Source organism: Papaver somniferum, chromosome 8, assembly GCF_003573695.1.
Source record: "Papaver somniferum cultivar HN1 chromosome 8, ASM357369v1, whole genome shotgun sequence".
NCBI classification, from domain to species: Eukaryota; Viridiplantae; Streptophyta; class Magnoliopsida; order Ranunculales; family Papaveraceae; genus Papaver; species Papaver somniferum.
This window is the reverse complement of record NC_039365.1, coordinates 162,962,783-163,034,871: the sequence shown is the minus strand read 5'-3', so window position 1 is coordinate 163,034,871 and position 72,089 is coordinate 162,962,783. Positions and strand designations below refer to the sequence as shown.

The following is a 72,089-nucleotide window of genomic DNA, read 5'->3' as shown; positions in this document are numbered from 1 at the left end:
GGGGATTAGTTTTTCACAATACTATATGTCTCCTTTATATAGTCTTTCAAATCAGGGTTTCGCCTTGGTCACAAAGCAAACAATATCCACCGTTAGATGAAACCTGATTTAGATTCAAGCTAATATTTCTCAACCGTTAGATCGAAAACTTAGCTTGTTATACACAAGTGAAACGCACGCTTCTAGGTTTGTTAACCATACCCAAACGTGTACATTGTTGGTTCAACAATAGTTAACCAAAAGGTTAGCCATATGAGCATCTCATACCAACCTTGTTCTTCTTCACCATAACTAGTTCAAATGACTTCAAATGAACTAGTTAGAGAGTTGTTCAATTGCAAGGAAATCTTATGTACTACACAAGATACAATTGAAGCAAAGATGATTTGATTCACTCGAATCGATTCATGAACTTGATAGCCACGGTTTGAAAATTGCATTCTTTAGTCTTTATATGTTTAAGTTCAGAAATCATCTTCAGATATATAACCTTCTTAAGTTCGCACACTAGGTTCGCGGACTTAAGCAACCGGGCAGAGTTTACAAACTCCAGTAGAAAATCTCGGCAAAGACTTTTCGCCGGTTCGCGGACTGGTACTCACGCAACAAGTTTTTCAACGCCAGCAGAATTTCTCGGGATGAGAAGTTCGGCAGTTCGCGGACTTGGAAACAAGACATTCTTCCGGTTTCTCTTGATCAACAAAGTTTGCAAACTTTGGTTCAAGGGATAGGACTTATGCACATATGTGTTTCCACAATAATACTTATGTCCATCATTGGTTATGTAATCTAAACTCTCATTCCAACCATTGAAACATTTTTAGAGGTTGTTATATAGTTGTCACACCATTTCTCGTCAAAGCAATTTTCAAAGTGATTGAAACATATCATGACTTTCGTCACTAGGTAAAGATAAACATGGTCGAAGCGAAACGCTTACCAACACATATTTCGAGATATAGATAGGAGAGGTATACTCGGCTCGAAATACCAATTGTGTATAATCTAAGTATATATATAGCATACGACTTTTTATCTCAAGAAGTATGAGATAGAGTAGATAGACTTTTGAGTGACAGATAAGTTCAAGTCTTCACATACCTTTTTGTCGAGAAGTTCCACCGGTTCCTTGAGTAGTTCTTCTTCTTGTATGATGAATCTCCATGAAGTCCTTGAGCTCAACTACACTTTATATCCTAGTCCGAGACTTAGCTATAGTATACTACAAATCAAGACTTATAGTTTTGACACTAACATTGACAAACATGCTTGAGATAGAAACGTATGCGAGTTCGACCGAGCAATGCTCTAACAACTATTTTTATAAGTCTATCAAAGAACTTCAAGAGAATCCAAAAAGATTTGTGTTTCTGATTTCTTGTTTTCCAACTTATAAAAAACAGTTTCTGCAGATAGTTTTTAGTACTGCGAAGGGAAACTCTTTTGATAAAAAGATACGTCCTAGATTCTTCATAAAAGAATACAATACTATTATCTAGATAAGAAGTATCAGGAATTGAGCAACGAATCAATTCATGCTTTGAGGTGATACACTCAGATGACTGAGATTTAAACTCCTCTTGCAATTCGTTTAGTATATCACAAGAAATTGGATTATGCAGAGGAGGAGCATTGCTCTCACTGATTAGTAAATCAATATCAACCTCAACATGAATAGTATTCATCATAACTTGATTTAGCCTGTCAAGAGATTCTTGCTATTTCTGGAGGTATAACTCAACATCAAGAGATAAGCTCTCAAGCTTCTTTTCAAGCCCTGAAAATACTTCAAGGGATTTTAAACCTGGTGGAGGTTTAGATAGAATTTCTTCTACAGATTTTATCAAGTCAGTCATGGAAGAGAATTATGAAATCCCTGGATCTGGTGGTGCATTTATTGAGATAGCACTACTGTTCATAGAGTCAGATCGCTACAAACACAGACTTGTAAGGTCTTTAACGTGTTTGCCTGCTCTAATACCAATTGAAAAGGCGTGGGTCTAACAACCACATCCAATATTTTGCTTAGAAATATGTATGGACAAACTCGAATATACTTTTAAGAGAATCAACAAGACTCAATCAATCAAAAGTATATCAACGAGTTTACACCTCTTTTCTTGATTTGATTTACTCAAGCAAGAACCGCGAGTTCTAATCAAATACAAGGAATAACTTGGATGATACCAAAGACCAATATCCAAGGATCAATCAATGACAATCAACAACCAAAGGTTGGATTACTCTAATTGATGATCTAGCGCACAACCTGTATTATTTCAATTATAAAGATAAAACAATATAATGCGTAAATTGAAATAACACAGACACCAGAGATTTTGTTAACGAGGAAACCGCAAATGCAGAAAAACCCCGGGACCTAGTCCATATTGAACACACGTTGTATTAAGCCTCTAAAGACACTAGCCTACTCCAAGATAACTTCGGACTGGACTGTAGTTGAACCCCAATCAGTCTCCCATTGATCCAAGATACAGTTGTACTCCCTACGCCTCTGATCCCAGCAGGATACTGTGCACTTGATTCCCTTAGCTGATCTCACCCACAACTAAGAGTTGCTACGACCCAAAATCGTAGGCTTTGACAATAAACAAATCTGTCTCACACAGACAAGTCTATCAAAGGATCAATATGTCTCCCACAGATAAACCCTAAATGTTTTGTTCCATCTTTTGATAATAATCAAGGTGAACAGGAACCAATTGATAATCCGGTCTTATATTCCCGAAGAACAGCCTAGAGTTATCAATCACCTCACAATAATCTTAATCGTATGGTAGCGATACAAGATGTTGCGGAATCACAAACAATGAGACGAAGATGTTTGTGATTACTTTTTATATCTTGCCTATCGGAGTTATCAATCTCAAGCCAATCAATCTGATTGTACTCGTACGATAGAACATGCAAGATCATATCACACAACTACGATAAAAGTACTATCGGTCTAGCTTCACAATCCCAATGAAGTCTTTAAGTCGTTAACTTGGTTTTAGAAGAAGAAAACCAAAGGTTAAAGGAGAATCGACTCTAGCAGGCAAACTAGTATCACACGTAAGGTGTGGGGATTAGTTTTGCACAATACTAGATGTCTCCTTTATATAGTCTTTCAAATCAGGGTTTGCAATCAATATTAGCTTAGTAACAAAGAATTCAATATTCACCGTTAGATGAAAACCTGATTTAGATTCAAGCTAATATTTCTCAACCGTTAGATCGAAAAATTAGCTTGTTATACACACTTGACAATGCACGCATCTAGGTTTGTTAACCATACCCAAACGTATGCACTTGTTGGTTCAACAATAGTTAACCAAAAGGTTAGTCATATGAGCATTTCATATCAACCATGTTCTTCTTCACCATAACTAGTTTGAATGACTTCAAATGAACTAGTTATAGAGTTGTTCAATTTCAAGGAAATATCATGTTCTACACAAGACACAATTGAAGCAAAGATGATTTGATTCATTTGAATCGGTTCATGAACTTTTATAGCCACGGTTTGCAAACTGCATTCCTTAGTCTTTTTAAGTTTAAGTTCAGAAATCATCTTCAGATATATAACCTTCTCAAGTTCGCAGACTAGGTTCGCGGATTTAAGTTACCGAGTAGAGTTTACAAACTTTAGCAGAAATTCTCGGTTATGAGAACTTCGCCGGTTCGCGGACTGGGTTCGCAGACTGAGTTCGCGGACTTAGCTTCACGCAAGTAGTTTGTCAACTCCAGCAGAAATTCTCGGGTTTGAGCGGCAGTTCACGGACTGAGTTCGCGGACTTGGCTCACGCCATTCTTCCGTTTCTCTTGATCAATAAAGTTCGCAAACTTTGGTTCAAGGAATAAGACTTATACATAAATATCTTTCCATAACAATTCTTATGTCCACCATTGGTTATGTAATCTAAACTCTCATTCCAATCATTGAAACATTCTTAGAGGACGTTATATAGTTGTTACACCATTTCTCGTCAAAGCAATTTTCAAGATGATTGAAACATATTATGACTTTCGTCACATGGTAAAGATAAACTCGGTTAAAGCGAAAAGCTTACCAACACATATTTCGAGATATAGATAGGCGAGGTATACTCGGCTCGAAATACTAAATGTGTATAATCCAAGTCTATATATATAGCATACGACTTCTTGTCTCAAAGAGTAGGAGAAGGAGTAGATATACTTTTGAGTGACAGATAAGTTCAAGTCTTCACATACCTTTTTGTCGAGAAGTTCCACCGGTTCCTTGAGTAGTTCTTCTACTTGTATGAAGAATCGCCATAACTCCTTGAGCTCAACTACACTTTCTATCCTAGTCCGAGACTTAGCTATAATAGACTAGAAATCAAGACTTATAGTTTTGATCACTAACATTGACAAACATGTTTGAGATAGCAACGCATGCAAGTTCGACCGAGCAATGCTCTAACAATTTTTTAAAAGGATCGGAACGGGTATCGAAGAAAATGCAGCTCTACTATACACCAAGACAATTTTAAAAAGTTCTAAGAGCGGTTAACTGAATGCTTTCGTTATTCTCATGAGAAGGTTGAAATGAGCGTAACAACGTCCACTTACCACTTATCTAGAGTTGGATACAATCATAAATTTCGGACAGTGGTATTTAACTCTTTTGATAAGAGCGCTCAATGCAGCTGTTTGCTATATGAATTCGCAGGGTATTTGTGTAGACGTATATTGAAGGTTTTGGTAGTTGAGAATATTCAGAATCTTCCGACTCAGTAGGTACTAAAGCAGTGGACAAGAGATGCCAAATCTGGAGCAGCAGTGTTTGACCAAGGTGAAGACATTGTACCTGATAGTAGGGATGCAGTTACAATTAGATATAGCGAACTTTGTCAAAATGCGATAAATATTGCAGCTAAAGGCTCTATATCTGTCCCAATATACAATGCCGCAGTTCAAGTATTACAGAAAGCTTTAGAAGATATCGAAAAAATGATAAAAGACTCTCAAGTTAATGCTGAAAGTCCGTCCGATACAACACAGAATGCAAACATTACAAGCCATGAAAAAACAGTGGAAAGCCTTCCAAAGATTCAGGATTTATTGGTTGATCCTCCTATTGTGAAACGTAAAGGAAAAAATGGAGCTATGAAATCATGGATTGACAAGCTTAACAACAAACGGAAGAGTACCGAAACGAAAGCAAGAAAAAAATCAAAGGAGTCAACAAGGTATGTCGGCAATTCTACACATGGAAGTATTCCAATTGTAATTTATGTATACTTTCGATTCTATGTTGATCCAATTTTACTTATTTACACTGTGTAGGTTGGACGCACCGGTAGTACTAGATGATGACCACACTCAAGAACAACTACCAAAGAAAAAGTTCAGGAAACAGGGTACCTATTGACATGAATTAATTTCTCTTAGCACATGTTTAGTATTTGCTTTATTTCTTTATTACCATTCATTGAAGCTTGTTGTATATTCACCCTATGGCAGGCAAGAACAAAGTAGCTTTCAGAGAGATAAACAGCCAGCCTGAATCTTTCCTAGGTATGGTTAATTTTTACATGTGCGAAGAAATATACAGCCGTTACGTATTTACTAAAACTGCTTAATAATACCCAATTTCTTGTCAATTATTTTACCAACAATTGCACAAATCTTATTGCAATACTGTTTTTTGTCTATGCAGTCCAACAATGAAGTTCAACAATGGGGAGCAGCAGCATGCAACGCCCATAAGCAAGTCTATAAGCTAGATGCAAAAGTAACCATCAATGAGCACTTATTTTTCTTTTAGTTCAAGTGTTTCCATTGATAATGATTAAAACTACTCAAAACTTATTAGGCACATCCACGAAGTTAATGTCTTATTTGATTTAGTCGACAAGTATTTTGGTTTGTATTATGAAATATTTCTTCATTCATGATTTCTAAACGGTCCATTTGAGTTGGAATTATAGTTGTGAGACACATTTCTCTTTCTTTTTGTTCGACATACCATGGTGTTGGGGTTCCCTTCTCTGGTAAAGGGTGTCGATCAGAACCAACCTTACACTGCTAGTCTGCCATTAGAACTACTACGGAACAAAATTTGAACTCTCCGTGTAGGGAACAAAAAGTAGAAGAGAATCCATTTTTTACTCGATAAATGGAGTAATTGATGAATATAAATTAAATTGGAGGATCAACTTGAAATAACATATATTTTGGATACTTGTCGCCAGTTGTATAACTTTATAAAGAAAACAAAAGAGATCTTAACATATCCAACGGCTAGCACCTGCTAGCTTATAAACCATTTGTACGCTATCGCGTGGAGTAGCACAGCCCAAAAAAAAAAACTAGAGAAAATCAGATCCCAATTTAAGTAAAAATAATTGAGCTCATAGAGGGCACATTTTCTTCAGCTTCACTTCATCATGAGCTCATAGATTGTCTCGACACATTTAGGCGATGGCCTCGATAGCTTTTGCTGCAAAACAGCAGAAGGCAAAGGAAAGAACAACAGGGAAGTAGTCATAGACTGGCTTTTAGGGGAAGTATTCAAGTTTTTCTGATCGTACAAAAAAGTAACGCTAGAAACAGGGATTGAACCTGTGACCTTGTGGTTAACAGCCACACGCTCTAACCAGCTGAGCTATTCCAGCTTTGTTTATTGAAAAAGCACAAATCTACTGAAATTAGAATCAAAAGTAAAGTAAAAAACAGCATCCCATCCTGCAACAGATCTTTGGCATCTTGGAAAGCGCGCGACTGGCTTTGGGGGTGGCAATTGCCTTCACTCCCTCAGGTAACGAAAAAGGTCATGTTTAAACAGTGAATGTTCATTAGAAGTTCAATCATAACGTGAATGTATAATTCCATGTTGCACCGAGGAAGTAAAAAGAATGTTTAAATATCAAGAAAGGGGGCACAACTTGATTTAGACATATGTTCTTACAGTTATCAAGAACAACCCAAGTAAGTAATGAATGGATGATGAATCTAGCTAATCTTTTACATAGCTGCATTCACTTTCCAGGGTCAAAATTTGTGACGAAAGCCCAATCATTGTTTCTAACGTAACATGTAGTCGTCGTTATTGCAGCAATAGATTGGTAAACATATCTATAATTAGAAAAGTGAAAACTACAGGGAGATCCATTTTCCCAGATTTTTCCACTGTGAAACCCACGCCCAAAAAAACTCAAGCGCACACCCATTTTATGTGAGAAAATTTCTCACAAACCCAGAATTTATAAAATTATGTTCCGGTTTATTTTTCTCTTCTCTTATTTCTCTCTTTTTCTTATGTGCTTCTCGTCTCTCTGTCGACCTCAATTCAAAGGAATTGAGGGAATCAATTCTTCAAACAGCCGCTGCCAAATCGAGATGGAGACTTCATGGATCCGTATAAAAAAAATGGAGTTGATGCTAATGGTAGTGGAATTGCAGGGTTATTTGCAATAACAGTTGGGTTGTTTTGAATCTAGGGTAATCAGATTGAAGACTTCTTCCAACGCAGCAGCAACAAAAGATTTCGGGGGTTTTCTGGGTCATATGAGTTTGGGGTTGATGAGCTTGGGAAAGAGAAGAAGATGAGTATGATTGCTGAACTTGGGAAAGAGAAAAATATGAGTATGATTGAACTTGGGGGGTGCGAAATTATTCCCAAGGTGCACATATTGATGGATCGAGAATTAGGGATTTCAAAACAAAACGAAATGACTCTAATTATTTCAGTTCTTTATAACAATCCCTACAACAACAAAAACCCTCAAACCTCTTTGTCCTCAGTGAATCTGAACTTACATTTGTCCTTGACCCTCGATGAATCTGTACCTTCACTTTAACGGAAACTCTCAACCCTCGATGGATCTATGATTTCACTTATGTGTCTCTGCAAAGAAGCAATGAAATTAAATCTTCTAATTCTCAGTGGTTTTGTTTCAGATCCCATTTCTTTCAAATAAAACATCAAAAAACACTCAGATTAAAGAGTACTAAAGCGACACCTTATGAAAGTGTTGCTTGTGAATTCCTCCTCCTGCCTGCAAAAAAAGAAGTTCTTCTTAACATCTCCAAGATGATGCCGATACCAGCTCCCTCCTCTGCCAACAAAGCACAAGTGAAGCTTGTCGTTTCTCTACATGAAACCCTCTTCCTTGTAGCCTTTTCAATAAACACTCAGCTTGGGTCTCCATGAAATTACTGAAAGTTAAGTTGGTGTTGCTATTGTGAGCTGTTGCCTGGAAGAAGAATTGGTGGTACTGGTTATAAGCTGAAATGGTGGTGCCGAGAATAAAGCTCAAGTTATGAGCTGAGGTTTAATGGAATGGTTGTGAACTCAAAGAAGAAAGATAGTGGCATCTCAGGTGGTGTATGGCAGTGGAAGCTGATGCACTGAGCAGGGTTGTGTTGCAGAAGTAGAGTTGAGATGGAAGCAAGCATAGGCCTGGTGCAAGACAGCAAGATGGAAGTGCAGATGGGTTTGGTGTGCGTGTGACATGTATTTAAAAGAAAATGGAGGTGTGAACAGTGATGCATAACAGGTTATGCATCTACAAAATTTGTTGCATAACTTGTTATGCATTCTCGAAATTTGTTGCATAACACGTTCTGCGGCATTTATTTATTTTTTGCATAACTTGTTATGCAATCCAGAAAATGGTTGCATAACACGTTATGCAACTACTTTTCTCTTAGTATTAAAACCAACAAAAAATAAGGTTGCATAACTTGTCATGCACCTACAATAATATCTACATAACATGTTATGCAGTCGTGAAAATAGATCCGAAAATATGACTGCATAATGCATTATGCATCAAGAAAATTGTTGCACAATCTTTTATGCATCGAGAAAATAGATGCATAACCTGATATGCATCCGTGAATATGGATGCATACTGCATTATGCATCAATTATTTATGTACGCACTAAAATCAACCAAAACAATGGTTACATAACTTGTTATAGATGCATAATTTTTTATGCAGGTGCATAACTTGTTATGCAGTCGAGAAAATGGTTGCATAATTCGTTATGCGTCTGCATAATGCATTATGCATCGATTTTGGTGGCTGCATAATGGTTATGTATCAAGTTTTTGAAATTTTTTCCTAAAACGATGATCACCTCCGTTTTTTTCGTGAAAAACAAAAATTTGATATTGTTGTTTGTACTCGTTGCGTATCTCTCTTTAAAAGATTTCCAACGATATAAAATTTGTAAATTTCAAAGGCGCGGATTTTTAGATATGTTATATTCAAGTTGCGTTGTCAATTATACCCCTGATGCATAACCCGTCATGCAGATGCATAATCCATCATGCACACATTTTTGATAATTTCATATAATTATGGGTGTCACGTAAATAATTATGGGTGTCACGGTACCCAAAATTAATTTTGGGCCTCACAATAAGAATATTATTTTTTTGGGGTCTCCCCCTAATTTTCCCATTAGAAAAATCAAGAGTCGCAATCAAAGTGCTGACAGTAATAATACAGTAGAATTGAGCAAAGCAAAACAAAAAATGGTTAACTTAGAAAACAAGCGTCAATCATCGAGAGATTGCCGGTTTGATGTGCCATCTCTAAGAGATACATGGTAGTGGTACTACCACTGTGGTAGTGCTCCTTTTCACGCAATTGTATAAGCAGTATTAAGCACATCCTGAACAATCTTCAGTAACTTCTCCTCAGTACTAGAGTGCAAATAATGAGAGGCCCTATCTTTCTCCGTTTTCAAACATTCCTCGGCCTTCATCGCATACTCTTCTCGTGTCCAATTTGAAGCTTTCCTAGAATAATAATCCGCTGTATCATTCAAAAACGGTGTTTCAAAATCATTAACGTAATATTCCATATTTTGTGCGTCATTTTCATTTCCAATGTCAACAAAAATCTCTAAAACATTCTTGACCAACGTTTGATCGATTTCCTCTCCTTCACGTTCTTTATTAATCAACGAAAGTACAGCATCCTTAACCTGAACTTCAATCTCTGCACCAACAATTTCAAGGAAGCAACCAAACCCAACATCTTTGAACATTGGAAGGTTTTTATGCGCAACATAATTGCGATTGAGAAAATTGAAAGGTTGAGAAAGCCTCCTTACCATATCTTTATAACTTACCCACCTCTTAACGAGTTCTTGCAACATAGATACGTTATCACGCTTCTCTTGAATGGCTGGTAAAACTTTTGATTGCAAGTAATCATTATAAACACCTTCATATCTTTCGTAAAGCTGTGTGATATAATGATGAGGAGGTTTCTGATTGCACATATTGTAAGCTGCTGTGTATAGCTTCATATAAAAAGCCGCGTCCATGGCTGTTTCACCAGGGACGCCTTCAATAATATTTATCACCTTTGTGATCCCCATCTGCAGGATTGCCCACCCTTCCTCCAACTCTACCACTGGCGTATTCATTGTGCCCAAACTACCTCAACTCCAGACCCTAAACTCAGACAATTTAAAAGTGACCAAAGACAAAGGAAGAAAAGAAAGCTAATGAGAAAAACTTCAGGCCATGAACTTATTTTTATAGGGAAAGAAGAGTAGCCCCATTTAGAATGTAATTCTTTTTTTGGTACAGTTGCTATACTAAGGAAACAGCCAGCCATGCTTCCTAAACCGTGTAGTGCTATATAAAAATAATTATGCAGACGAGGGAGTCACATGGTCCATGAAACCCTAACCTTTCACATAACTGGATGTCCTTGGTTTGGTTACTAGGTAGGCTTGGTTGCAGGAATTGTTGCTAATGAGTTATCCTCGTTACTTGAACCATTCACTCACACTTGACTGTTGAAAAATCTGCGGATTACTACATTTGGGAATGCCTCCGGTCTTAGGCCCATGTATTTTCATTACATTGAATCAAGTGAATGAAGTGTACAACATTCAGTCTGGGGTTACAAGCAAAGCTGCAAAAGAAACCAAACCAGGGATTAACATACAGTACCACTTTGGTGCAGTACTGGGTACATTCCCACTAACTACCGTATCAACATACTAGTCGTTTGAAGGTGCAGAAATTCAATTGATCAATTGGAGCCAAGTGAGATTTGGAAAAAGGTCTTGTTTAAACTACTGATATCCAAGATGCGAATATAACGTTCATTAGAATTTCAGAAACAACTTGACTATAAAATTCCATGTTGCACCCAGAAAGTGCAAAGAATGTTTCGAAATTAATTTAGAAGGTGTCACAACTTGATCTAATTGCATCACAAATTGGTTAATCTTATAGTTGTTAAGAACAATCCATGTCACAAATCTAACCAACTTTTTACATGGCCTCTACATTTACTTCCCAGGGGCAAAATTTGTGGCGAAAGCCCAAGCATTTTTGCTAACAGGATCAGCAAGATGATCAGCCAAGTTCTCCAAAGGTCCTTTACCGGTCACAATAGCTTGAACGAAGTATCCGAACATGGAGAACATTGCCAATCTTCCATTCTTTATCTCCTTCACCTTCAACTCAGCGAAAGCCTCTGGATCATCAGCAAGTCCAAGTGGGTCAAAACTGCCACCAGGATAAAGTGGGTCGACAATTTCACCAAGTGGTCCACCAGCAACACGGTAACCCTCAACTGCTCCCATCAAGATAACTTGTGTAGCCCAAATAGCTAAAATGCTTTGACCATGTACCAAACTTGAGTTCCCTAGGTAGTCCAATCCACCCTCACTCAAAATTTGTGCTCCGGCTTTGAACCAAACGGCCTCTCCGAATTTTACACCATTACGTGAGAGTAATTCGGGAAAGATGCATCCTAGAGCTCCAAGCATTGCCCATCTACAGTGAATCACTTCAAGCTCGCGGTTCTTAGCAAAAGTTTCGGGATCGGCAGATAGCCCGGTGGTATCCCAACCATAATCACCAGGGAATTCACCATTCAGGTAAGATGGAGATTCTCCAGAGAAGGGTCCCAAGTATTTAACTCGGTCAGGACCGTACCATGGGCTATTAGATGAAACTGCTGGTGTGGATGATTTAGCAGGTTTTGCCACTGTCTTTTTCTGAAAGAGCATGGTGATTCTTCCTTCACCTTCTGGAATGGACGTGTCAGTTTTACTGCCTTTCCAGCAAGAGAAGGAGAAGAGAGAGCCATTGTTGAAGCAGGCATTATGGATGTGATGGAAATAAGATTCAGAATGAATGAAAGGATTGACAGTTAGATGAGTTTGTGTTTTGAAGCTGTTGAATTTGAGTTGTATAAATAGAAGTGTTACTTATCTTTGAATATCTGAATGTATCCTGTAATTGGCTAATGAAGTTCCATGGTTCTGCATAACAGATGAACAATTGGCATCCTTTCACCCACAGCTTAAGAAAATCAAAGATTATGAATACCAGACATGGAATACTCCACTTGCTACTTGTTATATCTTTTACAGGATCTGACATTTGTTCTGGACCACCAGAAAAGATAGCTGGTGGATTCAAAGGATATCACCTCTTAACCTGTCTCGTATTTCCTTTTTAATATATCCTAACATTATTGAAGGCTTATCAAACATGCAGCACAAAAATATGTCGAACTAGATATTACTTATCTTAGGAGAAAAATCTAATGTTTCCTTATATGGTTCGCCGGGTTCTGGTAAAGAAACTAAACCTCTCAAGCATGCTCATACATGTGGTCTATGGAAGAAATTCAAAACACCGGGTACTGTTTAAAGGCAACTCCCTTATCAGAGTTGGAGATGGTAACTCAGTGCTTTTCCTGGGAACATTGGGTCTCAAATTGCCTCAACTAAAAAATGAACTATTTGCAAATGTACAGCAACTGTTAATGCAGATGGCTCTTAGAACTTGGGTCTTGACAGAAGATTTTTTCAGGACTCAGATTTAAATAGAACAAGTTTGTTTAAACTATGCTGTCGAGATGTCTTTTAGTGGAATGGGTGAAGACACTTATCACATGGAACATAGATCAGGGTTACTCACTGTCAAATCTTGTCATTCAGCAATCCAGAAAGAAAGAAAAAAACGAGCACAAAACTTAATTTTAGTGTTTGGTCTAGCCACAGTCTCACAATATAGGGTTATTTATTTCTTTGGCTGGCGTGCTACAAAAGATTAGTCACCATGGATACCATCTACAAGAGAGGGAAGCTGTTGATAAATGAGCTTTTCTTTGTTGCTCTGTAGGTGAGTTGGCTACTCATCTCCTCTTTCACTGCAGAGTGCAAATTCTCTGCTCAGGTTTGGGACTACTTCATAAGCAGTGTTGGTCGCCAATGGTTCCTTCCTAACTGTACAGATTCCATAATCTACAGTGTGTGAGTCAGTGCACCTCTGGCTCCCTATCACTACTGGTATATGTTGATCTATTTGGAAATGAAGAAAGGCAACTGTCTTAGAAGACCCTACACGCTACAGTTGAGGTCAACAAAGTAATCAAACAAGTCAAAATCCATGTCTTTTGTTTGGCTAAAAATAATGAAGATCTTAAAGGTTCTAGTTGAGATATTGTGTTAGCTAGATGGCACAGTTTCTAATGAATGCTGCAAATGTCCCAAGTATCGTTGAAGATAATAGATACAAAGCCTACTCTTATTCCCATTGAGATACTGTGTTCTACTCTAGAACTTCCTTACACAGATGCATAAAACAACAAAGTTTTCATCGCATAGCTCCAAGTTTAACTTCTTCTGGAACAATGGGAATAAGATCGCGACGCCTACTCTTATTGTATGAACAACTGTAATTAACCTATCAGTAAAACCGAAAAGGGAAAAATGCATAAGAATAACAATTTACTACCTGCCATGAGGAGCAGTAGCTACTCAATCCCTGACTTCTAACACATTATGACAAATTAAAAAGTCAAGGAAAATCAGAAAATACCTTTAATTGAATGGTCCTCAAGCAAGTCTCCAAGTTTCTTTCTTCTTTATCAAAATGCCATCAAGCCAGAAGAATTGCAAGCCCCCGCACCGACAGAAAACTGACCACTTCAGAGGCTTTTAATTTTCCTTTGCCGTGTAGTTAACAATTAAAGCTTCCATGTGAATGGTTTTGAATCAATTCTTCAAATAAATCACTGAAATTTTACACCTTCGATTAAATTTTTGCGCCTTCACATTTTAAATTAGATTTTGCAAGAAAATGTATGTACCTCTTACAAACACCATCGCAGCAGGATCCCATAACGCATCCCCACCTCACAGAACCCACTTCACAGCATCCAGAAGAAACAAAAGCCAAGGAAATTGCATACTCAGAGTTAGAAAGAAAACAACATATAAAACCTCTCTATGGTTGTGTTCCCCTTCTTAGTAGTTAGGGACTCGGGTTGAACCTCAATGCTGCAGATTATCTAAAGTTTGGCATAAGAATAAGCTAAGGCCACATGGTAAGATAACCTGAACTAATTGACACATTTCATTTCACTTAGAGCCCCTAACAATTCACTAGTCCTAAGCAGAAATCCTACCAATGAAGCCAATAATACTCTTTGTTTTTACTTATTTGTGTCTATTTAAATGAAACGGTGAAAAATAAATAAAAATGCAGTGTATGTAATTCAGATTCAGATAAATTAACACTTCCAGATTTCAAAATGGGTTTCAATTGATTCATTTCAAAAATTTAAGACACAAACAAGATATTGGATTTGAAATTGACATTCCTCCGAAGATTGACAAGACTACTAATTACATATGTGAAACCATAATTCCCAAATATGAAACCACTAAGACAAAAGAACAGAAGAACCCCAATTCGTAAAACCTAAAGAGCAGAAACAGCAATTAAGAACTAGTAAACTTAGTAACAGCTTTGGTACCCTCAGAAACAGCATGTTTAGCTAATTCACCAGGAAGAACAAGACGAACAGCAGTTTGGATCTCTCGAGAAGTGATAGTTGGCTTCTTGTTGTACCTTGCCAATCTGGACGATTCAGCAGCAAGTTTCTCAAAGATATCATTAATGAAACTGTTCATGATACCCATAGCTTTACTTGAAATACCAATATCAGGATGAACTTGTTTCAGAACTTTGAAAATGTAGATCTTGTAAGTCTCAACTGATTTCTTTGATTTCTTCTTCTTCTTATCTGTTGATGAAGCATCCTTGCTTGGTAACTTCTTCTCGGCTCTGGGTTTCTTCTCTGCTGGTGCTTTCTCAGCTTTCTTTTCCTCGGCGGGTTTCTTTTCAGCTGGCTTCTTCTCTGCTGGTTTCTTCTCTGCTTTGGGTGCCATTTGAACGGAAACTTGACCAGAAAATGAAATGTTTTTTCAGAGTAAGAAAAGAGAGTAAAGGTGTTGTTTGGTGTGAAATTGAAACTTGAAAGAAGAAAGTGGGGTTGTTTATATAGGGCCGTTGGTAGAGTATGATTGGTGAGATTTATTTCATACGGATCGACAGTATTCACCGTTGATTATGGTGAAGGTAATTTGTTCCATACGGATCGACAGTATTCACCATTGATTATAGGTACTTTATTTTATGCGGATCGACAATGTTTTCTTTTTTATGGGAGCAAGTCTTATGGTGGAAGAGTTCCACCTTCCACGCTACTTCAACATTTGGAACTGTGGATGGAAGTGCAAGTGTAGTGGTGGAATAGTGAAAACGCTATTTTTAATAGCACTAAAAAAACGCTATTAAGAGCAAGTCTTATGGTGGAATCCATCCATCTTCCATCTTCCAAGCCACATGTGCACTTGGAACTGTGGATGGAAGCGCAAGTGTAATGGTGGAATTGTAAAAACGCTATTATTAATGGAGCTACAAAAACGCAACTAAGAATGGAGCTAAAAAAACGCAATTAAGAATGAAGCTTTTTTTTCAGCCGTTAGATTTCAACAACTCATTTTAATCTATGGATAAAAAAACGCAATTCTTAATTACGTTTTTTAGCTCCATTCTTAATTGCGTTTAACGCTATTCGTATTGGCGTTCAGATGGATGTGGAACCTTGCTTGGATTTTCTGTGGAAGACCCCAACATGGAAGCCACTAGACTTGACATTCCATGATTTTTCCACACTTGAAATAGTTTGGATTCCACAATAAGACTTGCTCTACGAATAGCGCTTTTTTCCCAGCCGTTAGATTTCAACAACTCATTTTAAACCTACGGATAAAAAAGAAACGTTATTCTTAATAGCGTTTTTTAGCGCTAATCTTATTAGCGTTTAGCGCTATTCTTATTGGCGTTCAAATGGATTCCACGAACCCTTCCAAGAAACCATGGAACCCTCCTTGGATTTTCTGTGGAAGACCCCAACTTGGAAGCCACTAGACTTGACATTCCATGATTTTTCCACACTTGGAATAGGCTGGGTTCCACCATAAGACTTGTTCTCAGACAGTAACCGGAATTGAACCCCTAGCCTATCACATGGGAGTTCAACCCCTAGCCAACTGGGCTAATCCCAGTTGATGGATCGACAATGTACTGTACTATGATTGGTGCGGTTTGTTTCATACGGATGGATGTGCTTCATAAGGATTGACTAGGGTACACCTTCCATTGTTCTAAAGGTAATAAAAGGCTATGATATTTCATCATAATTAAGAAGAGGGTTTTAGGCGATACGAAGTATCAAATTTTGGGTCAGGATAATTTCATTCAGGATACTCCCTCAGTACCACTATTAGATGACCTAATTTAAGTTTGCACAATTTTTGAGGCAAAAAATGAAAAGTAGTATTTGTAAGTATATTTTACAATTATACCCTTACAGATAATAATTTGCCAAATTTAGAAATGATTTATCTCTGAAACTATACCATGGATTTTTGTAAACTTTGTATCATTGAAAAGCATTTTAAAACACCCTACGTAACAAAATTTTAAAACACCCTACTGACGAATATAAACATGGATATCAAATTATACATATTTCTTATACTAATGATAATCAATCAAAAGGATAGTTTTAGAAATATCCCTTGTTTAATGAAATGGGTCATCTAACAGTGGGACAAAATTTTAAACCAAGTAGGTCATCTAATAGTGGAACGGAGGGAGTATTTCATTTGTTTGGAGCAGGAGATTGATTACCCGTGAAGATAAAAGTTTAACGTATTCCCTCCGTTTTTGGAAAAGTGAAAGTATTAGAGGAATTATATAATTTGAGATGGTTTTTTTTAGAAAACGTTATCTTTAAGTTTCAGTTCTCATGAATATTTGGTAAATTAATTTGTTTGTTCTTAAAATTGATGTTTTATACGAATTTATGTTGGGCATTTTTTTTAATAAATTGGTTTTCTAATTTGGATTTTCTTTTAGTTTGGAACTAATACAATTGATGGAGTTTGACCTGGTTTGTGACTGCAGTGGAGATGTTATATTTTGATCTTGCTCGAGTTTGACCTAGTTTGTGATGGCGGTGGAGATGTTGTATATTTATCTTGTCCGAGTAATCACGGGTCGCAAATAACACTACGGCTTAATTGGTCCCTTATAAACAGACTTTTGGTATTATTTTTGCATTAATTAATAGAATGGAAATATATGAATTGAGAAATCAATAATATATTTTGTTTAAACAGTAGTATAAAAAATTGGGACTAACTGAGTCAAACATTTTATGCGTCGCAAATTGGTGAAGAGCTAAGGTTAAAGCTTTTTCTGATAACTAGATACCTTGTTCGATACCAATCTTTCCAGATCCCAAACTACAACCTTGGAAGATACAAAGGTTAGTTCTTTTATTGCTCCTCAGTTGGTTTCCTGGGACATCACTGCTCTTCAACAACATTATTCTCCACTCCAAGTGCAAGCAATTACTTCGCTTCATCTTTCACCCAATAGTCAAAATGCAGATCATTTTCTAAAAGGATGAGAGCTCGAGGAAGTCTAGGTTTTGGTTTTACAGTTGTCCAACTCATTTTTTTCCGAAGTTCTTCTACTGTAGGGTTTTGATTTCGGGTATGTTGTTGTACAAACATTTTATGGGTGAGTGGATGGTAGGGTGTGGAAAGCTAATATCTCAGATCTGCCGCTACAAATCTAAATGATATCTGCCTAGTTCACATTTTGCCACTCTCCGCCATTTAGGTTCTGCCACGACTTGTCTCATAGTAAAGTCACATAATTATATCTTCTTTACTCACTCCAGAGTCTAGAGTTGGTCTAATCTAGGGGTTCCGGGGCTCTACACTAGACAACGAGACCTTAGTACCTTTCAAAGCAGATAATTTACTTATTAGATTTCGCATAGAGGATATTTGAAGTCTGATTTCCCTTTTCTTTGTTGCATTCCACGTACATAGTACCTACCCTATGCCCTATATTCAATAGTCCCCTGCTTGTAATCATTTTCGAGAAAATAAATGCTTTTTCGTCTTTTTATATCTACTCTCTACCCTATTTTCACTAGCCGTTGTTGTGAATTTATTAGGTCAAATAAGCAGACCTCTTTCTTTTGAAAAACTGTAAAGCTGAGACAAATAACATGGGGTTCTCCTGTATATCTTTTAGCATTTTCGTTCGCAAGTATTTGTTTGTGTGTGTTTGGATGCGTTCTCCAGTATAGAGTGAGTAAAGGATATGTAATGTAAGTCATGTCACCATAGGCTACAGACCTCAAAGGTTATTTGTCCCATATTTAAAACCAGCGTTATCTACAATAATTCTAAGTCTACCTGGAGGACAATACCGGTCACCGTAGTATTGTTGAGTTATCTACCAGATATTTTCGCCAAAAATATACCCTCGGCCTATGTGTCCCTACCATATTGATGCACGCATTCAGTTTAGGACCCACCGCGGGTCTGGAAGCCTTGAACCTTTTAGGAAAAGTGGTGGGTCCTAAACTGAAAGTGGTGGGTCCTGGGCTAAATACGTACCCAACTGTTTATTTGATTACCCAACGTTTTAAAGGTGCTTTAGCGGGAAGTCATCCCGCAAAGTCGTTTGGAATAGCATCTGTCTTTTTCCTTTTTGATTCCTACAGAATCTACATATATCATGTAGGATCACGTTGTGTTAGATGGTCTCATATCGTCTTGGGCAACCTCGATTGTGTGCTTAATAAACCTCTAGCAATCATATCTTTGTAAGACGGTTTTCGAGGTTAGTTAGGTGTGCCGATTCCTGACAAGCCCCGCTTTGATGCAATAAACAAACAAACAAAAAATAGATAGGTTGTTAGAATTTTGCAATCTTGCACATTTGGGGTTTGGGAAGCCTCTCATCATGGAGATTAGTAAAGTGGGGAAAGCATCTCAACATGAGATTATTAACAGGGCTTAATTGGGAGTCCCAAAAAATAGTTAGAGGCCTCGGCTATTTTATTCCCACCCCAAATAATTAATTCCCACCTAAAAATGTAATGAAAATACTGTTTTACCCTTCACTAAACTTAAAATTCTATTAATCCTTAACTTTAAACTCATTTTCATTTTTAAACCCGGAGGAATAACCAGTGTTCTCCTCCCCTCTCTCTCGACTCTCCATCACAATTCCATTAACGACTCGGCACGAATCAGAAGAAGATATGGCCCCAATTAAAAAATAAGTGAACTAAAACATATGAATCTACTTCCTATTTAAGTTTTATTTGATGTTTTATTTACAAACTTCGGTTTTAAACTGAAAAATAACAATTACAGAATAAGGGTTGTCAACCTCTATAGTTATATACCCTAACGATTTTTCATCTGCATGTTATTTTTGTATGAAAAATCATTGATGTCTAAGGTGTAAAAGATAACGATCCCTTATCTGGAACTAAATTTTTTTCCCATAATAGAGTCATCAATATATTATATAACCAATTGACGATCCTACTATGACGACCCCTTTTTATACACTAATGACTCTATTCGACTAAAAACTACATCTCTGACCAAATAAATGGAAGGGTCATCATCTTAATTCCATTGAATCATCACTAATGATAACGACTATTTGGTTGAGTCGTCCATGTATAAAGAAAAATGTTAATGACTCTTTCTTATTTGTCCACTAAATGACAAAAATAATAAGGAGTCGTTCATGTATGCATCTAAATGTTAACTACTCTTATTTATTCTTCCATTAAATGACAAAAATGATAAGGAATCGTTCATGTATAAATCAAAATGTTAACGACTCTTATTTATTTATCCACTAAATGATGAAAATGATAACAACCCTTTTGTTGTGTAACGATCCTTTTGTCAGAATGATAAAATGATAATTAGAGTCGTTATGGTATAAAATAGTACCTTGACGATTTTTCATAATCTGTAAAAATTGCAAGTTTGAGTCAACTTTTGTGACAATATAGTGATGACATTACGGAGTCGGCAGGAAATAGATCCCCGACCTTAACGACTCTTTCTTTGAGTTGTGATATAGTGTCTATGATCCCTCTAAAACCTTCTTTTTTTCTTCTTCTCAACTCAAAAAAACACAAAATTATTTTTCTTCCTCAAATTTTAATTCTAAAGTCTAATTTTAGTCTAACCATACTATTATCTTAACTTAATTACCTATTAACACTAATAATTTAAGGACAATTTAGCCATTTTAAAAAAATTGGATAAAGGATGACTCAAATTAGGTTTTAATTACTTTTTTTGTCCTCTAATATGAGGTCCTTAATTATTTTCCGGGACTCCCAGTTAAATTCTGGTTATTAAAGGCTTGCAATGGAGATAAGTAAATAATTATTAAAGGAGAAATCCTCGTGCTGGACCTCGATTAGACACAGCCCCGGTGGGACCCACAATGGGTAACAAACACGCCGTTCAATAAAATACCTTTACCTTTCAGTTGTAGGATGAGTCAAGTTTTCTTTTTTATCGGATCAGAATATCCTGCACCCTGACTACCTATTAACCCACCCTATCTAACTTAACCCGAACCCAATGGGCCAAGGCCTAGATTTTCAAAAGAAAACCAAGAGTCCAAGACATTAAAATCACAGATATCCGCAGCCTTTAGGATGATCGACTGGAAACACCGAAACACCATTAAACCCTACAAATCTAATGTCGTTTCTGACATCTTTTGTATATCCTCAAGACTTCGACATTTTCCACCCAAATTTCATCCACATTGGGTCATGAGTATTAGATTTCGAAAACCAATAAAGTGGTAGAAACCATAAAAAATCTTTGTATTCAAGCTTACTTGATTTTTCAAGCAACCAAGAATCTCAGGTACCCAAAACATGTTAACACCATTATCTTTTCTTTACGAACAGATCTTTTTTATTTTCTTGTTCTGGTTGTGGAGCTTATTTCGTCTCGCTGTAAAAATAAAAGTTTGTGATTGTTTTACATGCTGAAAATTTAATCCAGTTTTTAACTTCTTTTAATGAAGACTTTATTCTTGCCTGAAAATCTGGTACCCATGGGAACGACTAGTACATGTACTTTATACCACTAGTACGTTGAATAATAATGATAACTTAAGCATGCCAAGCAGAGGATACATTTATAGTTCTAAGTTAAATAAATTTGATTATACAAAAAATTCATTACAAGTTTTTGCGCATTTTGATTCATCGGCATTTATTGCTTTACGCAGTTTAATTCATTGGCTTTTGACGTTGGATTCTTTTTGTTACTTGAATTTATACTTTATTTTCATTATAAGGTTTAGGGTTTGATAGAATAAGAAGGTTTTGAATTCTGTTTTCGAAACGTTTTTACTCTCCTTTGGACAAAAATCAAACTTTTATGGACAGTTTTGGGGTATCCATCATTTACATTTTCCCCGTATGATACAATCTTCTTTAGAAATTACATTATATGATTATTATATTTGTTTTTTTTCTTATTTTATACGCAACTCTAAACTCTTTATATTATATTTCTTAAAGAAATATTGTAAAGAACACTAGTTTACTAATATACATTTTCTTAGAAAAATAATATATCAATAATAAGAACAACCACTTTTTTTTGGAAAAAAATAAAGACTAAAACACCAACTTACTGTAGTTTTTATTGAAATATTTCATATCTTGTTAGAGCACTGCTCGGCCGAACTCGCAAGCTTTTCCATCTCAAGCTTGTTTGTCAAGTTTAGTTGACGATGACAACTTCTTGAAAACAAATATTCTCAATTGCTATTATACAGAAACATAGTATTATTATCTTCTTTCCAAAGTTCAATTGTATCTCAACTCTGAAGTAATACTACGGTGATATATATGTTTCCCCCCCTTAATCAATACTTACATATTTTATATGATAGGTAAAACATATTGCTTAAATGATTCACTCCCCCTTACATAATGATCCGTAAACTATATGTATATAGTATGAAACTGCTAAATAATTCTACCCCTTTTGTCAATAAAATTAACAAAGGTACGAAAATCGCGGGATCATAGTGAATTCAACCAAAACATATCTTAAGTTTTAAGGAAGATGGAGATACTACGTAATAACATAGTTAAAATGCAACTCCTCAAGTAAACTTATTTAGATGATATCACATAGTAATAAATACTTAGCTCTCATCCTAGGAGATTAAAAATATACAAGCACCCCCTTTAAAATTCCACAGCCACACTCCCCACAAAGATATAGCAATTTAAGAAATCTCCCCCACCCATTAAATGTCATTCTCAGGAGAACAACATGAGTGACCTTACTTTTGTGAAACGAAGGATTTTGACGGACATTAACAAATCACAAGAATTTGTATCCATAGTATCAACATAAATTAATCTCAATGCCAGTTATGAACAAAGAGATAATTTTATTCGATTTTACTCAACATAAGAAAATCTTACGGAGTGTGTCAAGACTTATGAAGCAGGTGCAACATCATTCGTCCATGGATGAAACAAAATCCTTCAACATATATCTTTTTGCTAAGCATATGAACACCTCTAGGACGCACTTGGGGACTTGATCTTGTTGAAAAGATCAATTCATATCAATTTCAATAAATGTGTTCCACATAATAAGTCATTGCAGCCTGATGTGATACCATGAAACGTCATCAATGGTACCTCTCTACATCACAAACCTTGCACGACTAAGGAACTTCTTCTCTTCACGGATCACACCAATAATGGAGATTGCCACTGCTATCTGCCACAATAACATCGATTCCCTGACAAAGACACTTCACAGTAAAGTGACAGTATTAAGGATAATTTAGGTTGAACTCCCAGTACACCTTCATCTTAAGGATGCTCAACTTACCATTGGTTGATTTTCAATAAATCGCCAATTGATCAACAGTCGATCAAAATTAGGGTTTCAAACCAAATGCTCTGCAAATCATAATTCTGAGCAATTTCAAACACTAATAATTTTCTGTTGATCCAACAATAAGCACCCTTATTAATTATACAATATTCGACCCAACTACCTGTATTTTAATTAGTATTCTATTTGGTCCCGCTACCAAATTCATGAATCGAGCAATATTGCTCAAACGAGCAATGTTTGCTTAAACTAGCAATATTTATTTTGCTCATCTATCAACACTAAATTGTTTAAGTTAGAAAAATACATGATCAACTGGGTTCATAACTCATTAATTCAATAATCAATTACTCGACCGAGCAATATTCCTCATGTTGATTCAACTATCAACATTCGGGAATTCTATTGATCCAACAATCAATATTCTAATTTAATGATTGGTTCCGCTACCAACATTTTTGCTTGACTGAGCAACGTGTTTTGAATGGACGACCATCCAATATTTTTTATTCCTACTTTGTCACTCGATCATTCATGATATATTAGATCAGAAGTGAGCATTCCGTATAATTCAACATTAACTTTGATTTCTTGTCAAATACCCGACACATCAAAATAAGTCCTTTATCTAGCAATCTCATCGGACGCTCGATCCAAATATCATTATTACCTCGAATAGTAAAATGATATATTACAATTCATCAAGACTCAACGTATTTCCATTATTTTGCCTCAACAAACACCTTATGATCAATCCATGAGTCTCGGAGCATACCACATCCACTCATTTTGTTCGACTCATCAAGGTAAGACTCATTATCCAGTCAAGTCAGCAATTGACTAATTACATACACATCTACCTTGCACACTCCATATTCATAAGACATCAATCACGTCACATGGGGGGATGTTCACTAAGGTTTTGGTCAGGAGGCCTATGGCATGTGTGTATACCCATGATGAGAAATGTGAGTAAGTCGTGCAAGAAGTTGAGGGAAATATCAAAGTAGTGGATGGGCAATCAACCAAGTCTCTGCACGACATGGAACTGGTTTAACCACGATTTCCCACTCTTTCACTCCAGCAACCATCACACTTACTAGGATCAATGTGTCTACTATTCTTGCAATATAAATAAGTTCCGAGTCCACGATTGAGGAAGAACAATTTCGATCCACAAGAAATTATCACTCAGTCGATCAGAACTTATCTCATCTGAACTCAACAGTTCACCAACTTGCAGAAATCACCAACACATCCACAATCCTCGATCATCATTGATCTCACACACACTTCTCAGCTTCCCTCCTACAGATCTACCCTCATCCCTCTTTGTGACAAAATTGACTCTGAAACAACCATTATCTTGGTTTAGGCCAGAGTCCTACAGATTTATCTCTCGAACTCAAAGCACTCACGTGCAGTGCATCTGTTTGAAAAGGATTTAGGAAATTTTCTCGGTCGAGGAGTCTCTGCCCACACGCTCGAGTCACCACTTTTCTAAAAAATCAGCAGATTGTTTTCACCCATCAACATTGAAAAATAGATAGAAGAAAAGTTGAGGAATATTCTTTTTCGTCTCCGGTTTACATATTTTTTTGGTTCCTTGATGATTTGATTCCTTCACACAAGTAGACGTTAACAACTTCTACTGCATCCTTTTTAGTGATTCCTTCTGTAAGAGGAGCCATGGATATGAACTTTATTAAGAATATGAGAGTACTTGTCAACCCTAAATAAAGAAAATGATTTTATCTATTGTGGTCCGTGAACCAGAGGACATACCATATACGTTCCCTCTGTGATCCCAAATGATTATGCACAACCTTTGACCAACATTCTACTATGTAAATTGTGGTTACTCAATCCCAAAGGTTTTCATATAAGATTATAGCATCTCATTAGCTCGAATAAACAGGGTTTAGAGCACAAGAGATGAATAATGAATCAAGTATGGATCACAGATACGCGACTTAGAATTTTTGGTGCTAGCACAACAAAAATCTTTCACACTGACTGTTTTATGAAATGGGATGAATCACACAAAGAAAATATGGTTAATTTATACTTGAGCAGCCTTGTCATCACAAAAGGTAATGTAATAAAATTTTATGCAACCTCATTTCCTCAAGCTAAAATATTGAGGATGCATTAATTACTACAGTTAAGTAGTAATGGGGTGAGTGGAACACTCACCGCTTGCGTCACTAGGTGACTTTCCAAGGAAATTTGTGCAAGCAGGAATCTTACCTTGTCTGGTTCTTTTACTCATTTTTCTTCTCAGTTTTGGAGTTCTCTGATTGTTCTTCAATAGTGGACCCATTTTTTGCATATCATTATGAACTTTAAAAATTCTTGAGTTGTTCTTCTTGAATTTCCGACATTTTTCATGAGCATGTCCCTTACATCCACAGAAGGAACAATGCAATGTGAGATCAGATTTAGAAGATTCGGAAACCTGTTGATTACAACCAATTGTTTTCTTTTCAAGCGAACCGACAAGAATGAAATAATTGTTGGTGATGGAGGTCTTTCCAGAGAATCCAATACCACTCGTGTTACCAAAAGACTTTTGCCAAAACAACATAGATGAGATCTTATCTGAACTTCCTGAGAGCCTTTGCAAATCACACTTGAGGGTATTAATCTCATTCTCTTTAACAGACAAATTTTCAGTGAATTTCGCATTAAGTTTGTCTAACTCAAGGTTCTTCACCTTAAAAGATGACTCGAGTTTTTCCACAGTTCTATTCAACCGTAGGTTTTCTCGGTGAATTTCTTACTTTTATTCAAGAATTCTAACAAATCCTTTTCTGACTCAGAATCAGAGGCTGAATCAGAATCAACATATATTCCTATACAGGGAGCAGAATTTTCTGTATGATGTTCAGAATTAAGTTCATCAGTGTGGTCAAGAGACACAATAAGAGCATTATTTCCTTGAAGAGAACTTTCTTCTTGAATAATTGAATCATCTTGAAACTTGGTTTGCGGACGTCGCTTCCCAGTTTTTATGTACTTTCTCAGGATTTTTCCGACTTGCTGTGTAATCAAGGATAAGGTCTCCTCTTCATGATCAAAACAACATTCGTCGGCCCAGGACACGTTTTTCTTCGAAAAAGTCATACTTGTATTGTTTGTGTCCTTAAGTGCAGTCGTGCTATCTTTAGACACACTATTCTCGTGAGCAAAGATCTTTAACTTCCCAGCAGAACTGTTTCCGGAAAGTGTATCAAGGTTATTCCCTTCTTAGACTCGTATCTTGCTGGTAAAGATCGAAGAATTTTTATCACAGTGTTCTTTTGGGAGATAGTCTTCCCTAATACAAAACAAGAATTAACAATACTAGAAACCTTTTGATTAAATTCTTCAAACGAATCTTGATCAATCATACAGAGGTTTTCCCAGTCAGGAGTTAGGTTTTGAAACCTATAGTATCTTTCTCTGAGGTATCTCCTTCGAATACGATTTTTAAAATATCCCAAGCATCTTTAGACTTAGTGCACGAAGTCACATGGTGTTGAAGATCTTGGCTTATGACATGGATAATAGCGTTCAGTCTATCAAAATTATGATTTGCAGCACGTACCTAGGATTCACTATATTCTCCTAATGGCTTCGCACCAATGTTTCCGTCTACAACAACTTTTAGTGTGTTGTATCCAATAACTACAAGTTTCCATGTCTCAAAGTCACGGGCTTGTAAAAATGAATGCATAGAGATTTTCCACCATAAGTAATTTAAGCTATCAAACACTGACGGTACGTTTATAGAGGTTGCACTCCTTTCCATATAGTCAAACTGCTTCAAATACAACATTATTAGGTCTTAACGTGTTTTTCTGCTCTGATACCAATTGAAAATACTAGGGGTACCAAAATACACCACCAACATTTTTTTAGACAATCTGTATGGACAAACTCAACGCAACTCCAAGAGCTAAAACTTAATCAAGGAAAGTTTCTAGAGTTCAATATATCCCCCTCTCACTCTCTCTATTATTGTTAGAACGTTTACAGAACTGAATCTGTGAACCTAACCACAAAGAGAGTTCTTGTACGGTACCAAAGACCAATTTCCAAGGATAAATCAAGTCTTATCCAGCAAACTAGGACTGACATATATATACTTTGATTGATCAACGCGCAACCTGATATATTTCAATTATAAAGATAAAAAATATAATGCGCAAAAAGAAATAACACAGACACCAGAAATTTTGTTAACGAGGAAACCTCAAATGCATAAAAAACTCAGGACCTAGTCCATATTGAACTCCAAACTGTATTAATACGCTACAGACACTATCCTACTACCAATTAACTTTGGTCTGCAATGCATGCAGTTGATCCTGAACTCAGTCTCCCACTGACTCAGGTACAGTCGCGCTCCTTTCGCCTCTTGAATCCAAGCACGCGTCCGTGCAATTGATTCCCTTAGAAGAAGTCCCACCAAATAATAGTTGATTCAAAAATTGAAGACTTTAAATCAAATCTGCCTACCAAATATTAAGCCTATAATTCATTTCCTGATTTACGATCTAAACGGATGATCAGATCAAACGAAATATCCAGGTGATGGAAATCGATAGCAACTTGACATAAGTTTGGCTATCCTCAAAATCTGGACTTATGAAAACAGAACTGTAACCTAGATTATTCACCTCACAAGTATAAAACTTGCAGAATTACAAAGTCTGAGACGAAGAGAACTTTGATGACTATTATCTATCTTGATCGTTGGAGAAAGCTCTACAAACAATCAAGATCAAGATACTCAAGTTATCAAGATAAAGATAACTTGACCTGACTTCACAAATCCCAATGAAGTCTATATAGTAATTAAATCCTAAAAGGGTTACTAGAGAGACGAATCTAGATACAACTAGGACACACCAAAAAGTAGTGTCAAGATTCAAAGATCCCAGTTGCCAAGAGTTCCCCTTATATAGACTTCAAAGCTAGGTTGCTTTAGGTTTAAGCTAAGATAACTTTGGAACCAAGCAAACAATATTCACCGTTAGATGAACTCTTTAAATCTTATTCACCTAAATAAGATATACACTTTGGTTAGGTAAACCATAACTGAACCGTCTATAAAGACTATGTCCAACATGGTTAGCCGAAACTAGCTTATTTGAACTTTAAAAGCTTAATACTCATTTTCATGTTCACAAAGACATTAATATTGAGTCACAATTATGTGATCAAATGAGTCTAGTGTTAATTATAGAACTGATAAAATGCAAATCTTCTCATTGAAATAATTTAATTGCAATTGAATCATAATCGACATAGTTGGTTAACGTACAAGGTACAGATACTTGAGCCATTCGTGAGTCGGCTGAGTCACAGTACCCGGACCGGTTTGCAAATTTATAAGCAAAACCGAGTTTCAAAGTTGACATAACTTTTTCAGTTCATGTACCGGTTTGCAAACTTAGGTGCAACTCAAAGTTCCGGAGTTGACAAAACCTTTTTCAGATCACGTACCGGTTTGCAAACTTAAGACTTTTAAGGGTTCCGGAGTTCACATAACTTTTTCAGTTTGCATACCATTTTGGATACTAAACTGGTTCTAGAACATAGAACTGTATTGGCTCGCAAACCGGTTTGAATACTTTAACCCGGTTTTCTTGCCACAGTTCCAAAATGGCTTGTGTACGAATATACAAACCTATCCGGATTACGAAACAAAAATATTTTCCCATGATATGCATATGAGTATGCGTATCACACAAATCTGAAAGTCGATATATATAGCTACTCCGCCACGTGTACAAGTACATGTAATATGGCTTCAGTCATATAAAAATTTTCTCAGTTTGTAAGATTGATAATACTATCTTGTATTCCGAATATAGCAGTTCTATATTTCTCTAAATCAATTCAAAATATTCTTGGATAACATCAATGACACATATCACTGTTCCAGGCTATTTTTGAATGATAAACTTGAATCATGATTTTGTTCCGAACAATAAATTGTTCTCCACCGAAATTGATCAAGTGTGAACAAATGTTCATTAAGCTTAGCCATTATATTTCGAGAAATTCGTAAACTAAATAATTAGTTTTCGACCCGAAAGTCTTGTCTATGCAAGATAGTCTAATTAGTTATGCGGCAATCGTCTCAAGGATAGAAAAGTAAATATAACTTGAGAAATATGTGGTTCATTCTTCACTTACCTTTTGGTGATGAAGTTCTCCAAAAGCTTTGGTTGATGTTTGCCTTCAAACGATAAAACGCAAATGATGACTGGCTCGTTTCTCAACTACACTATCCTAGACCGAGACTTAACTAATTGTAGACTAGAAATCAAGATATTGTTTTGACAACTAAATTTGACAGCAAGCTTGATATAGCAATACTCGTGAGTTCGACCGATCAATCCTCTAACAATTGCTTCACCAAGGGTTCACCATTTGAAAATCACGGGTTTGTGTGAACGCCACATAATGGAAGAAAATTTTGGGGATTAGAAAAGATAGGGGATAAAATCTAAAAGCCATTAAACAAGAATCCCGGTTATTATTTACCTGGAAATGCATACCCTTGGGTCAAGAAAATAAAATACCCCATATGTGTACCCGGAAATAAATATCTATTCACTTTGAGTGTACTTTTACATTTATTTTAATATCATTCTATTATTTCTAGTTTACAGAATGGAAATGTCATGGACATAGAACACTTCTTTTAACTATCCAAACAAGAATAAGATGCAGTTATGGATTCACTAATAGAGGAAACCATGATGAGAATAATCCAGAACCAGATAATAGTAGCATCATATCAAATAATGCAACAAAAGAGACCTACCAATCAATAAGTAATTACAATAAAAATTTACTTGCTATAACAAACAAAATGAAGAAGAAGAAAAAAAGAAACACCCTTTTCATATCGGCGTCAGTGAAACAAAAACTAAATAAAATCCATCCAACTCACTTAGAGATATTCTGTCAAAAAATATTTAATATATATCAATTTAGTATAGTATATCGTAATATTTATTTGGTTATTTTCGTGTTTATTACTTAGAGATATTTTAGAAGTATCTGGTAGTATTTATTTTGGTATTTTAATAGTTTAGAATTTATCCATTAATTAAGGTAACAAGTAATTTTGATTATTAGGAAATATATTATTTTTGGTAAAGAGTTATCTATAAAAGAAGCTCTATGTTTTAACGTTGAGGGGAGAATATTTTGATTAATGAAAATTAGTGATTTTCTAAAGAGTGATATCTCAGAGTTTTAGATTTTAGTTCTATTCAACGCTTCCATCCTGCATCAGTTAGCTTTGCTTTCTTTTTTCTAACATAGAATGCAAGTCAAAGTCACAAAATTTGGCCCAAATGCAAGTCCAAGTCACAAAATTTGGCGCTGGCATTGTACAACATGTGGTTGTTATTGGTGCATTGGTGGTAAGTAACTAGGTGAAACTTTAAATTGGTGGTAAGTAACTAGGCGAAACTTTTAAATTTTTTGATGAAATTGACAACTGTAGAGTCATAGTAATCGAAAAATAAAATACCAATACACCACTAAACAGAAAGAAGCACAAGGAATTAGGTTTTGCTGAATGGAGTTTCCATTTTATTCCACCCAACTACGCATTAAGACGAATCTACTTTTATTCTCTTGGCTACTAATCAAATCAAGAATTTATCATATGAAGATGCGTCAGAAATTAGGTGAGATTTTATCGTCATGAATTAAGCTTCCCAGAGCAAGATGGAATGTATTGAACCTAAGGTGGAGCTGAGAAGAGTAGCTTAGATTGCCAAAAACCTAAGATGAATCTACTCTTCCTAGTTATAATTGCCAATAATATGGAGCAAAGAAGTATTAGTAGAGTACGTAGGTAGCGTTAAGCTTCTCAACGCAAGATGAATTATATTGAAACTAAGGTGGAGCTTGGAAGAGTAGCTAGGTAGATTGCTAAAAACCTAGGATGAACCTACTCTTCCTAGCTATTGTTTCCAATCAAATGAAGCTAAGATGCATTAGTAGAGGACGTAGGAGGAGGAGATTCCTAAGAACCTAATACGAATTTATAGAGTAGGCATAGTAGATTCGTAAGAACTTAAGATGAATTAGTATCTAGGAAGAGTAGATGATCTGATAAATTGTTGGTGGAGAAGAGAGTATGAGAGGATTTTTCTTATAAATGGTTAAAGTTCTATTCATTGGTCTTCACTCCATTCCAAAATAACTTAGTAGATTTCTATCCTCACCATGGCTTCCAGGAAAAGAAGTAATCGAAGCAACAGAGTCTTAAGATTACTCCTATACATGAGAACATGGAACCACGTGTATATGATAGCACGGGCCGAAGCGGTTATCATTGATCCATTCTTCTTTTACTTACAGTAAAATCTCTCCGGAAGAATACTCCATATAAGAATAAAAATTTACAGTCCTGATTTGGGCAAGTTATATTTAAGAACAAACTCCATAAGGAATAAGTCATAATTTATTCTGGTCCCATCTTAAGGAACCTACCTCCACATAAAAATAGTTGACGTCATAATATAAATATATACCACTTGTCATACATCAAAGTTTAAGATGAAGATATTCTTGTAACTATATTACAAGTTCGTTTTGCTTCACAATGAATTTTTTGATTTTTTTTGCACAACTTAATACGAATATCTTCGTATTCATTTGATCTCATTTTTCCATTTTCAATGTGATAATTGTGATGTATGTGAATTGTTTTATTACAAATTTTGTGTATATAAAAAAAGTCCTCATTTAAATAGTTTTTGTTTATACTTAGATACATTTTTGTGTTTCCTATGCATATGCATGAATATTATGAAAAAGATTTCTTTTGGTCTATTCAAGTCAGACCTGCATATAAGAATAACTTCCATATAAGAATATTTTTTTTGGATGGTCCACGGGATATTCTTATACATAGGTTTTACTATATTTTTCATCGCCAAAAAAGGCGCTCCTAGTTTAGTTACACTTCTAACAGGTTTGCGCACACTTCCTGATATTCTGCATCTATGGAATGTCTGGGTGCGGCTTCGGTTTAGTCCCAATTATATAAGGTCGCTGTCTGGTTTTTGGTCGGACATGTTTGTTATCCTACCAGTGCCACAGGTACCAATCAACACTCTAATTTCTTTGAATACTTCTTTTTTGCATTTTTCATTTAGTTGTTTTTCTAACGATATACTAGTTATTGTAGATAATGTTTTGACTGGTTGTACCTAAACTGATCAAGGAAGAAAAAATTATCCAGATCATGGCGATCTTATTAATTATGTTCCTTATTCAGTTTTTACCAAAGGTGTACCACACCTGGTTGACGATAACAATTCTGAGAGTGAATTTTATCACAACACTGGGGTCATGTATCATCCTCAACCTGACTGCATTATTGGTCGCATCCCATTATAGTTCACATTGTAGAATGAACTCGTGATAGATGTTCTTATTGTCGAACAAACTCATAATGGTTGTTCATATTGTAGGATTGATAATTCATATTGTAATGGTAGTTTATATTGTACAATGAACTCGTAATAGGTGTTCATTATGGTAGTTCATATTATAAAATGAACTCGTAAATGATAGTCCATATTGTAGAATGAACTCTTGATAGGTGTTCGTATCGTAGAATGAACTCCTAATGGTAGAATGAACTCTCAATAATAGTTCATTGTACCAGTTCATTTTGTCGAATGAACTCGTATGTTACTTAATCATGACAGTTTATTCTGTAGAATGAACTAGCTAGTATGGTAGTTCATTAAATTAATTCATTTTGTATAATGAACTCGTATATAGTTCATTTTATAGTTATTTTTTAGCCTAAGGATAGGGTAAAAATTAAAAGCTCTGAAACATAGCAACAATGGTATTCGTTGGAAAGCTCTCGTCGAAGGATTTTCGAATATATAAAATTTATCATTTTTGGACATGTGGTTCAAAAGATATTTCATTTTTAAGTTTTTATTTATTTATTTTTATTAAGAGAGAGAAAAAATATTAAAAGATTATGCCACTACTAAAAGATTATGACATCATTGATGACGTCATCCGCGTGGGTATTGTCCACCACAGGACCAAACAACAATATATATTTTAAAAAAGGATCAAACACACCGTTGACTTTATCAACTGGACCAAACTAACTCTAATATATTATTATTAGGACTAAATGATATTTCCTACTACGAACAAACGCATCATTGTAATCTCAAGTTAGGATGCCCTCAGGAAGTTTGCTACCACGAGATATTTTCTTACACCAGTTCATGTACCAGGAATACGTTTCTGAATTACATTCCATTGTGCTTGAATACGAATGGACCATTCGATTTTGGGATATACAAACAAGCCATCCGCATCGTCAGCCACTAAATCTTTCCAAAAGTATTCTATATAAATTTTTGGGGTCTCATGAACCTCAGCACTTTCGGGAATAGTCTCTCACCGACAATGAATTCGTTAGATGTAATATTCAGTTTAGGTATCACAATATGTGGAATCCTTCTGATTGGTTAACTGGCTGGTAATATTCAAGTATTTATTATTGCAGTAGAAGAAATTAATTAAAGAATGCAACATGAAAAAATTGCTAGCCAAAAGAAGCAGTACGAAAAATCATATATTAATCATGTGTATCTTCAAAATGATACTATAGTAAAACCTCCATATATTCATACTCCATATATTAATAATCTCTATATATTTATAAAAAATCATGGTCCCAATTTGGGCCAGTTACAAATAATAATAACCTTCATATTTTAATATTAATGTTTTTTTCCAGTCCCTCCTTAAGGAATTTACGTCCATATATTAATAATCAACATTATATTAGAGAAATGTGGACCTTGGTACATTGAAATTCTATGATGAAATAAAATACTTATTTACATTTCTATGACAAGACGAGGAAATTTTTTGGGTTATTACCGCATTTTTTGTGTTGTATAAATTAATGAATTATCAACATTTTCATTATGACCTAACAAATTCTTAGATATGTATGTATTGGAACTATAAAGATGTACTTACATTATCTAATATGATTTAGATACATTGAAGTATAAAATTTTCACATCTTCTAAGTAAACCTCCCTATATTAATAACCTTCATATATTAATAAATTTATGAATCCCCAAGTGTGTTAATATATGGAGGTTTTATTGTAGTAATCTTATTTCATATATACCTAGAAGTATCAGTAATTAAGTGAATTATCATGACGGGGTAGGAACTTTGTTGTCTGTTGTTGCTCATGATAATGGCAATGATGAAGTATTTGCAGAGTTTTATCAAAGAGAAGTGATACTGGGAATCTCTGTTAAAGATCTTCTACCTGAAATGGTAGAAGATCTTCCAAAGATTCGAGAAGAAGAAGATGAGAATCCCGACGAAGAACTAGAAGATGCAAGTAAGGATTCCATTTTAGAGCAACTATGATTGTGTGTTATGCTGACTAGACTGTAATTTCCACGTGTTAATTGTTCATTAGTTATTGGCAACACATCCCAGATCAGTTCCAGTTGTATTTCTCTATCTGTAATGAAGCTATATGATAGCTTCTTCTTCTATTGTAATGTTTTGAGTCTGTTTGAATAAATTTTAATCTCAATTCACAGATTCCTTCATGGTATCAGATACTAATAGGGGATCCCTCTCTATCCTTTTTGATCCTGTGAAACTCAAACCTCCATTAATGAAGTCTCATCATCTTCCGCTACCACTCATTACAACTCTCACTATCAATTCATCTTCAACGCCACAAATCAAAACCAAAAACAACAAATCAAAATCAGAAACAACATCTTACATAACAACAACAACCAATGACAACAACCTACAACCAACAATCTGAAGGGGAATTCCGACTTCCGCACATTATCTGTATAATTACAACCTGAAAAGGGACTACAACCTGAAGAGGCGTTTCGATTGTCTCAAACCCGTTTTTTTTTCCTTTCAATTTTTGTTTTCAAGATATGAACTAGTCAGTTGTTGTTTCAATTTCTTCAAATCTCAAATTCAATTTTGAGTTTGGAATGGAGATTGGTTCAGACTGGAAACTTTTCAAAAATCAATTGCTTCAATAGATGATTCAGTATCGGATCTGTTCTTGTTCCAGATGTTTTCATAACATTTGGTGAGGAGTCGGTATTATTTCATATAAGTTCTTTCACCATCTACTGTTTTTTAAATTGATCTCCTAATGCTTAAAGATGTTTTGGCGGTAATTACGGACCTCAAATGTAGAGATCGAGTTTGATTAATATTTCAGATTTGAGATCGTCTGTGAGATTTACTTTTCAAATGAAGAGGATAGTTTGCATATTTACTAAGAAGAGTTCTTCATTATTTCAGTGATTTTTCATCATCTTGGTGAAGACTCGTATTGATTTCCGATATATTCTATCATCATAACCTATTTTTTAATTGATTTCTATGATTGTATTTCTCTAATGAGTGTTACAATTTGATTAGGATGATGTCCCTTCTTGAAATGTTCAACAATTTTCCTGATTTATATGTTACAATCAGTATCATACAATGGTATTGGTTCAGCGTTACGGTATGAGATGCTATAAATGTCTGGTTCACCTGCTATTGTTGTGATTTTTTCCTTGAGCATATGATGTGAGTTATCCAATTCTACACCAAGTCTATTGTTTAGCTGTTCGTGCTAGTCACAGTCCTGTTTTAGAGCAACCTAAGTGAGGTTAACAGGCATTATTGTAGATTTAGAGATTGGTTGGTCTAAGAGATTGTGCAGGTTCTCATGAAGCTTATTCAAGATTTTTTGTTTCACCTTTTCATTGAATATTATGTTGCGTGGGATACCAAGTATGCATCAGCTTTGATATTGAATATTCGACAAGTATAGTACATCAGCATTTGTATTATACTTCTCGAATGGTGTTGGTTGTTGTTCACGTCTCTTTCCAAGACTAGTGGTAGTGTTTATTTAATGAAAATTATGGAGTATTCGACATCATATTTTGGATTTCATGGCCTTGTCAAGCCTTTGCAGGAGACTAGTTTTTTCTTTTTTGGTTTTTTGGGTGATTGTTGTTGAGTGTCTACAATGCACTTTTTTTTCTCTCTTTACCATCCAGTTGTAGAGATTTCAGTCATTATTCTCCATAAATCAGTACTTCATTGTTAGGACACAAAGTATAGCCTACAAGCGTTGCTGCTGCTGAATTTACAAACATTATTGGCATTTTTCTCGACGATCTAAGATGTGTGAACTAGTATTTATTAGTGCAACTATATTGGGCAGCTAAGCTGGTTGAGTATGAGAAGACTTTTCATGCACAATTAATATTAACTATTGAAGGCAACCTGATACACTATTGGCACGATCAGTTTGAGGGGGAATGTATCCACATACCTCTGCTGTAATACCCCCATTCGACAGGTAGGGTTCGCCGATTGGAATATAGGTAATGGTTTGTCCTTTCCTAACACCGAGGCCTTTTTAGCGTAACTGGCTCCAGAGTTGGCAGAAAACTCTACAGTTAAGCGTGCTCGGGCGGGAGTAATCCAGGGATGGGTGACCATCCGGGAAGTTTCACCTGGATTACCGTGGCAAGGCCCGTTGAAAACCCCACACTTCCAGATAACCGCAATGGTTAAGTGTGGACAATATCGGTGGAGGAACGGGTCATTACAAATGGTATCAGAGCCGACGAAGGTTCACCTGCCAAGGTAAGGGAGTACGCTTGACGGGATAGATCAGGTACTAGTCTCATAAGGGGCACGAAACGTCGGGGATCTGGGCATGAATATATTTCTAAGCCGAGGACGGCTCCAATTTAAGGTGGTGGTATTGTAATACCCCCATTCAGTAGGTAGGGTTCGCCAATTGGAATATATGCAATGGTTTGTCATTTCCTAACACCGAGGCCTTTTCAGCATAATTGGCTCCAGAGTTGGCAGAAAACTCTGTAGTTAAGCGTGCTCGGGCGAGAGTAATCCAGGGATGGGTGACCATCCGGGAAGTTTCAGCTGGACTACCGCAGCAATGCCCGTTGAAAACCCCACACTGCCGGATAACCGTAGTGGCTAAGTGAAAATATCGGTGGAGGGACGGGTCATTACATCCACAGATTGGTTTGCTTTAGGATTATTGTGTGCGAAGATTATAGTGTGTTCAATATGCTGATACGGCATCCAATTTTGTCAAAGGCGAGAATACTCTTTAGATAAAGTGCAGGTATGATTGTTGAAGATTATGCAGTTTATTCGAAGAGAATTCGACATTTTGGTTCAACTAATAGAGAGTTGCACGTTTACAGGAAAACGGATTCACTAATCGAGTGCTCCGTTTGAGGGGGAATGTTAGAGCAACTATGATCGTATTCTATGTTGACTAGACTGTATTATCCACGTGTTAATTGTTCATTAGTTATTGGCAATACATTCCATCTCATTTCCAACTGTATTTCTCTATCTGTGATGAAGCTGTATAATGGCTTCTTCTTCTATTGTATTTTTTTGAGTGTTTGAATAAATCTTAATCTCAATTCAAAGATTCCTTCATTCCGAGTATGAAACTAATGTTGAAGAGTTGTGTGTTGAAAGAACAATATGTAGGTAAAGAAGTTAAAGTTTCTACAGGGACCAACGACTAATGCACTAGGAGTTGCAGTCAGTTGTTGTACCAAGTCCTTCTAATAATTTAGCTGTTGTACTAAGCCTTTTAATTCATTTGCTAGTTGGACGTTAATTGTTTACGCCACTCGCTCAAACCGAGTGTCTGCAATATTGATTAAATTGAGTGAGACATATCATTCCATAGATAGAATAATAAATTTAATGAGTTCTTTATCTAACTTCTTATATTATCCCTTTATTTTATATTCTGTATTGTTGTCATATAATAATTCTTCTGAGAGCAAGAAAATTAGAGGGGAAAATAGAAGCAAATTAGAGGATCAATTTTCATCATTTCTTTGAAAGTTAAGGAAATATTACTCGTCTTTTTTACTGGGTTTGTGCAAATTAATTCCGACCCTTATTTAAGACTAAGGTTCCTACCAATTTCCGCATCGTGCAATATATATACGGTGAATCAACTCCTTGTTTTTAGATAACCTCTTTTAATAAGTTGTATCTTCAGTAATACGTGCTAATAAAATAATGGGTAGGCACGTTATGTAGATCCGCGTTCTATACATCTCACTTCATTAAAAAGTTTATCCATCTAAAGTCAATCTAAAGCAAAGCTTGATAAGATGAAATATACATTACATAATCAAAGAAGCTGGAAATTCAACTTACCAATCAGGTAGGTGGAAAAGGTCTGGAAGAATATTCTTAGGCCTTTAATATCCAAGTTCCACAATCATTTCAAGTCCAATGAGAAATAATGCTCTTTGATGTCTTTAGGCCAAAGAGTGTTCCACGCTGAAAATTAAATAAGAAATTCTTTGTATGCTAGCATAATAATATTACTTCCCATTCAGAATATTTATCAACTATCCAAGTAGCTTGGAACAAGCCGGCCAATGGGTCCACTGCGTTTGTTCTACAACAAAAACTCATTAACACTACGAAAGAGCTTTGTCGCTGGAATAAAGAGATTTTTGGGAAGTTAGAGGAGCAAATCAAATTGTCAGAAATAAATTTATAATATGTGCAATCCAATTGTGCCAATGCGTCTACGCAACATATGCTACATGCCACGCAAGATGCTGACAGAGTGCTCCAACACCACCTCTTCTTACTCAACTGCAAGAATGAGTACTGGAAAGCAAGATCAAGAATCCAGTGGCTTAAAGATGGTGATCGTAGTACCGGGGTTTTCCACACAACGTCTACAATTCATAGAAGCCATAACTTGATTCACCAAATAAAAAACAATCGTAATTTATGGACTGATAAAAAATCTGAGATAGCCTCCACTTTTGTTACTTATTTTGAGGAGTTGTATGATAGGTGTTGTAAACACCTTGATATTTATCTATTGTTTATGCTTTCTTTGCTACTTTTCTTGTAAATTATGTATCTTATGTTTGCTTTTGAGTTTATTAGGTGCAATGGAGCCATTTGGATCAAAAGAAGGTGAAACCACCCAATTGGAGCATAAAGGGAAAAAAATCAATTCACATGCCAACTATACTTGGAGTCGGCTAGGTTGCGCAAGGAGCAGGTGAAGAATGAACTGTCAGTTTCCCGTAATTGAAAGTTGAGTAGCAGAATAAATTCTATGAAACTGAAAAGCCAAATATCACTTTGGTGGCCCTTATCTTAAGTGGGGTGCCTGTAACAATTCTTATTCCTACACAATACCTAAAATTCAGAAGAAAATCATTAGATTTTATATCATCTTCCTGATGGTGGCTACATTAGAGGAAGAGAGACTCTGGTAGGGCTGCACATGGGCGGGTATGGGCGGGTATAAGCTAAAACCAACCTCGCACCCACAGACTGCGGGTTTTTTTTTTCATAACCAACCCCGCACCCACAAACAGCGGGCGGGTTTTGTTACCCGCCCGCTACGGGTTGGGCGGGTATGGGTTTAAACGGGTTTAAACCCGCTTTATATTCAAGTATTTAGAGTAACTTCTATTCTCCTTGATTAAGTGAGAAAAAAAAACCAAAACCCCCAAAATATTCATATCTAGGAAGTTCACAGATGAAGATTAAGTGTTGAATCTGTTGATTTTTCGATTGTTGTCGATTTCTGGTGAAGATTCGAAGTTGTTGTTGTCGATTTCTGGTGAAGATTTCTGGTAATTGTCGTTCGTAGGTGAAGAAGAAGAACTGAGGAGGAAGAAGAGGAGAGGCCGAACAGAGAGAAGAGTGTAGAAAGTGAATGAGGGTTATCAGTTATCCTATCTACTAGTATTAGGGTTTCATAATGGACGACTAGGATTAGTTTTATCTAATGGTATATAATCTGCGGGTTTTTTGGGCGGGTATGGGCGGGTATTAGCTTAAACCAACCTCGCACCCACAGACAGCGGTTTTTTTTTCATAACCAACCCCGCACCCACAACGGGCGGGTATGGATTAAAAACCCACGGATTTAGCAGGTACGGGTGGGTTTGGGTATCGTGGGTGGATCTTGTGCAGCCCTAGACTCTGGGTTCTAAGAAAGGAAGAAATCGAGAAGGAATTCAGGTTCAAAGAGAGAAGATTCAGAGATGAATTGAGGTGCTATTTAAATCGATAAGTTATGCTGAATCGAGATGAATTTGAGTATCTGTTGTTGTTGATATTCATGGGAAGTTAGGGTTTTTGAGGTCGATGGAGTTGATGGAGTTGATGGCTATGGAGAATATGCTGACGTTGGTGTTTAAGGCAGAAATGTCGATGTTGTTGAAGTGATTAAAGGGGGATTTTCTGTTGAATATAGAAATGGGAAAATGAATTTGTTCTGTTGATTTCATGGGTTGAGCTGTGGTACAGATCGATGGAGGTTTGAATCAGTTGCAGTCAAGAACATAAAATGGAGAAATTGAAGCTCTGAAATGAATTATTGAGTTGGGATTGAGCTCGATTTGAAACCAGAAGAAGATATTGATGTTCCTTCTACCAAGAATTGACGAGGAAGATGGTTTTGGTGCCATTTCAGAGAAGGATTAGAAATATGAGATTGGGTTGTTGGTGGTTGAAGTTCTGTGGGTCCTGAGTTATGGGTGAATATGAATTACAGTCGATGGAGTTTGAGGATGAGTGCAATGAGAAGTGGTTGTTGTGTTGAGCCAAGAGTTATGGGAAGTGAAGCTGATCATGCTGGGATAGTACAACTGAAGATGGCAACTGCAATGGGTTTTTGTGAGTCTATGGAGATGCAATACAAATGAAGTTGGATAGTGAAATTGCAAAGAAGAATTGGTGTTTTTGTAGCTAGAGCAAGAAATGGTTGGTGCTAATGGTTTATGATGAGCTGAACTGCAGATTGTTGCTGCTGTTAGACAGGGAAGATCACAGAATGGAGTTGTAGCTGCTATTGAAGTAACTGAGAAGAAGAGACAGTGCAGGATACTGGAGTTGAACTGAGCTGTAAATGGTGACTATGGATTTGAAAGAGTAGTTGTTGGTATTAATGGCTTGAGTCTCTGGGGTTGTTTGAAGTTGAGTACCTGAGATAGAATGATGCTGATGTTGTTGTTAGTGCCATTGGAAAAGGCCTGAAGTTCATATGCAGTTTGTGATGGTGTAGGCCTTGGTTTGGTGTTGGTGGTATAATGAATACAGAGAGGGTCTGATGTTCAATAGATGTATGTTAGGACAGGTTCATTACAGGTGAAGCTCCAGAATGAGAATTCAAGCTGCTGTGAAACAGAAAGCATGTGTTATTGATGCAACTGAGTTGTATTACAGTGGGTTTAAGGTTGCGAGCTCAGTCTTGAACCGGATATGAAGCTGAGATGGTGTTGTGTGTAGTCTGTTGTTCTTGAGTACAAGCTGAAGCTTATATGGTGAAGATATTGTGCAGTTTTAAAGCCAGGATAACAAATGGTTTTGATGGTTGTGTTACTGAAGGGTGCAGGCTTGTAAGCTGAGTAGGTGTTGGTGATTGTCGCGGGAGTTTTGCATCACAGAAAAACAATATGGATCTGTAAATGAATGTAATGGCCTGAGGTATGAAGATTATTGGTTATGGATTAATTTGATTTCACAAAGCATGTTTCTTGTTCAATAAATTAGTTTCGTCTAATAATTATCGATCATGATTCACTAGAATTATCGCCATGTATGATTTGATTGTTTGTTTAGTTGAGTGGTCAATTGATTGAACCTGCATTCACGTCCATTGCTAGTTTAGGGTTTACAATACGCAAAAGTGGTATAACTTGAATGCAAGTAGCATAATTGTGGTTATCGCTTGTAGTGATGCATCCTAGTAATCAGAAGTGATTTATGACCTTTGTTAAATCGGATTAGTGCTTTTACACGTTCGATTGCTTTGATTGTCCTGATTTCATAGAACTTAATGCATCTAGGGAATTAAACTTGATTAGTTCTTTTACACATTAGGTTGTTCTCTTAGATAGAATTCATATTCGCATCTTTTAATGTGTTTGTTGATTACAAGAGGAAATTAGCGGGATATTCTTGCGATCAAGGTATCTTAGGGCCTTTGATAATGGGAGATTAAATATCAATTCTAGTTATTAAGACAAGAACATGTTTGTGACTGAAAATAAAATCCTTAACAAATATATTTCCTTGTTTGATTTGATTATTTTTCTTTATTTGCTTTTATTTTAGTTTTAATTAAATTAAAATCAGAAAATCCTCCCCTTGTTACTTTTAGGAAACCAAAACATATTGACAACCTAAGACCTCTATGTGGGAACGATCCTTTCTTTCCCTTGCTTCATTATATATTTTGAGTAGTAAGAAAGTGTAATTATTTTTGACGGAAAATAGAATGAATCCTTGTCTATTCCGCAGTATTGATCTTCCCTGATCCATATTGTATGTATATAATGTGAGGCTCTGTAAGTTCACTTATGTTGAGCATGACCAATTAAATTGATCACACTCTTGTGGTAATTTAGTTGTGTATTCCGATTGAATTAATCATGGGTATTCTTTTGGTTAATTTAATTGAGTATATTTGGATTCAAATTCATATTCGTATGTGATTTTTTATGTCCAAAGAAATCCTTCTTTTCTTATGAAATTAAGGTCGCTCTTGTTGTTCTTTAGGGAATAACATTTTATGGGGTAGAGTTCTTAATTGAACTTGTGCTTAATTGCCAATCTTTGTGGGGATTGCGGTTGTGTAATATTATAGGAGTTATCTTGTGATTTCTTTAGCTTCGGCTTTATGATTGCATCTAAATAAGTTGATATGTGTTTTCTTTTGGTCTTGAAATGTCTAAAGCATTTAGCTTCGGCTTTATGATTGCATCTAAATAAGTTGATATGTGCTTTCTTTTGGTCTTGAAATGTCTCTATGGAAATTTTCATTAGGATCCCGTTTTCGTACCTTTGCCAATTTTATTAACAAAAGGGGGGAGAATTAATATGTAGTTCACACTACAAATACATATGGTTTTCGGATCATTATGTTATGGGAAGTGGTTTACATGTGAGATGGAGTATTTACTAAGGGGGAGTGATACATATCACCATAGTATTGTTGTCGAAGTTGTGATACAATTGAACTTTGATGTTGTATAATAATACTATGACACTGTATAACAATGATTGAGAATTCTTGTTTTCTCATTGTTATAGCTACGGATTTTCAACAACGATGATGCTAAACTTACAACCTTTGGAATCATTGGAGTACTTGGAAGTGACGAAGATTTCGAGTAATGTTGAAGATTAGGCATGTGGAATAGGATCTACAAAAAGTTTATTTATCTATTTTTATATTCCATATGAATTGATAATTTTGTCACTAAAATTGACAAATGGGGAGATTGTTAGAGCACTGCTCGGTCGAACTCGCATGTGTTGCTATCTCAAGCATGTTTGTCAATGTTAGTGATCAAAACTATAAGTTTTGATTTCTAGTCTACTATAGATAAGTCTCGGACTAGGATAGAAAGTGTAGTTGAGCTCAAGAACTCCATGGTGATCATCATACATGACGAAGAACTACTCAAGGAACTGGTGGAACTTCATCAACTAAAAGGTATGTGGAGACTTGAACTTATCTATCACTCAAAAGTCTATCTACTCTATCTCCTATCTTGAGACAAAAGTCGTTTTGCTATATAGACTTTGATTATACACATTTGCTATTTCGAGCCGAGTTTATTTCCCTTATCTATATCTCGAAATATGTGTTGTGGCTTTCGCTTTGGACAAGTTCATCTTTACCTAGTGACGAAAGTCATATTATGTTTCAATCACTTGAAAATGGCTTTGACGAAAAATGGTTTTTGAATAACAACTATATAACGTCCTCTAAGAATGTTTCAATAAATGAAGTGAGAGTTTAGATTATATAAACATTATTGGATATAATCATTGTGTGGCAACACATACATGTATAAGTCTTTATTCCTTGAACCAAAGTATGCGTACTTTGTTGATCAGGAAAACCGGAACAAGAGTCCGCGAACTGTCGGAGGTTCTCTTCCCGAGAAAATCTGTTGGAGTTTATCCGGGTACTTAAGTCCGCGAACTCAGTCCGCATACTTAGGTTGGTTATTTCTAAAAACGATTATTTGTGAACTTATACTTATATTAACTAAGGAATGCAAGTTTGCAAACCGTGGCTATAAAGTTCATGAATCGATTCGAGTGAATCAAATCGTTTTTGCTTCGATTATGTCTTGTATACTTCTATAAGATATAAGAAATTGAACAACTCTCTAACTAGTTCATTTGAGTCATTTGGACTAGTTATGGTGAAGAAGAACATGGTTGATATGAAAGTGCTCATATGGCTAACCATTTGGTTAACTACTGTTGAACCAATAAATGTACATGTTTAGGTACGGTTACACAAACCTAAAACATGCATTTCATTTGTATGTAACAAACTAAATTTTCGATCTAACGGTTGAAAGATATTAGCTTGAATCTAATCAGGTTTTCATCTAACGGCGAATATTGAATGCTTTGTTACTAAGCTAACATTGATTGCAAACCCTGATTTGAAAGACTATATAGGGGAGAACTCTAGCAACTGGGAAACCTAATCCCCACACCTCATGTGTGATACTAGTTGTATAAGCTAGAGTTGATTCTCCTTTAACCTTAGGTTTCTACCGAGACCCTGTAGGTTAATGAATTGAAGACTTCATTGGGATTGTGAAGCCAGATCGATACCACTTTCTTGTAGTTGTGTGATCTGATCTTGCTGATTCTATCGTATTGAGTGCAATCGTAACGATTGGCTTGAGATTGATATCTCCGATAGGCAAGACATAAAAGTAGTCACAAACATCTTCGTCTCATCGTTTGTGATTTCATAAAATCTTATTTCGCCGCGTCGATTAAGATTATTGTGAGGTGATTGATATTCTGAGTTGTTCTTCGGGAATATAAGTCTGGTTTATCAATTGGTTCATGTTCACCTTGATATATCAAAAGACGGAACAAAACTCGTAGGTATTTATGTGGGAGACAGATTTATCTATTACCGTAGACTTTTTTGTGTGATACATATTTGTTTATTAAAGTCTTCGACTTTGGGTCGTAGCAACTCTTAGTTGTGGGCGAGATCAGCTAAGGGAATCAAGTACGTAGCATCCTGCTGGGATCATAGACGTAGGAGCATAATTGTACCTTGGATCAGTGTGATATTGGTTGGGTTTCAATTACAGTCCAGACCGAAGTTAGTTTATAGTAGGCTAGTGCCTGTAGCGGCTTAATACAGTGTGTGTTCAATCTGGACTAGGTTTCGGGGTTTTTCTGCATTTGCGGTTTCCTCGTTAACAAAATTATGGTGTCTGTGTTATTTTTTTTCCGCACTATATTATGTTATATAATTGAAATATCACAGGTTGTGCGTTAAGATCAATCAATTAGAATATCCAACCTTTGGTTGTTGATTTACATTGATTGATACTTGAACATTGGTCTTTGGTACCGTTCAAGTGATTTCTCTTGTATTCAATTAGACTCGCAGATTTCTAATTGCTTGAGTAGGAATTGAATCGAGAAAGAGAGATATAACTCTTTGATATACTTTATTAAGATTGTGTCTAGTTGACTCTCTTGAAAGTATATTAGAGTTAGTCCATACAGATTGCTAAGAGAAATATTGGGTGTGGTTGTTATACTCTCGCTTTTTCACAATGATAAACAAATAATTAATGAAGAAATTAAACTACATACCAAAATCAAATCGAATACGAGATTAACGTGGTTCGGTCGATTCGAACTACATCCGCGGATGAAACCCGTAAGGTGAGAGATATTATTGATCTTCAGAATACTCTGAGATAGTTTTACAGTTACATGGAAACTCTTCTTTATAGAGTAAATTAGACCTAGGAAGATAATTATGTTAGGTTTATGTTTTGTCTTGTTCTTTGCTTCACGTGCCTTGAGTGCAGTTCACTTGACTTGGTCTTCACTTCACGTGCGTTGGCTGCTCGGTCACTTGCTTGGTCTTCACTTCATAATATAGCTGCCTTAGTCATTCTTTACACCTCGGCTACTTGTACATAAGCGATATACTACTCTAATACTCCCCCTCAAGTTGGAAACGTAGAGAAACATAGTGTGCAACTTGAACAATTAACAATGAAGATAAGAAGACATCGACGATGATACATCGATAACAAAAGGTATCACTTAACTTTGTAATAATGTTGGAGTTGTACGAACTGAGCATGAACCTTGGCGAAACTTCATTGGCTAAAACTTGTTGAAAAACTTGAACGCGCCGTGTAACTTTGGTGATTTTCTAACAAACCAAGCATTCATTGCCAGTCTCTTCTAGCCATTAACTCGAACTGCAGCTGCAGCAAACTGAAATTGCAGTATCAAGCACCAACAACAATATCAGATCAATTTCATCAAACCCTATCTATAACCCATTCATGTTGCTTCACCTTCAGCTGTATTACAACTCTATATCCATCACCAGATTTGTTAACCATTGTCACTCCATCTTCCTTGCAATTTCAGTCCCTACACATTCTCAAATCACAACATTTGAGCCATCTAAAACTGCTTACATTCATTGCAGTAACAATTTCTTCTTAACCACCAACACCATTCTCTGAAAGTCCCACAATCTTCTCAGAAATCCACCAGTTCAACCACCAACTTCAGTCACTGCAATCATACTACCAGACCCATTGTTTCTCTGCACTTTCTCCACATACAACTTCAACAACAACCCATTTTATCAACACCACCAGTCCCATATCCTTCTCAGATTCCTTTTCTTGTGAACGATCCATCTCTGTCACCACTTGTTCTCCTATCTACAGCCAGCACCAGATTCAAAACCCTAACTTCTATTTTTAACCCATTCATCGAATTCCTGTAATTCATAACACAATTAGACAGTCAATTAGTAAAACACAACCATCAACTGTACAGTAAAATCCCCAATTTTCCCTGGGTTTATGAAAAAAATCCCCAAATCGTAAAATTAGGGTTTCTGAAAATTCACAATATGGGTTTTCTGATTACCAACCTCGTTATGTCTACGAAAATTGTGTTAATCTCTTGTAAGAAAACCACCGTATTGAGTAACCAGTTACTTTCTTTGCTTGAAAATCTTCACAAAACAGCACTACAAATGGATAAAAATCACACACACGAACTACACAGATCTGTTTGCGATGAAAATGACTTGAAATCTCTTGATATTTAGGGAATCGCCATTTTTGCAGAGCTCTGGTGTAGAAAATGAGAGAGAGAAGAGGCTGAAAGAAAATGGAAAGAAAGTGAAACCCTAAACAGTTATGATTTCTGTTTAATTCGGCCCTATCATGTCCGTCTAAATAATCCTCTAGATGTACCGTCAACCCGATCTATGGCTACTGATCTATTACAGCTAGGGTTAGGATATCCGTTCCCATGATCCTCGAGATGGAAATTCACAAGATTTAAGGTTACAGATTCGGGATGGTTAAGTTAAGGACCGACTGGTAATTTTACCAGTGCAGCATTTAACTCTGACTTGGTGGGACCACCTGACTTAACCAAACGGATAACGGAAGTGTGACTGATTTGTAATTGGTTTATAACTGTATGACCATTCTTTGAATCGGGTCCTAGTTGTAGGACTGTTTTATACATTTCCCATTAAACAATGAACTACTAGAAGATGAATGAATCATGACTGACGCGGAAATACATATCTTGGCTTAAGAGATTGATCATGCTTTTTATATATATCTTGAGTAACCATATACTTCGTTCGCTATTATTCTTCAAAAATATTGCAATTACAGCAGCAAATTTTAGAGCGCTAGCAGCCACGAGCAATGTTGCTATGGTCTCGTGTCTCATGTCGGGCCAGGTCTGTGCTTTTCCAAGAATGCCCTGGCCACCAAATTTCTAAAGCTTACAGTTACAGCTCCAGCTGAAGCCGGAATTGTTGCTCCAAAATTTTGCTTGGTACTCGAACCATTCTGGGCAAAACAACAACTCAACAATTAAGTGAGAAACACACGCTTGGCTGTTGTTACTTTTAGGCATATCTAAACATTGAGAGAGACTTGAATTTCCATGGCTCATGATTGCCACAGTAAAAATGGCCAGTGTCCAATTCCTACAGTGAGCAGAAAATTAAAAACATGCATGTTTCCTAGCCGACAATGCCAATAATTTGCTCGTGATCACGTACTTAAATTACAGTAATCATTTCCCTTGGCCCTCATCTACAAGGAGTGAGATTACAGAAAAAGAGAAGGCGGAGAAGGAAAGAAAAGAAGAAAAAAAAACTAGAGAAAATCATATCCCAATTTAAGTAAAAATAATTGAGCTCATAGAGGGCGCATTTTCTTCAGCTTCACTTCATCATGAGCTCATAGAGTGTCTCGACACATTTAGGCGATGGCCTTGATAGCTTCAGTCTTAGGCCGATGTACTACAAATGGGTTTCAGTTATATTGCATCCAGTGAATGAAGTCTACAACTAGTCAGCCTCTAGTCAGTAGTCATAGACCCACAAGCAAAGCTGCAAAACAGCAGAAGGCAAAGGAAAGAACAACACAGATTAACATACAGTAACATTGTTTTTCTTAGTAACTCTTAAGGCTTACATTCATAAACAAAAACAGTTTTAGGGGAAGTATTCAAGTTTTTCTGAGCGTACAAAAAAGTAACGCTAGAAACAGGGATTGAACCTGTGACCTTGTGGTTAACAGCCACACGCTCTAACCAGCTGAGCTATTCCAGCTTTATTGGAAAGCAACAAATTTACCAAAATTATAAAGTACTTAAGTAAAAACAGCACTTTGCAGTACATCTTTGGCAGCTTTGGAAAGCCAAATTGGTTGATCTTACAGTTATCAAGAACAACCCAAGTAATGATGAATCTAGCTAATCTTTTACATAGCTGCATTCACTTTCCAGGATCAAATCTGTGGCGAAAGCCCAAGCATTGTTTCTAACGTAACCTGCAGTCGTCGTTATTGAAGCTAATAGAAAAATTAAGAGCCGCAATTAATTAAAGTGCTGACAGTAATAATACAGTAGAATTGAGCAAAGCAAAGCAAAAAATGGTTAAATTAGAAAACAAGCGTCAATTGTATTGGTAGTGTTCCTTTTCATGCAATTCTTTAGGCAGTATTAAGCACATTTTGAACACTCTTCAGTAACTTCTCCTCAGTACTGGAATGCAAATAATGAGAGACCCTATCTTTCTCCGTTTTCAACAAAGTAATCAAACAAGTCAAAATCCATGTCTTTTGTTTGGCTAGAAATAATGAAGCTCTTAAAGGTTCTAGTTGAGATCTTGTGTTAATAAGATGGCACAGATTCTAATGAATGCTGCAAACGTCCCAAGTATCGTTGAAGATAATAGATACATAGCTTACTCTTATTCCCATTGGGATACTGTGTTCTGCTCTAGAACTTCCGTACACGTATACATAAAACAACAATGTTTTCATTGCATAGCTCCAAGTTTAAATTCTTCTGGAACTGTTTTACACTCAATTTCAATTTGTGTCCAGAAATAATACAGACAACTATTTTTCTTTCTCGACATCTGACACCCAATTCATAGATGACTGTTTGGTGAACCTGCAAGAATTACACTACTACTAAGCATGTGATTGCTAAGCTTAGCTAGTGCAAGTGTTGGTTCAAAAATCTGGGGCCTTAGACACCAGAGAGTGCAAGACAGTGCCTTGAAACTTCATATATCCACAGCTACCAAATGTCTGCCCGAGTTAACTTATACAACTAACTTACACTCTCTCAACAACTGTAATTAACCTATCAGTAAAACCGAAAAGGGAAAAATGCATAAGAATAACAATTTACTACCTGCCATGAGGAGCAGTAGCTACTCAATCCCTGACTTCTAACACATTATGACAAATTAAAAAGTCAAGGAAAATCAGAAAATACCTTTAATTGAATGGTCCTCAAGCAAGTCTCCAAGTTTCTTTCTTCTTTATCAAAATGCCATCAAGCCAGAAGAATTGCAAGCCCCCGCACCGACAGAAAACTGACCACTTCAGAGGCTTTTAATTTTCCTTTGCCGTGTAGTTAACAATTAAAGCTTCCATGTGAATGGTTTTGAATCAATTCTTCAAATAAATCACTGAAATTTTACACCTTCGATTAAATTTTTGCGCCTTCACATTTTAAATTAGATTTTGCAAGAAAATGTATGTACCTCTTATAAACACCATCGCAGCAGGATCCTCATCCATAATGCATCCCATCTCATAGAACCCACTTCACAGCATCCAGAAGAAACAAAAGGCAAGGAAATTGCATACAGTTAGAAAGAAAACGACCTATGAAACCTCTCTACGATTGTGTTCCCCCTCTTAGCAGTCAGGGACTCAGGTTGAACCTCAATGTTGCAGATTATCTAAAGTTTGGCATAAGAATAAGCTAAGGCCACATGGTAAGATAACCTGAACTAATTGACACATTTCATTTTACTTAGAACGTGGATGTCTAAGCCGAAATAACCTCAAAGCCGCTAGCAATTCACAAATCTTTAGCAGAAAACCCAACCAATGAGGCCAATAATACTCTTTGTTATACTTATTTGTATTTAACATAAATGACACAATGAAAAGGAAATAAAACTCAGAATCAGATAAGTTGACACTTCCAGATTTCAAAATGGGTTTCAATTGATTCATTTTAAAAATTAAGACATTTGATTCCACAAACAAGATATTGGATTTGAAATTGACATTCCTCCGAAGATTGACAAGACTACTAATTACATATGTGAAACCATAATCCCCAAACTGAAACCACCAAGACAAAAGAACAGAAACCCTCAATTCCTAAAACCTAAAGAGCAGAAAAAGCAATTAAGAACTAGTAAACTTAGTAACAGCTTTGGTACCCTCAGAAACAGCATGCTTAGCCAATTCACCAGGAAGAACAAGACGGACGGCAGTCTGAATCTCTCGAGAAGTGATAGTTGGTTTCTTGTTGTACCTCGCTAATCTGGATGATTCAGCAGCAAGTTTCTCAAAGATATCATTAATGAAACTATTCATGATACCCATTGCTTTGCTTGAGATACCAATATCAGGATGAACTTGTTTCAGTACTTTGAAGATGTAGATCTTGTAAGTTTCGACTGATTTCTTTGATTTCTTCTTCTTCTTCTTATCTGTTGTTGAAGCATCCTTGCTTGGTAATTTCTTCTCAGCTCCGGGTTTCTTCTCTGCTGGTGCTTTCTCTGCTTTCTTCTCTTCAGCGGGTTTCTTTTCTGCTGGTTTTTTCTCTGCTGCTTTCGGTGCCATTTGAACGGAAATTTGAACGGAAAATGAAATGTTTTTCAGAGGAAGGGAAGAGAGTAAAGGTATTGTTAGGTGTGAAATTGAAAGAAGAGAGTGGGGTTTTTATATAGGGGCGTTGGTAGTGTATGATTGGTGCGATTTGTTTCATGCGGATTGACATTATTCACCGTTGATTATGCTGAAGGTTCTTGTATCATACGGATAGACATTGTTCACCGTTGATTAATGTGAAGGTATATTAAGTCATACGGATCGACACTGACTGTGCTATGATTGGTGCGCTTTGTTTCGTACGAATCGATTTGTTTCATAAGGATCGACAGCCTATGCCGTCGATTGTTGCAAAGGTAATGAAAGGCTATGATGAAAAGGGGGAAGGCTTTGTTTTGGGCGATATTCAAAATTTTCACGATTTATAAAGGGGATACCGGTATTATTTGGAGATGATATCATTCCATATAGGACAAACAAGTGTTAGCAGATCCTGATCGTCGAATTGCTTAATTGATATCATCCCCGCTAATAGTGGTATCCCCTTATAAATCATGAAAATTTTGGGGTAGGAGAAGCATGATACTCTTTCCTTTGAAGACAAAACCTTGTTACACCTCCTGGCCGAACCGACCGGCCTCTCCTTCACTTTCCGGACCGGTCAGAAGCATCAACACATACTTGGGATGATTTCTCCTAATCGTGGCGGGTGTTGTAAAGAACTCATCATCTATGACTGGCTTGGAATTGCCAACATCTTTCGGTATGGCAGAACTTTTCTCAAATGACATCTTAACGAAAATTCTCTCACGCTACTTCCACCTTCGAAATAACTACAATGGAACAATACGAAGAGAAATTATTACGGAAAGTGCATGGAAATTATTTTATCAGACACACGAGATCCATCTTGGACACAAGCCAATTTGTTTCAAAGTCATAATGCGCATAGGCAAAGAAATGGGGACTGACAGACCCTGCATCACCTCCTCATGCCAACACCGTACCCTGCAGCGGGAAATTTGCGCCCGGCCGAGGGGGCGCGCCCCACCACGGGAACCATACACACGGTCACACCAGGAAAAAGGAGTAAACGCTAGAAGCTAGGTTTTCGCGGGAAGGGAATGACAATTACCAGCTCATGCATGCCTACTTTGCACGGTAATTGAGGCGGCCAACATCACTACGGTATTCACGCCTAAATGTTACTACAAGTTCGTGCAAAGCATACCTACGGCTAGGATTCATACCAACGCAAAAGGACAACATTTCTACAAGTTCACGAAAAGGTACGCCTACAGCTAGGGTCTGCACTAACACAATAAAAAAACAAGAAAAGCAAGTTAAAGAGGAAGTGTTGGAAGACATACCTGGGATTCGCTCGTCCGCTTTACTGTTACCACACGGCCAGAATAAAAAAAAATATAGGTGTGAAGTAAAAGGAGAGGCCGGCCCCTCCTTTTATAGGCTTGATACTTAGGGGTTTGAATAAGGAAATGACTTCCTATTTAAGTCAAGTAAGGAAAAGAGGCAACCGGGCCCGCGAAGACCAATCACCATGCCAAGACCGTTTGTGCCATTGCCTTGGCCCCACCATGCCAAGCCGTCCGCCATGCTTGCCTCACCAGGACCGCGCCATGCCTTGGCCACATGCCAAGCCGTCCGCCATGCTTGCCTCGCCAGGACCGCGCCATGCCTTGGCCCCACATGCCAAGCCGTCCGCATGCTTTGCCTCACCAAACAGCGTCATTGCCTTGGCCGCGCCATGCCAAGACGTCCGCGCCATGACTTGCCGCACCAACACCGACAAATCGCCGAGCCAGCGTCATGATGTTCCCTAACCCAGCCAAGGTGATGCATAGCCAGACTAAGCCGACGATATTCATCTCACCACTTCACGGTCTACATCACAAATAGAATCTACGCAAGGCCGCCAAACACGAGGATCATGGAATCTCCTTACCTCTCGAAAAAGGTTAGTTGGACCTTCCTGGACATCTTTCCAAGACTTGTCCTTTCGATTTTGGTCCTTTCCTGTCACCATCTTATGCTTACAACAATGCACATGTTCCGATCTAAGCAGGGGACTTAATGTTGATAGTGTTTTTTAGCTTAGGGTTAAAATCGTAAAACCGTACAACTGACATGACGTCACTATGACCATTAGCACATTTATTGAATCGATCAGCATGCCTACGTATTACCAGGGTACCTTTTTTTTATGTGTCATGTTCCACGGCAGAACCCTTAACATTGACCGACATCATCTATGACAAACCCTAATTCTCATGCTACCGCGCCAAGGCATGCCAGCCGCACCACTGTGTCAATGGCAAACCATGCCAGCCACATATCTGCGCCAAGGCATGCCAACCATGCCAGCCACATCTCCGTGTTAAGGCATGCCAACCATGCCAGCCGCACCACTGTGCCAATGGCAAACCATGCCAGCCACATCTCCGCGCCAAGGCATGCCAACCATGCCAGGCGCACCACTGTGCCAATGTAAAACCATGCTAGCCACATCTCCATGCCAAGGCATGCCAACCATGCCAGCCGTACCACTGTGCCAATGGAAAACCATGCCAGCCACATCTCCGCGCCAAGACATGCCAACCATGCTAGCCGCACCATGCGCCAATGGCATGCAAAACCCTTGGCCCCACCATGCCAAGCCAACCGCACCTTGCTTTTGACCCCAACCATGCTAGACGCACCATGCGCCAATGGCATGCCAAACCCTTGGCCCCACCATGCCAAGCCAACTGCGCCTTGCCTTGTCCCCAACCATGCTAGCCGCACCATGCGCTAATGGCATGCCAAACCCTTGTCTCCGCCATGAAAAGCCAACCACACCTTGCCTTGGCCCCACCATGCCAAGCCGTCCGTACCAAACCCTTGTCCCCACTATCCCAATCCATCTGCGCCATTGGCCTTGGCCCCAGCATGCCGACCTTCCTCATGCGGCTACCTAAACGAAGGCTTGTGACGATCAACGACCACCCTTCCATCCTGGATGCGAATCCTATCCGTCCAAGGTCGCAAACAACGCATGGTAACCTTTGTCCCAAAACCCTAGTTTTGGCCACGCCAAACCGCGCCAAGGCATGCCATGCCACATGTGCCAATGGCATGCCAACCACCTTGTCGCGCCACACCATGTCGGGCTTCCCTATGCGGCTACCAAAACGAAGGCGTGCGACGATCAACGGCCACCCTTCCATCCTATATGCAAATCCTATCCGTCCAAGGTCGCTAAACAACGCATGGTAACCTTTGGCCCAAAACCCTAGTTTTGGCCACGCCAAACCGCGCCAAGGCATGCCATGCCACATGTTCCAACGGCATGCCAACCACCTTTCCGCACCATACCATGCCGGCTTTCCCTATGTGGCTACCAAAACGAAGGCGTGCAACGATCAACGACCACCCTTCCATCCTGGATGCAAATCCTAGCCGTCTAAGGTCGCCAAACAACGCATGATAACCTTTGGCCCAAAACCCTAGTTTTGGCCACGCTAAACCGCGTCAAGGCATGCCATGCTACATGTGCCAATTGCATGCCAACCACCTTGTCGTGCCATACCATGCCAGCCTTCCCCATGCGGCTACCAAAACGAAGACGTACGACGAGCAACGACCGCCCTTCCATCCTAGATGCAAATCCTAACCGTCCAAGGTCGCCAAACAACGCATGGTAACCTTTGGCCCAAAACCCTAGTTTTGGCCACGCCAAACCGCGCCAAGGCATGCCATGCCACATGTGTCAATGGCATGCCAATCACCTTACCGTGCCATAACATGCCGGCCTTCCCTATACGGCTACCAAAACGAAGGCCTGCAACAATCAGCGGCCACTTTTTCATCTAAGATGCAGATCTTCGTCGTCCAAGGTTACCATAACGCATGACAACCTTTGGCCCTAGTTTGGTCGCGCCTAGACAAAGCCAAAACCCTAACTTTTGGCCGCGCCTAACCTGGGCCACATTAAAGCCATACTCATCATACTTTAATGCCATTGGCTACCAAACGAAATGTTGCAATAATCAACGGCTACCTTCCTCTTAAGATGCAAAATCTCTACCGTTGAAGGTCACCACCGAGCCGGCAAGTCTCTCAAGCTCAACTTGCCAGACAACAACAACGTGCTACATGTTTTCCACGAAAACACTCGAGACATCAACACATCTCACAAACTGGGGGATGCTCATTGGATATTGGTTTGGCGGTTTACAGCGTGCGGCGTACACTACGCTCGTTATAAGAAAGTGTCATAAGGATGAGGCGGTTAGTAAATACAAGGAGTAATGGTGAAACGCTTTCTTTTATGGAACATCAATTCCGAGCATTACCGATTACCACCTCCTCCCATTTACTCACCCGTTTTCCATTTCTTAATGAGACCAGAGTATGTTTCACTTCCCCTTGTATAAATAGGCATTACCTATTTCCACCGAACAACAAGTTCTGGTCAGGAGCATACAACACTCAGAAAATGTTTGCTAGCTTTCCCATCTGTTAGCTTCCCACTTTCTGATACAAGTCACAAAACAACTACTCTTCCAGAATCAACTATTCTGGTCTCAACACTCCCTTCGCTTCCCTCACCAAAACCAACCCTTCTCCTCCTCTTTGTGACCGAAGCAAGTCTGGAACGACCATTTCTTGGTTTAGGCCGGATTTGTACAGATTGATCTCTCGAATCTAAAGTACTCCCTTGCAGTAAATTGTTTAGGGTTTAGACTCGTTTCTCACCCACACGCCCGAAATTACCGAAATCAGCAGAAGCCGTTTTCACCCTCAAACAGTAAGATAGGTAGATTTTCGATCCGCACGTCTTTGTTATTCCCTTTGTAGTTAAGATAACCACAAGTATAAATATGATATGTTACTCCCTCTTAGTCTATGCTTTACTCTTTCGTTAGATATAACATTTAAGCGATATTGTCCTTTCCTTAGTGATACCAAATCACTTGTTTACTCCATATATTTCTCCCCCTTTTTGTCACAAAATGACAAAGCTACGAGCGAATAAAAGACAAACCGAAAGGATCTTACAAATCTTAAAAGACTTTCAAAACCTATAAGAGTTAAGCACGAGGGTTCCACACACACCATTTTAGATAACCAATATCAAAACCGAAACTACAAAGTAATTTTGTTTTGATATGTTACCAAGGAAACAATTGCCCGTAGCAATTTTCCCTAATAGTTTAGCAAATCGAAAATTGACTAAGCACCTTAGTTATTTTGCTAAACCGATTGTACAAATACAATCGCTTGTTCGATAAGACCAAAATAAAGATCAGAATTAACTCTATTTTTCTCATAAGGTTCTAATTATTCAAATAATAACTTGGACCGTTCACTTTTAAATAAGACAAGTACAAGGTTAGTTAATTAGCATTTCTTGTTAACGCATTCGATTAGACTTGAATAACCGAAACCTCCACTTTGATAAGTCTAACTAAGATCAGAATTAACTTAGTTTCTCTTATCTTGAATCGAATTGGAATAAACAATTGATCCCGAAAACCTTTTTGTTAAGCCATAAACAATTCATACAAACCAAATAAATCAACTTGCATGATTATTTACCTCAACCGGAAGCAATTGAAACAAACATAGACATTAAAGTACCGCAATTGCACCGTAAAACAATTGATACCAAATCATAAAGAAAGATAACAATGGTTTTTCTTTTGGGGAAATAATCGTTTGGTCCTATTTTATGTGGTCCCAAGTCAATTTGGTCCACGAACAAAAGGGGAGTTCTATTTGGTCCTTATTTATTCAAAAATATTAAAGTATCTAAAATACCCTTTTTTCTCTTCTTCTCGTGCTTCTTTTTTTGTTTTCTCTTTTTTTTGTTTTCTCTTTTTTTATTTTCTCTCTCTTTTTAACATTAATAAATAAAAAACTTCAAAATGAAATATCTCTCAAAATATAAGTCGAAAATTAATAAATTTTATATATTCGGAAAGGTCTCGTCGAGATCTACACAATGAGTACCCATTATACTATGCTTCAAAATTTTAATTTTCTCGGTATAATAGTAGTTTATATCCAAGAATGAACACTATTTTAGAATATGGTACTTCATTCTACTTCTAGCAGTTCATTTCGTAGAATGAACTCCTATATCATATGCTAGCAATTTGTTTTATAGAATGAAGTCATAAAAGTACTTCATTATTAAGAATGAAGTCACAATAGTAGTTCATTATTATAGTTCACATTGTAGAATGAATTCGTGATAGATTTATTATTGTCGAATGAACTCATAGTGGTTGTTCATATTGTAGGATTGATAATTCATATTGTAAAATGAACTCGTAATGATAATCAAGTATGATATGTAGTTTATATTGTACAATGAACTCGTAATAGGTGTCCATTATGGGAGTTCATTTTATAAAATGAACTCGTAAATGATAGTCCATATTGTAGAATGAATTCGTGATAGGTGTTTATATTGTAGAATGAACTCCTAATGGTATTTCATATGATAGAATGAACTCGTAATAGTAGTTCATTATATCAGTTCACTTTGTAGAATGAACTCGTATGTTACTTAATCATGACAGTTCATTCTATAGAATGAACTAGCTATATGGTAGTTCATTAAATTAGTTCATTTTGTATAATGAACTCGTATATAGTTCGTTTTATAGTTATTTTTTAGCCTAAGGATAAGGTAAAAATTAAAAGCTCCAAAACATAGCAACAATGGTACTCGTTGAAAAGCTCTCATCGAGGGCTTTCCGAATATATAAAATTTACAATTTTTGGACATGTGGTTCAAAAGATATTTCAATTTTAAGTTTTTATTTATTTATTTTTATTAAGAGAGAGAAAAAGAGAAAAAAAAACATTTCTACCACTATTAAAATATTATGACATCGTGAATGACGTCATTCCGCGTGAATATTGTCCACCCTAGGACCAAACAATAATATTTGGGACCAAACATAATATATATTTTTAAAAATGACCAAAATAACTGGACCAAAATAACTCTAATATATTATTATTAAGACTAAATTGTATTTCCTACTTTTCTTAACCGGAAACAATTGAATCACACACACATTCATACACAAATAATGGAATAAACATCAATTGTACCGAAAATTTGTTAAGCAAAAGCAATAAATATATGCAATAGAATCAGACTTTTCTTAAACAGGAAAACGATTAACTAACAATAGATCTCAACAACACAATAACCTGTATACATTCAATCCATAAATGACGTTGTTGACATTATAATAACAAAGTTAATACCCCCCCTAAAGGTAAAATAGGTAGATTTTCAATCCACACGTCTTTGTTATTCCCTTTGTAATTAAGATAACCACAAGTATCAGTATGATATGTTACTCCCCCTTAGTCTATGCTTTACTCTTTCGTTAGATATAACGTTTAAGTACCATTATCCTTTCCTTAGTGATACCAAATCACTTGTTTACTCTATATATTTCTCCCCCTTTTTGTCACAAAATGACAAAGGTACGAGCAAATAAAGGACAAACCGAAAGGATCTTACAAATCTCAAAAGACTTGCAACCTATAAGAGTTTAGCATGAGGATTTCACACACCATTTTAGATAACCATTATCAAAACCGAAACTACAGAGTAATTTTGTTTTGATATGTTATCAAGGAAACAATTGCCCTAAGAAATTTTCCCTAATGTTTAGCAAATCAAAAATCGACCAAGAACCTTAGTTCTTTTGCTAAACCGATTGTATAAATACAATCGCTTGTTCGATAAGACCAAAATAAAGATCAGAATTAACTCTATTTTTCTCATCAGGTTCTAATTATTCAAATAATAACTTAGACCTTTAACTTTTAAACAAGACAAGTACTAGGTTAGTTAACTAGCATTTCTTGTCAAGGCATTCGATTAGACTTGAATAACTGAATCCTCCATTTTGATAAGTCTAACTAAGATCAGAACTAACTTAGTTTCTCTTATCCGGAATCGAATTGGACTAAAAAATTCATCCCGAAAACTTTTTTATTAAGCCATAAACAGTTCATACAAACCAAATAAATCAACTTGCGTAATTATTTACCTCAACCGGAAGCAATTGAAACAAACATAGACACTATAGTACCGCAATTGCACCAAAATTTCGTAAGCCTAAACAATTGATACCAAACAATAAAGCAAGATAACAATAATTTTTCTTAACCGGAAACAATTGAATCACACACACATCCATACACAAATAATGGAATAAACATCAATTGTACCGAAATTTTGTTAAGCAAAAGCAATAAATATATGCAATAGAATCAAGCTTTTCTTAAACAGGAAAATGATTAACTAACAAATTCGTTACCTCAAGTTCCGCATCCTCTTCACCTCAGAAATATATATCATTAAGCGCAAGTTCACATAGAACTCTCCCCCGTTGTGTTGGCATCCTCTCGTTAGACAAAAGACAACAACACAAAATGCAACCTTTACCAGAGAAGGTTGAAAATCGGTTTTAACTAATGCGATGCAAAAGTTGAAACCCCGAAACACATATGCTTTTATGACAAACCAAACGATTCAACATATTGTGACTTTTTGACATATTAGTTTCAAACATAAACCCTTATGATCGTTCATGGGCTAGAACTTAATCCTGTTAAACCAAGAAGTCACCCAAAACATAGGGGTTCACACCATATGATATAGAATATTAAGGTTATAAAAATCAAAATCAAACATCCCATAAACATACATAGCAATAATATAAAGCATTCTAGCACAGGCTACGTAATCGAAAACTATCATAAGAAAAATTATAAACTAATAATTTTATTCATCAATAATAGATAGTTTTATTCATAATAGACTTTATTGAAATAATCAAAAATTAATGTCTATTTTTCAAAGATCATCTTCAATTTCCTCAAATTTTTCAGGATCTTCATCAACATCATCTCGACTGATATCTCGGATTCTGCACACAATACCTTGATTATGTTCACAGGCTAAAGCATTAACCTTTCGGTTAATATTCCGAGCATACTCCATATTACCGATTCCAAGTTTAATCATCTTTCTTTGGTTATGGATAACAATTCTTAGTAGTTCTGCCTATCTATGATGAGTTTCAATAGTACTGAGGAGGACTTGCCGTAGATTGATAATATCAATCTTAGCATCCAAACTGTTTTGGACAAGGAGATGAGTCATATCTTCCTTTTTCATTTTCTATACCTTCACAACCAGATTTCTTGAAGGTATCATCAAGATGAACAATTTCCTTAGAAGTCATTCCACTCAAGGCTTTCAGAAGTCTTACTTGAGATATAGTTCGAGGATACATCCTGTTACCATAGGTTCTCAAATAATATGAGTTCATATATTTGAGAAACATTTAACACATTCCAAACATAAGATTCTGCCTTAAATAAATATTTCTGACCATATTTGAAAAGATTTTCGCATCTAATGTGTTAAAAAATCACAAAGATTCTTTTGAAGAATCAAACTTCTAGATCATGTATCTAAAACTACTTTAGATAGGGAAACTTCATGTTTACACAAGTTGTTTATAAGACAACTTTTCTACACATGGAAACAGATTAAGCATCTTCAGGTAGATTATGTAAACTCTCTATGTTGAATAAGAGATTATTGACAGGATCGATACAGATTGCCCAGATATGTGTGCTTCCTTACATCAGTAGATTGGGCATTGTGAGGATGCACATTCCAACGCAATTAAGCGTTGAGGTGAGGATCTTCCTCACTGAATTCCTTTTGAGGAATTTCTTCCTCCTTACTTTTAGGGACATTATCATGATCCCTTATGTGGGTTTTGAATCCATCATCTTCATTAGGAATATTACGAGATGCTATATCTTTGATTACATCTTGTGCCCAGGATGGTATGTTCCTTGAACTTGAACCCGTGTGGTCTAGATCTTCCAACCGACAAATTTCTGATTTCTTTTGTTCAAGACATTCTATATGTCCTCTTAAGGTATCCATTCCTTGTTGGAAATGTTTTTCGAAACACTTGTCTAGATATACCTTTCGACATGACTCTGTAAGAAGATCTTCAATAAGGATCTTATCCCTTACTTGTGAATGCTCCAGCGATTGAGTAAGAATTTCACACTCTGTAGTCTGTTGATGAACTTCGTTGCATAAAGCCAATTTTTGTTCCAAATAATCTGCCAGATTATTTTGAAGACTGAGTGTTTCTCGCTTTCCTTCACAAATTCTTATATTCAATTGAACAATAAGTTCTAGGACATCATCTAGACTGTCAATGGTTTTTCCCTTTTCTGAATAGTTTTCTACATGTTTGAAAAAACTTTCTAACATTTTACGAAAACCAGAACTTGGGCAGACTAGTGAATCCGATCTCTTTTCAGTCGATTTTTCACTAGAGATTGGAGTCGGATCCAAGACATGTTTTTTGAATTTCGGATTCATTCTTTTCTGATCAGGAACCTGAATCTCAATCAAGTTATTAGTCATAGACTTTTTTTTTTTGATTTTCGAAAAGAATTACCAGAACAATTTCCATTGACCTTCTCTGAGATATTATTCTCATTATCTTGACATATACGTTAACTGAGTTCTTCATAAGTTAGCTTTGCTTTTCTTATTTTGACTCATATCTTATAGGTTGGATCACACCAAACACAGATTGTTAGATCTTTTCATGTTTGCCTGCTCTGATACCAATTGAAAAGACGAGGGTACCCAAATATACCTCAATCTAAAACTTTTCCACCTGTAAGTCCTCTTTCCGAAAGTGATTGTCTATGGACTGAGTCGAGATAATACAACTATTCGGTTCATACTTCGTGCGATCCTCTATGGATACGAGATCGAGACAATACGACAACAAGATAACTTGTGTGATTGACTATGGATACAAGATCGAGATAATACAACAACGAACTATGATTACTTGATAATAGGTTCAGACTCAACCAAAAAAAATAGTATTGCTATCAAGTAATTAGGAATTAACGCTTGTGTAATTTGCTTCTAATTATAATAAATCAATTATAATTGCGGAAGTAGAAAAGTAAAAGACACAACAAGATTTTGTTAACAAGGAAACCGCAAATGCAGAAAAACCTCGGGACCTTTTCCAGAATTGAATACTCTCAGGATTAAGCCGTTATAAAAAATCTAAACCAACTTCGTGTAGTTGAGACCAAGCAACTAAACATATAGTTCACCTAGTTCCATCTGTATCCCTGCGCTTCCAACTTGTAATAATTCATGCACTTGGAACAATTCCTTTGGTTCGTATTCCAAACAGTAAAGGAACAACAAATCTGTTCGGTAACAACTCTTTTCAAACAACATGATATGAGTTTGACAAAAGTCTCACCCGCTTATCCCAATAAACTCATTTGTCAGTTTCTTAGATCAATCTCTTAACAACTACCAAAGTGATTGTTTGGACTATGCAATCAATAATTTGAATCACAAAGAATTGTATTGATGTCGATCTAATCAACTAATCAATCAAGGTTATCACAAAGATAAACCGATTAAAGTTGGATCCCCAGCCGATCAAGTTTTGTGCACACCAAAGATTATGAACTCAAATAAGAAATCTTTTTTTTCTTTAGATCTTCTTAGATCTTCAATAAACACCTGCACACAAACAAATTGAATCTCTTGTGATCAATCACACACATAATGGAGTCTGTTAATGATGGATTATCACAAGACGTCTTTAGATATACAAACAGTTCTAAAGATCCCCGTCGACACTTCGATCTAGTTTGAGTGAATCTTATATCAGAAGAGAAGATTCTCAAGCATAAACAAACTAGGTGCAATCAAAGTTCAACAACCGTTAGTCAATCAAATCAATCGAAAACTAATAATAAACTGCAATTATCTAGTTTCCCACCAATGGTACTCGTAGAGCTTCCCAATCCCAAATAAGTCTTTAAAACGAGCGGTCGTAAGAGATTTCGCCTAATTATGGTACTTTCCTCTCCGAAAGACGGCTCTACCAGTAACAACACAACTAGGTAGTTTTGCTGTCTCTGAGGATTAGTTTTCTTGAAATGCAAACTTCAATATTTATAGACCAAGGAAGTTTGGACAACAAGGAATTTCCAAAACCGAAAATATTCTCAAGATATGCAATATGTTTCCAAATTCGGTTTCCATAATTCCTGGAAATACTTTGTCCAAATATTGACCGAAATCTCAGTATAAAATCTCCAATTAGTAAATGCACATTACTAATTTTTATTTTCTAAAGATATGCATTTAATTGCTGGAAATTAAAATCATATAAAACTAAAAACCTTAATTAAAAGATTCTCAATTTACTTCGATCCGGGATTCTCCTTTAGTTATTAAGGAATATCTTGAACAATAAAAGATAAGAATTACGGCACATGTTCAAAGTATGTCGACATCTTTACTTTGTAAATCCTTTTTCATATTACAATCTTGGAACCGATTTGCCACACTTCCAAACGAGTTTAGAATTGCTTCATCTTACTTCCAAGAACTATGTGATTGATTATCCTATCAAATCACCATTAATGGGTTTCACGGTTCTACCAAAACACAAAGCTTCGGTTTTACCTCCATGTGGGTACTAGGATTGGTCACACTAGCTTTCCAAAAATTTGTTGACTAGGTACTAGGATCGGTTACCAAATAATTATGGTATTTAACTTGTAATCTGTTGCATAAGTCATAGGATCAGTTACCAATTACTAAGACTTTTTGTACCTCTTACAAGGATCGATTCCACATGCTTGTGATCGTGATGCAATACTAGAAATCAGAACACAAAGCTAGGGATAACAAACAAAGATAATTGAGTTAAACACAGAATTGATAGCTTTAGAACGTAGATAAATTGAGTTTATGGTTAAAACCTAACTCTTTGATATAATCAATAGATTATAAACTTAGGAAAATTATAATAAAAGTTTGTCTATTCTAAGAGACTTAATAGCCTATCTATACTAGAATGAGAGAAGCGGAAGTAAGGAAACCCTAGTCTAAATACGGAAACTACCAAAATTAACAATAACTTGCAAACCACTCCTAAACTAAAGAATGTTCTAGAGATAGCTTATGCTCCTGCATTAACCACCCCAGGTTGAAAAATTCTCAGCTCCGATGATAAGTGTTATGAATTCTTTTTATGTCGTGAATGTCTCTTCGTCCTTTCCACGATCGAACAGAAAACTCTTATCATTAGAAAACACCCTAGCTTGTTCTCCTTCTAGTAACCCTTTGTACTTTAGGTTAGCATTTTCCTTCCCAAAAACAATATTTCTGTAGGCACTCTCAACACAAACTTGTCCCAGCTTGTCAGCCATGCTACCCAACCATTCCTCCATATTTTGCACCACTTGAATGAATTTTGAATGTACTACACAGCTAGGTGTAAAAGCCACATCACCTTCGACGCCTAAAATTGAATTCACATGACATAGATTAAGTAGAAAACAATCCATCTCTGTGTAAGTATCAAAGTAGCTGGACTTACACGAAACTTCATTTTTCGGATATGTATCGTATATCGGAGGTGAACTCCAGTCCACAAGGACTTGATATCTATCATTCTCTTTAACTGAAAACAGAGTTGTTTCATCATTGACGTGTCCATTAAACAAGCTTTTGGACTTCTCATGTGCATCATCTTCAAAATCCTTTTTACATAACTCTGTAGGTACAAGTTCTTGGATACACTGCGACAGTTCAGAAACTTCTGGTGGTTGTTCACTGCAGCCATGTTGTCTATCTATTGTTGGTTTACACAATGTGTAGATCACACCTGATTCCTCGTCTCCATGGTGAAAATCTCTACATGTTAACAGATTTGTTGACTGCATCTTCACATACTTCCTTCCTTGTACTTCCTCTTCCTTCATAGGATGCAGAGTCATCTTCTTTCTATTATACATAAAGGTATAAGTATTAGCTTCAGTCAAATGGGTCATCTTTTTGTCGAATAACCAAGGTGTGCCTAATAGTATATGACAGGCATCCATAGGTGCTACATCACACCACACTTCATCTTCAAAGTTGTCGATAGAAAACTTCACCAAGCACTTTCTCGTAATTGGTACTACATTTCCCTTTTCGAACCAAGCAACCTTATATTCCTTGGTTAACAAACTCAACTTGTCTACTGTTTCTTGAGATACTATGTTCTCACAACTTCCGCCATCTAAAATTAATTTGCATACCTTACCTCCACAGAATATTTTTGTGCGAAAAATATTCTTACGTCGTCAGTCTTCCTCCTCAGCAGCAATATTAGGACATGTAAGAATTCTGCAGACAACTAGACTTTCTCCTCTAACTGGCAGCAGATCTTCCTCTTCCTTATCAGATTCGTCAAATTTGGGCTTCCCTAGTGTGACTCCATCACCATCGCCTTCAATAAGTGTAACCTGTTTTTGTGCACAGTTGTACGACATGTGACCGTATTCACCACAAGTATTAAACTTCATAGTTAAGCGTTGTTTGCTCCATTTGTAGTCTGAGCAGTTATATTCGATGTACTGGCAGTTACGTGGTCCTTATTACTACAAGCAGAAGCCTTATTCCATTCAGATGTGATTCTTGTTTGAGCAGGAGAATTTCGGTTCTTCCACCGACGATTCACCCTCTCCTCCGCTTTCAATGCACATTGATAAGCGTCTTCTAGGTTGTTAACTCTTAGCAGACCAAACTCTTCTCGAATGGGTATGTTCAAACCCATAAGATACCTTGCAGTGAGTTTCTCTGGAGTTTCATTCAAACCAACTCTTAAAGACAAGTTATAAAACTCGGTTGTGTATTCTTCGACATTGAGATCACGCTAACGAAAGTTGTGAAACTTTTCGTACAACGTCACCAAGTATCAGGTGAAAGAAATTTTTTCCGCAACTTTTGTTTCATATGATCCCATGTCTGGATCTTCGCTTTGTCGTTCCTTGTACGTTGTTCCTCCAGCTTTTTCCACCACTGTAAAGCCATTCCCTTCAATTTCAATTTTACAAAAAGAAGTTTACGAGATTCTGCCATTGGTTTTCACTCAAAATAATTCTCGATGCTAACCTCCCAATCCAGAAAATCGTCGGAATGCATCCTCCCAGTCATATCACTCACTTCGACTCTCACCCCTCCGGAATTCAAGTCAAGATCTTTGATCAAACTATCTTCCAATCTACCTTGTTTTGGACCATGAACAACACGATTTGCATCTTCGTCGCGTTCATCTTCTTCAGATAAACCTTCCGGTGAATCCAAAGGGTTGCGTCGGCCCTCCACACGGGCTTCAACACGTTCTCGTCGCTCTAGGGTTTGCAACCGCAACGACATGCCCTCAATCAGGGTTTTTAACTCGCTAAAATCATTATTTCCACCTCTACCTCTACCTCTAACTCTAAGTCTTCCTTCCATAGTAGTTAGCTAGTGTTTGCTGGTCTATTTGGTTTTTAGCGCCAACTGATGCAATACTAGAAATCAGAACACAAAGTTAGGGAGAACGAACAAAGATAATTGAGTTAAACACAGAATTAATAGCTTCAGAACGTAGATAAATTGAGTTTAGGTTTAAAACCTAACTCTTTGATATACTCAATAGATTATAAACTTAGGAAAATTATAATAAAAGTCTGTCTATTTTAAGAGACTTAATAGCCTATTTATACTAGAATGAGAGAAACGTAAGTAAGGAAACCCTAGTCTAAAGATGGAAACTACCAAAATTAACAATAACTTGCAAACCACTCCTAAAGTAAAGAACGTTCTAGGGATAGCTTATGCTCCTGCATCTGATCGGTTGCACCTCTTACTAGGATCGGTTCCCCAATGTCTAGAGTTGGTCATACCAATTACAATATATCGATCATACCATCTCAGGTGATTACTTAATACCGGTTTCACTAATAAAAGTCTTACCAATACAAAAGTCAGGCATTGTGAATAGTTTTACCAAGAAACATAAACAAGTTATGAGCGGTTATACTAAACACACATATTGGTAATCCAAAGATTTGCAATGAATAACAATACTAATAAGCCTAGCGATTTCCCTTTCGATTCATAAAACAAGTTTATGAATTGTACTTCCTTTAAACGAATGTAAAACATTGTTTCCTATGACGAAATATTCACCCATACCCATACGTAATCACAATAGCATTCATACAATTATGTCGATGTCTTATATACGAAGTTCAAAAGATAGATGTTATACTTCGTATTGTAATTCCTTAATACTATGTCTAACTAGAGTATAATCATTTACAGCTTCGCAGTTATGTTCTCAATATGCACGACTTGAAAGATACGTTAGGAATGAAGCAGTTCAAGTCAAATATTACTAACCTCAAGGGGAAGGATGATGTCGTCGTTCTAGCTCTTTACTTCTTCACATTATTCAAGTCTTCGAATAATACTTGTAAGTCTCATATCCTAGTAACTTTCTAGCTAACCTATACGAAGTTGATTCTAGTAAATAATCAAGCGTCTCTTTAAATGAGTTTTGGTTCACTAAAATATGACAACCAAACTTGACATACCAATGCTTGGTGGGTGCAACCGAGCTATGCTCTAACAAAACTCTTCTGTTCGGTTTAGATCAACCAAGATCTATATTATCAAGATAACTAGATCCAGGTTTACAAACTATCAGATGCAGATACTAAAGAATACCACAAAATGATAGTTTTTCGATCTATACGAATAACAATCAATTGTATATCAAAGATAAACAAAGCTTCGTCAGATCTATCCGATCAAGTGTGTGCACGAAATAAATCACAAAGATCAGAAACCAATAAGGAATCTTATTGTCTTCAAATTTTCAAATGTCTTAAAAGTACCTGCACAAACAAACTTGATTCTCTTGTGATCGGTCACACAGAGAACAAAGTCTGTTAACAACGGATGATCACAAACCGATCGTCGGATCTAAAAACGAATCTGGAACTACCGTTAATCGTATGTCTAATTCAAGTGACCTTATATCAGAATAAAAGATTCTCAAAATAAACAAACTAGCTAGGTACAATCAAGGTTCAATAACCGTAAGTCAACCAAATCAATAATCAAAACTAAGATAACAATGAAATTCTAGTTTCCCACCAACGGTATGATAGACACATTTTTGTGTCCGATTTGTCTCGATTCTATATATTGTTAGGGCTCATTTTTGTACTTATTATGGTGTTTTATTTATTTGTAGGTATTTTTGGCCAATAAACATTTTTGGAAAATATTGGCTCGAAAAGTTAGCACCTGGAGGACACTTGCTATTCGCACCCCCGGTTTGGATAAGGGGCACCCCCAGGACACCCCTTAAGGCAGCTGCTAAAGGCACCCCTACTCTGGATAGGAGGCGCCCCTCCTTTCTTCACAAATTCAAATTTCAAATTTGGCGGTAAAACAAACCAGCATGCATGCAGATTAGGGTTCGCATTCTTGGGAAGATTTAAGGAGATTCAATCTCGGATTTTTGTTGGGATGGACTTCTTAGAGCATAACAAGATCGGTATATGTGATTAGATCGAATGAGTTGGGTTAGATCGACCGGGAGAAGGAAACAGAGGTGTTGTGGTCACGGGTTGCTGTTGGAGTATTTTTCGACAATTCATGGAGATTAAAGGCTAGAAAAGCTTCCCCAACATACGTAGTTATCTAATAAAGAGTTTGGAAGTATTGGGAGAGGTCAAATACGCGTGAAGAGAGTTTGGCAGAAAGAAAACTCTGAAACTTGCTGTGGAGATAAACCAAGATTTTGGGGGAGATTTAATCGAGATGTGTCCTATAAAAGGAGAGGGGATAAGTCATATAAGGAGGACGAAACCTTAGGAGAGGTTTAGAGGAGAATAGAGAGATCCAGAGATCGAGTTGTAGGAAAAATACAATATTCTGTTGCTGCTGCTGAAGAGGAAGAACACGAAGAACATATTACACCCAATAGCAGTCGTTATATTACTACAGCAGATCACTATCGTTGTTTGACAGTCTTAAAATCCTGTAACAGTGACGTTTGTAACACACTTACGGCGTTGCAAATCTCTGTGTTATTACCTTCTCTTCTTTTTAATCATCTTTTGAGCCATAAACAATTATTTTGAGATCATGATTAATATGAGGAGCTAAACCCCATTGTTGAGGCGATAGAGGAAGCTATTTTTCCAACAAAAAGCGGTACAATCTATTGTATTTAATTTATTGCAATTATTATTATGATTATTTGCCTTGAACTATTATTGAATATGATTTTTATTTGAGTGATTGTGATCTATTTTGATGGAGTATGCTTAGTTTATAGACTCTTGATGCTTCATACTTGGTATTTATAATTATTAATTTTGAAAATCTATTAGTTGCAATATTTTTGAATCAAATTAAACGAGAAAATTGCATGAATATAAATATTTGGACCAAATCACTTTGAACTTGGAAAATAGTGGAATCTTAGCCTCAGTGTTCTTTTAATATTGATACCAACTTTGTCAGTGTTTGTTATAATTATTAGTGAGTTTTCTATTTAGTTTTGAATTTAAGTCTAAAGTTATCCTTCACAAGTTCGAGAATCGAATCACTTTTTACCACTATCTACAAATTACATCACGGTACTATCTAGACGCTTCTTGATCCCACATAAGTCTTTAAACTAGCGGATGTAAGAGATTTCACCTAATTTGGTTATTCTCATCTCCAATATAGTATTACTAGTAATATTATTAGTCAGCTACAACGATGACTATTAAATAATTAAAGTGTCTGCCTTAGACTATAGATCCCCAATAGGTAGGGATCGCTCCTGCTAGAGATCTTGAATAGGAACCGGACCACCAATCCACCAATTTCTGTCAACTATAAAACAAGTTTTGTAAGTCTAACTCATTAAACTCATGTAATCAAATATATTTTTCTAGGCTTGAAACCAATCCTAAATTCATTACTTAATCTAGTAACAAGTTATAAAGATAGTGTCTATGTCGCAAGTACGAAGTTCAAAAGATAAGCGTTATACTTCGCACTTCAATATACATAAGTTGTAAAACAACTTGCATATTCTTTCTTAACACTTTGATCATAATAAGAAGATCAAGTCTCAAATATTATAGTTTCATATATATATATATATATATATATATGTAATACATCATGTGTTATATTTTCAGTCTTAACAACTTGAAAGTAACGTAAATATAAACGGAAACAAGTTAAGTATTGTATTAATAACCTCGAGTAGAAGGATGATGTGCTTGTCGATGTCGACACGTCTTCAGAATCTTCAAGACTTCATAGTAATACTTGTATGTCTTGACATTTCTAAACTTCCTACTCTAACCTAACAAAGTTGACTCTAGCAATCTAATCAAGCGGCTTGGAGTTTTAAAACTAAAATATGACAACCAACCTTGACATACCAACGCTTGGTGGGTACAACCAAGAAATGCTATAAAATATCCCCCTTTTGTCATTTTTAATGATAAAACTTTAATACATACAATATGTAGAGAGCACGAATTAAAAGGTAAAGATATAACGTTACATAACCATCTCTTAACTCATTCTCCGTACGCTTGATTCCAAGTTTCAACGGCACAATAACTTGCACATATTCAACAACAACAAAAATGTCGTTGTTGAAGCATTTGAATAACAAAAACCTTAACTCCCCTTAAAGGAAAGCTAGGTAGATATTCAATCCAAAAATATTTGTTATTCCCTTTTGTAATATGAAATACTACACATCATAATGATATATTTTTCCCCTCTTAGTCAATGTTTTACCGTTTTCTTAGATATATACTTTTCATCACATATATCATTTCTCAGCGATTATAAGTCACCGTATACTCCATATATTTCTCCCAATTTTTTGTCATAAAAATGACAAAAAAAAAAACGAAAAAAGAATGTATAAGCAAACCGAAAGGATCTTACAAGTTCATAAGAACTCGATACAACCTGTAAGAGTCAAGCACAAAGGTTTAACATACCATTTTAGATAAGCACCACTAAAACCGAAACTACCAAAGTAATTTGTTTTAGCCTCTTATTAATTAAACAATTACCCGAAGCAATATTTTCTTTGATTTCATAAGTCAGATTATAAGATCATAAATAACTTAGTTACTTATCAGGATCCAATTATTCAGAAATAATTGTACCTCATTTAGACAAGACAAAACTAGGTTAGATAACTAGTTTTCTTATCCATGACCAATAACATATAATAGTCGTACGTTGTTGTGATAAGCCTAAACTAAGGTAACAATTAACTTAGTTTTTATTATCAGGAATCAATTGGACTAAAGCAATTGAAACTCTTTTTTTAAGCAAAAACAGAAATCAGAATTGACTTATATTTTTTTAACCGGAAACAATTGAACCAAAATACTTGTACCGTATTTTTCAAGCAAAAGCAAGAATAGGAACTCAAATCATGTTTTCTTAACAAGAAAATGAATAACCAACAAAAGTAAATCATTACCTCACTTTTGATATGACAAACTAGGATCTGAATTGATCAAGTTTTCATATCAGGAAAGAGATTATCAAAATAATTGTTCACTCGGTCTCCACAACTACTCACCCAACAAATATATGACGTTTAAGCACCAGTTCAATCTAGAACTCTCCTCTTGTGTTTTG

The 72,089-nt window shown here is 36.5% G+C and overlaps 3 protein-coding genes, 1 long non-coding RNA gene, 2 other non-coding genes and 1 pseudogene across 6 annotated transcripts; all 7 read right to left on the bottom strand.

Annotated features, from left to right (window-relative positions):
* Window positions 1-6,570: 6,570 nt before the first annotated feature.
* TRNAN-GUU lies at window positions 6,571-6,644 on the bottom strand. Its single transcript has one exon. It is a non-coding gene; the product is annotated as a tRNA-Asn (tRNA).
* Window positions 6,645-9,622: 2,978 nt separating this feature from the next.
* Window positions 9,623-10,417, bottom strand: LOC113306352 (cullin-1-like). Its single transcript, XM_026555299.1, has one exon. It carries the CDS (start codon window positions 10,415-10,417, stop codon window positions 9,623-9,625), a length of 795 nt encoding a protein of 264 aa, XP_026411084.1.
* Window positions 10,418-11,201: 784 nt separating this feature from the next.
* On the bottom strand, window positions 11,202-14,024 carry LOC113301407 (annotated as a pseudogene).
* A 528-nt stretch (window positions 14,025-14,552) lies between these two features.
* LOC113303796 (histone H2B.3-like) lies at window positions 14,553-15,273 on the bottom strand. Its single transcript, XM_026552878.1, has one exon. It carries the CDS (start codon window positions 15,197-15,199, stop codon window positions 14,750-14,752), a length of 450 nt encoding a protein of 149 aa, XP_026408663.1. The 5' UTR covers window positions 15,200-15,273; the 3' UTR covers window positions 14,553-14,749.
* A 30,664-nt stretch (window positions 15,274-45,937) lies between these two features.
* Window positions 45,938-47,430, bottom strand: LOC113303798. Its single transcript, XR_003337771.1, has 2 exons — window positions 47,206-47,430; window positions 45,938-47,049 (listed from the first exon to the last, which is right to left on the bottom strand). It is a non-coding gene; the product is annotated as an uncharacterized LOC113303798 (long non-coding RNA).
* Window positions 47,431-48,844: 1,414 nt separating this feature from the next.
* Window positions 48,845-48,918, bottom strand: TRNAN-GUU. The gene has a single exon. It is a non-coding gene; the product is annotated as a tRNA-Asn (tRNA).
* Window positions 48,919-50,814: 1,896 nt separating this feature from the next.
* LOC113303797 (probable histone H2B.1) lies at window positions 50,815-51,533 on the bottom strand. Its single transcript, XM_026552879.1, has one exon. It carries the CDS (start codon window positions 51,464-51,466, stop codon window positions 51,026-51,028), a length of 441 nt encoding a protein of 146 aa, XP_026408664.1. The 5' UTR covers window positions 51,467-51,533; the 3' UTR covers window positions 50,815-51,025.
* Window positions 51,534-72,089: the final 20,556 nt, after the last annotated feature.

Excerpts from the sequence above, each read along its gene's own strand:
- LOC113306352 (XM_026555299.1), bottom strand. The coding sequence starts at position 10,417 with ATGAATACGCCAGTGGTAGAGTTGGAGGAAGGGTGGGCAATCCTGCAG.
- LOC113303796 (XM_026552878.1), bottom strand. The coding sequence starts at position 15,199 with ATGGCACCCAAAGCAGAGAAGAAACCAGCAGAGAAGAAGCCAGCTGAA.
- LOC113303797 (XM_026552879.1), bottom strand. The coding sequence starts at position 51,466 with ATGGCACCGAAAGCAGCAGAGAAAAAACCAGCAGAAAAGAAACCCGCT.